The following is a 72089-nucleotide window of genomic DNA, read 5'->3' as shown; positions in this document are numbered from 1 at the left end:
GGGATAAGGAAAGAAAGTCTTTTCTGTGCCCCTGTTTAGGATGAAGATAATGGTCACCCACACAGAAGAAATGACGTGAAGTACAGATGGTATTTCCAGTGGTGTCCAAGAGAGTCCAATATTTCTAGTTCCTTCTCTTTTTTTTTTAATTTTTTTTTTTTATGTTTACTCATTTTTGAAAGACAGAGAGAGACAGAGCACAAGCAGGGGTGGGGCGGAGAGAGGGGGGGACACAGAATCCGAAGCAGGCTCCAGGCTCTGAGTTGTCAGCACAGAGCCCGACGCGGGGCTCGAACTCACAAACCGCGGGATCATGACCTGAGCCGAAGTCAGACGCTCAACCGACAGAGCCACCCAGGCGCCCCTAGTTCATTCTCTTGAGGTGTTTGTTACTAACAGTGCTCATGCATGCAACTCTACTTTCCAGAATTGTTCCTCGTACCAGAAAGAAAACCAAGAAGTCGTTTAAATTACAGTGATTATATCAAAAAGGCTCTCTTTCTCCTCTCCAGTTGTCTGAAGAAGAGAGAAAATCTAAAATCAAGACACAGACCAGACAAGAAGTGCAGATGGTTTTTTTTTTTTCTTTAAGAAAAACAAAATGTTTATCCAAGTGATACACCTCTAGATCTCTGATGTGAAATGAAGCACGAGCAATCAATTGTGTCCGAGGTCCCGCCCATCGCAGCCTCTGTGATGTCCTCGCTCTGTTTCACTAGGACGATAGGAAATTGCTTCACGTGACGCATCGGATGTTCTGCCACATTAGGTGGCTTGTGGGGGCAGGGGCAGAGGTTCCTGGCCAACAGTCCTGGTCCATGGCGATGGGTAGAGTTTTCGTGTCTCCTTCATGTGGATGGTGTGGCATAGCCAGCAATTGCCAGGTGAGGCGAGAAATCTCATGCGGACTCAGTGCCTCCTGGGTTCTCATAGCCTCGTTCTCCTCACAGCTAAGCAAGCTCTTCACAGCTCGGGAGCAAACTCACTCCCCCTGCAGGCTTTGGGTGCATCTGGCCTTCGCGCGCCACCTTTCATACTCTTAAGTTTGGCCTTGACCTTTTCCCCGCAGCGTCATACCTGGGAAGCTGCTGTGTTTCCAAAAGCCCTGCTGCGATGAGCGGATTTTCCGTATGTCCTGCCTGTTCCTCTGGATCGTCCAGCACTTCCTAGAATTCCCTGCGGCATGTTCTGCTCACGTGTCGCATACCCCATCTCAATTTTAGACATTCTTCTGACAACCCTCTTGCCGGCTGCCAGACTGACCTACTTACTACCGGTCCCTTATCATACGTTGTCCGGGTTCTATGTTCCTCCTGCCTCGTGTTTTCTCCAATCCCAGAACAGAACTGAATATGTCTTCTCCTCTGGGTTGTTTTGTTTCTGTTCATACTTGCTGGGAATTATCCTGTGGATGGTCCAGTTTTGCTAGCTTTTTAACTGCTGGGCTTTTACCCAGTGACTGACATGTAGCATGTGTTCAATAAATACAGACTGAATGAATGAAGCCATGTCCCACCCTCATTACCCTGCCCTACCCCCTGCAGTTAACCCCACTATGCCATTTTACGTTGTAAGATAGGCCTTGTTTTTTATCGGCGCTTCTCCTTCAAATCGCTCGCTCGACGGTAAGCCAGACATCTCCAGCAACGGAAGATCCTTCAGAGACCGTGCTTTGATCTTGCCTTCTGAAACGTTTGTTTCTTTCTCAGCGAATGGTCAACTAGCCGTGTGGGAACCAGTGGAGGTTCATTATCTTTCTACAGCAAAGCGGAATCAAGAGAAAACGAACAGATATATCCAAATGGATCACCGTTGAGTGCATCAGCCCCAGATAAATGGCATTTGGGTGGTGCAGGTAAAGAGAAGCTGTCACTGTAAACGCCGAAGGAAGGCAATCAGTGTGAGTGCGAGTTCTCAACGGCACGTAGCACAGGAGCAGCTGCATAAATAATAAATGCTGAAATCCCTGCCTTCCCCACCCACCGCTCCACAAGAATTTATCAGAAGTGAAGTGGGGGAGGAGTAAAAACAATCAGGAGGCACTTTACATACATCATTTTATTTTTTTTAACTTTTTAAATTTATTTTTGAGACAGAGAGAGACAGAGCATGAGCAGAGGAGGGGCAGAGAGAGAGGGAGACCCAGAATCCGAAGCAGGCTCCAGGCTCCGAGCTGTCAGCACAGAGCCCGACGCGGGGCTCGAACTCACGGACGGCGAGATCGTGACCTGAGCCGAAGTCGGACGCGCATCTGACTGAGCCGCCCAGGCGCCCCTAGGTACATAATTTTATAACGGGAGTGAGGTCATGTTCCCTCTGGGTTCAAAGCCCTCTGATGGTTTTCCCTACCATGCAGAGGAAAGACACAGGCCTGAGGGTGGTCTGAAGGACCACCCACAGCCTGCACCCCCTTGCTTCTATCACCTCATTTTCCACTGCGTGCTTCCCCAGCTCAGACCTCGCCAGCACCCCGGCCTCTTTGCCGTTGCCCACGCGGTCTGCTGTACTGCTGACTCGGGGCCATCGTATTTGCTGATCCCTCAGCCCCGGCATTCTTTACATCAGCTTCCCAAGGCCTGCTGTGGCAGAGAGCCAACAACTGAGAGGCTTAACGCAACGGAAACAAATTGCCTCACAGTCGTGGGGGCTCAAAGTCCAACGTCAAAGCTTCATTGTGGAGAATCCATTCTGGCTGCTCCTCGCTTCCGTCACTTTCCAGCAAGCCTTTGTATTCTCTGACCTGTGGACGCAGCAGTCCAGTCACATGCCATTTTCTTCCGGTGTCTTTACACGGTCTCATCCCTCCTCGTGGGTCTGTGGGTCCATATTGCCCAGTCGTATTCGATCAGGGCTACCCGAATGACCTCATTTCAACTTGATTGCCTCGATGAAGACCTTATTTCCAAATAAGGTCATGGTCTTGCGTTACTTAGCTCTAGGACCTCAGCATATCTTTTGGGGGGGCACAATTCAGCTCATACCATTCTTCTCCCAAACGTCCCCATGACCTGCCCTCTCCGTTCTTCAGGCATCACCATGTTAAGGGAGGCTTCTCTGACATCTCTTCCCGCATACAACCTTTTTTCTCCCCCGACTCACGTTCTGTTCTTCTATATTTTATGTTTCTTCCAGACCTCTCGTCACCACCGCACCTATTTATTTTTCTTGTGAATCTTGTTTTTGTCTGTCTCCTCCCCCTAGGTTATCAGTTCCACAAAGGCTACGATACCAGCCGTTTGGGTCACTGCTGCTTTCCCCGAGCCTAGAACAGTGCCTGACACACGGTAGGCACTCAGCAAATGCTTACTGAATGAATCAACTTCAATCCTCATCGCGGCTGGAAGTTATCGGGATGATTGTCACCCCCGTTTTATAAATAAGGCAACTGATGCTTGAAAATTTTAGGTACCTTGCTCAAGATAACACAGCTGATGAGTTTTGGAACTGGGACTGTGAACCGGGTCAGATAGACTCTAAAACTCGTGCCCTATCCATTATGCTGTGCTGCCCAGGGCCGAAGGAAGGACTTCCGGCAGATGTACAAGGAATTCTGCAGCTGCTTTAAATTATTGCTTTTTTCCTCTAGATAAAACAGCACTTGAAAAACATCATCAAAATGTAAATCTTTGAGTCTAGGTAAGTGGTCTGGCTCAGCTCACAATGTCACTCAGACAATTGCGACATTAGAATACACTTTGTGTATCTCTCAAATTAAAAAAAAAAAAAAATCCAATTAGGCAAACTACTCTTTGGCTCAGGTGATGGTTTTATTTCTCTGGGCAGATTAGAAAACCAAGAAGCATATGCAGTCTGAGTTTCCAGACAGCTGGGAGTTAGGCATGTATTGCCGCTTTTAAATTTGGGGCACAAAGGCTTCCAAACCAGAGTGAAACCTGAATGTCAAATTAACAGATGCTGTGGTTATAACCCCCACACCCTCACTTAACCAGCAAACACATGTACTGCATTTCCACAGGCAAAGAAAGTTAAACAATGATCTCACTAAATCAAGCCCCAAACCTGCCAGGGAGGCAAAGGAAGTTGTTTCTATTTGAATTATCCAGATCGGCTGTCAGCATGGATCACATCCACTGGATAATTGCTCATCTTTCGTCTTTGCTCTGCCTGCATAGCCACAGTCTAGAAGTCATTGTTCGGTGGAAATCACCCATCGCTGACATGTTCCTGTCACGGCAATGATCCTACGATAAGGCAAGGACATTAACCAAAGCTGATAGTCATGTGGGACCGCGTCTACCGTCATCAAAGGTGGGGCTAATCAATGGTGCAGGAACCGAAAGAGATAGTCAAGCTGGACACAGAACAAATTCTGTATCTGAAAGCTTATGTCTGGAAAATAAAAACAGAATTAAAAAACAAACAAACAAAAAAAGCAGGGGACCCCAAGTGCCAGAACCCAGCATAATATCTGACTGAGCCAGAAAAAGACTAAAATCTAATTAACTCTTCCAGTCTTTGGGTAAGGAGCTTTGGGAGAAGTGTGGGCACGAGTGCTGGAGTTTGCCTAGATGTGCTTCTCAGATTCTTTGGATAGCGATGCGGGCTTGGTTAATGTGAGTGTTGGTTTGCCTCTCTTCGCCTGTCGTATGGGGATGTCCTCAGCGGCAGTAAATTGCACCACGCCAACATTACGTCACGGGAAAGAGTTGACTTTCTTACATCCTAAACCAAACTCCACGGAAAGGAAGATTCTCGGCCTCTGTCATGGAGCCCTCCTGACCTGCGGAGGTCCCAAGTTCCTAACGATGGCTGCAATTCTTATTTTGTAAAGCAGATAGGATCTAAGAGAAGGGCAAGTGAGCTCCTGTTGGGGAGACTTTGGGACCCTGTGATACCAGCGCTGACCTCTCATTGCTTCAGGTAACAACGAGCCATCACTTTTCTTCCTGACACGCTCCTTCGTAAGCTCCCCCAGGGAGTCAGGCCTTGGCATTAGTCATATTTCCTAATGTTGTGTGAAATCGGTCAGAGGCCGAAAATGACTTTTAGTGAAGCGGGTGTTAAATTTTGCTTTATGGCTGTCACTTTGCACCTCTTGAGCTTGGGTAGGCCTTGGAGATTACCGTACGTTTTAGCTGAGTTTCATCGTCCCCGTGTACTGCGGTTCCAGGGAATATTGCTTTCTTAAGCCTACAAACTTTTATTACTCTATCCAAAGACGAGGATGAAGTTTCAAAATTTACTGCCCAACCCGCTTCTGTGAAATACACCCACATCCTCAAGCACGCGGCCGAACGCGCCAAATTGCGCAGACACGCACGAATCCGTCTATCACCACCTGTGAATATGTGAGCGATTGATGTGTTCGAAGATACAGATGGTTATGCGTGGATGCCCATTACAACCTCCTCTTAACAGAGAAACCACTTTGGAGACAACAAGAGCCGTGTTACAGACAAAACATTTGGACTTAGCATCTCCATTCACAAAGGATTTCTCTCCTGTTGCCCGTAATGGGTAGAAATGTTTTAAATCTCTTTCAGGCCGCTTTTAAGATATTGAAAGCACTGGTAAGACAGACGCAAATAAAATGTTACATTACGAAACTTAGAGCCATTTCTTCTACTTTTCAGATCATACGGAGCACTGTGGAAAAGAACTGTTATTCACTAAAATGTTTTGTTTGGAAAGCACCTGGGTTGGATCTGGACAAGCCCTCCCCCTGTCAACAGAAAGAGCTGCCAGTGACTCACTTTGTGGTGGCAAACACCGTCCTCAAAAGCAGGAAACTCTGAAGGAAATGTGAATTCCTTTCAGAACATTAAATACAGGGCTTATGAGATGGAAAGCACCATTAAATACGAGCTAAAACGAATCTAATGTGCCAGAACACGTCAGTTGTGGGACTTCATAAGGATTTTAATATTGTCTTAAATAAATACATACTGAGTAAAAGCAACAGTTCTGTATCAATACTCTACCTAGAATAAACTTGACCCTTTAAAGAGGATAAGGAGTGGGCTAAGGGGCTGGAAGTTATTCAATAAGGCAGGTAGACACGCGTGTGGCTCCCGTGGCTTTTCCACTGTTAGCCCTGGAGGAGTAAAGAACTTGGCCCTACCGAAATAGACATCTGGCCTTTGTCCTTGGCTCTACACAAGAATGCTTGTTCTTCATGGTGGGCCCCCTAGGACCCTACTTGCTGGTCTATCCCACAACATGACTCAGGGTCGGGGGCGGAGACCACATTTGATAATCTTAGGGTGGAGACTGGCAATGCCAGAAAGGCCAACCGTATCATTAGAGGGTGGGCTGCTTTTGGTCTTGAGGTATCAGCTGACACAGAGACTGAGTTCAATCATAGGCAATCAAGCAACCATGGCTATGTAACGAAGCCTCAATAGGAACCCTGCCTATCAAGCTTGACTAAGCGTCACAGGTGACGCATCCCAGGATGATGAAAGATTTGGGTTTGGAACCCTCCTTGTCTCTGTCCTATGAGTGTCTTCCTTTCACTGGTCCCAATTTGCATCCTTTCCCTGTAATAAATATGATCGTGGGTGCATCCATTTTTAGTGAGTTCTGCAAGACTTCCTAATGAGTTGTTGAGCCTGAGCACATGAGAGATAATAAGAAATATATATAAAATGTCTCTGCCTCTGGTTCGTGCCAATATTTTGTCTTTGACCCCAGTTCCTGACATGGAGCTCCTAATCCCTTGGAATTTCCTAGGTGACAGGAGCATCTTTTCTTCTAATGAGGTGACTCCTTGCAGCATCTAGATGAGGGCTGGTCACTACAAAGGCCAACCCGTGAAGAGAAGCTTGGAATTTTCAGTCCTACCTTTCGTTCTCTAGAGACGGGAGAGAGGTTGGAAAGTGAGATAGTAATCAATCATGGTTATGTGATGAATCCTCCATAAAAATCCCTGAACTACAGAGTTCGGAGAGTCTCTGGGTTGACGAGCACATCTTCTGGCCAGAAGGATGGTGTATCCAGCTCCAAAGGGACAGAAGTTCCTGCACTGAGAATGCTTCTAGATCTCACACTATGGATCTCTTCATCTGAGAAGTCATCTGTAGCCTTTAACACATGCCTTGTCATAAAGTGGCAATAATAAGTAAACTGTTTTCCTGAGTTCTGACAGCTGCTCTGGCAAATGATTGAACCTAAGCATGGGGCCATGGGAACCTCTGATTTATAGCCAAGTCACAGGGAAGTTGTGGGTAACCTGGGGGGGGGGGGGCGGGGCACCAGCTGTGATTGGCATCTGAGAGGGGTGCAGTCTTGTGGGACTGAGCCCTTAACCTGTGGGGTCTGCACTGCTATGGTTAGTATCAGAACTGAATTGGATTGTAGAACATCCAGCTCATGTCAGAGAATTGGTTGATGGGGAAGAAAGCCCACATCTGGCTTTCAGAAGTGTCAGGAGTGTGAGAACAGAGAACAGTGAGGGTTTGGCCCAGGTGGGGTGATTCTGGAAAACTCCCAAACTTGCAGTTGGTGTCAGACATTTGGGGCAGACGTGGCAGTCGCCAGGACCGTGTCCTTAACCTCAGAGTTTGGTTAATACCTGGTGCCCTACATATCTGGATGTCCCGATCTCAGCCAGACTCACAAGACCTAGGCAAGAGATGTTATTTTGAAGCCTGGGAAGAAGGTCATGCCTCAGACTCACGGTAGAGACATTCCTGCTCTTGTCTCTTTCCTATTTTCTTTCTTTCTTCTTTTTTTTTTTTTTTTAGCCAGACCCAGGGAGCACAGGAGGACTAGCCAAGCTTCAGTTGTGCGGGAGGACGAGGAGGGAGACTAACATGTGAAGGACCGAGTGGATGACAGAAAGCAGAAGGCAAGAGGAGGGGGGGAAGGAGGCACAGGTCACTGTAGTGGGTGACTCTCTAGCCACCCCCTAGCTAGAGAGGCTGCAGCTTCTCACAGCCTCACAAAGCCCTCCACCACGTGGTCTAGGACACCTGCTAATTATGCTGCACGTGCTTTATTTTTAATAATATTTTTATGCCAATATTTCAGAGGGCCGTGTCGATGGAGGTGGCATGATGCTTCTAAGCGCTGGCGGTAGAACCAGAAATGACATATTGCTTTGGGGGCAGATACGGAAATGAAGTCTAGTGAAATTCAATCGCTTGTGGTCATATTCTGCTTTTCAGACAAAAGTTTAGGAGAATAAAATAGCGGATGAGATTCCTCATCCCGGGCCACAAAAAAATTCCGAGGAGAAGCCTAGCAAATAGGAAATGAAATGATGCGAGGAAACCAATGAGGAAAAACGATGTTTTTTTTTTTTCTTTTTTAAATTAAAAACTGAAATATATACCTGCTGAAAAGGGGAAATTAAACAAACACTGTGTGATGGAGGGCAATAAAAGAAAATATTTCACCAGGAAACTTTTTTTTTTTTTTCAGGGTTATATCAAAGTGTTCCTCTGAAATTGATAAAAAAAAAAAAAAAAAACAAAAAAAAAAAAAAAAAAAAAAAAAAAAAAAACCTTTTCTTCATTTCTTCTCTCTCCCTCGGAAACTTTATCCTTTCATTAGAAGTCAGTCATGTGCAGGAATTATTGATAGCTGCAATATTTCATCGTGTATTTTTTAATCAGTCACTGCAATGCCCGCGCAGCTCACGGCCTGCGCTGCGGTCTCTAAGAAATGTTCTCAATTGCATGGTGCGGCTGTTCGATCATTGGGCCCCAGCTGCGTTAGCGACCCTAGGAGAGCAGGTGAATTGCTAAGAGTTCGCTTGGATTGCTGGTCCCTGATGGTAAAGGGAAAGCTGAGGAAACTTCATGAGCCAACATTTTAGCCCGCTACGGTTTCCAAAGCATAAGCGCGTGTATTCTCTTATTTGTTTGTGTGACAACCTATGAGCAAGACCCTATTCTTAGGCCTATCGGATGGATGATCAGAGGAGGGTTTGAGAGATTTACTCCAAGTGACGGGGAAAGAACAGTGTTATTCAACCTTGCACCGTGAGCTGAGTGGACACCACGGCCTTTCCTTCTACTTTAGGATGAAAGGCTCTTGCTCAGATGCCAAAGATCTTGGTGCAAAAGCTAGAAACATATGAGCATCAAATCTCTCCACGTATGGGGAAGCTGGTCTCCTCCCCACGCTCTGAACCCACCCTGTCCATTCCTCCCCCAGAGGCTCTGCCTTGTTTCCTCTGCACCCAGCTGGCTCTTCGTCCTTCCGGCGTCCTTTCCAAATCTTTCCCTTGATGAACCAATTGAAATTCCACCTGCTGAAATTCTAGTTCCAGTCCCTCTGTACTGACAAGCTCAAGCAAGCTATGTAACTTCTCTGGGTCTCAGTTTCTGCCTTTGTAAAATGGGGACGTTGTAATAGATGTGCGCTAAGAGCCATACTCAAAATGAATAATACGCAATTTTATGCATAATTAGATACTGTCTTGTTTATCAAGATTGCTTCATTTCTTTTTACAGAAATCTTTAAGCCAGATTGTCTCTTTCTTTTATAACCCTGTAAGACCTAGTCCACTAATATATTTGACTATCCTTTTTTTTTTTTTTCCTGATCGATGGATTGGTTGCAAACTCACTTTGCTGATCGTTACATTAAGTCTTTTGAGGGAGTGTCTACATTGAATTCAAATTAACTGTGGACTTGTAAACGTGTCTTCTCCCAGAAATGGACAGTACGTGAAGGAATAATGAGAAGAGATAACATTTACCGCGGCCGTATTAACTGCCGGGCTCTGTTCTGGGTGTCTTGGTTTTTTTGTTTGTTTGTTTGTTTGTTTGTTTGTGTAGTTGCTCATTTAATTCCCGCAAGAATCATAAGAGATGGGCACTCTTGTTATCTGTGCTGTAGCAAAGAAGGAGAGGTTGAGGATGTTGTTCCATGTTGCCAATTCAGTAAGTGGGCATTGGGATTTGAATGGGACTCTGGAACCTGTGCTTTCCTCCTGCCCTGCACTGCTTTCTGGCTGTGCCTAGAGGAGCAGACTGGTTTCCTCCTGTCCGGCTGTGTGTACAGGAGGAACATGCCAGAGAGCAGACGGACAGGTGATGTTGGCCCATGGATGCTTGTCCTAGGCTTGGAGCGGGAAAGAGGAGCGAGGTTCGAGCGAACGATCTCTAAGCTCCTTCGTTCTGCGGCATGTTATTGCGATTTCACTCTAAGATGGCAACGGTTGACCTTCCTACCACTGGATAAATTTGTTTCAACCTCATCCCAGTCTTCGTCATTCCTCCAGTGAAAACGGTAAGGTACACAGTGTACAAAATATTTACATAGTTAGGTACCTCTGAGTGCATACATGACCTGTATGTGGGTATATATGATATATATAATGGAAAGAAATCTAAAGTGTAAACGGCCATATCTCAGGAGGGGGATTATTTTGTAACAATGATTCTCTTTCTTTATAATTTTTGAAAATGTGAATGTGCTTCCAAACGAACCGCATTTTGAACCGTGTAGATGACGGCACCCGCATTAACCCTGGGCTGAGTCTTAGCACCCCACTTCTCCCCCCCCACGGCAGTTTGCTGCTTTGGCTCCTTCAACACCATTTTCACTTCCTCCTTGAACTGAGTGTGTTCAGCAAAGTAAAATATCTTGCCGGCCTAAATCGTGTCTCACTTGCCTCACAATTGAAGTGGCATGGGGCTTGGGGAGGGACCTGTGGTTTCCAGAAGTGTAAAGAAGCTGAGAACGCAAGGAGAAAGACAGTAGCCTGGTGGTGAGTGAAATGAAATTGCTTTAAAAGACAAAACACGATACCTCTTTCACCCGGGATCTTCCCCTCTCTGTGACAGTCGTGCAGAAAAGAATATCGCAGATTTTTAGGAGAAAAGCTATTGACATCTGAAGCCCAATTAGCCGGACGGATCTCCTCCCCTGAGTTGTACAACATGAAGTTCCTTTCACTTAGTAATTTCGTCTCCCCTAAAAGAGAAAATCTGGGATCACAGCCTGAATTCAGGGCTCTCCTCTCAACAAGGGCGTCCTTTGCTAATAAGCCTAAATATCTGAAACTGTACCTCTCCAGGTAATAATTGCTACTTAAAACTGTCTGCTTTTTTAAGGCCTACAGAACTGGAAAAGCCATTCTTTTTTTTTTTTTAATTTTTTTTTTTAACGTTTTATTTATTTTTGAGACAGAGAGAGACAGAGCATGAACGGGGGAGGGGCAGAGAGAGGGAGACACAGAATCGGAAGCAGGCTCCAGGCTCCGAGCCATCAGCCCAGAGCCCGATGCGGGGCTCGAACTCATGGACCGCAAGATCGTGACCTGAGCCAAAGTCGGACGCTCAACCGACTGAGCCACCCAGGCGCCCCAAGCCATTCTTTACAATAGACACTATGTAGGGGCGCTCGGGTGGCTCAGTCGGTTAAGCATCCGACTCTTGATTTCAGTTCAGGTCACGATCTCACGGCTTGTGGGATCAAGTCCTACATTGGGCTCTGTGCTTGGGATTCTTTCTCTGCCCCTCCCCCACTCATGCTCTTTCTCTTTCTCTCTCTCCAAAAAAATGAAAAACATTTTACAAAATCATTTAAAATAGGGACGCCTGGGTGGCTCTGTCAGTTGAGCATCCGGCTTCGGCTCAGGTCATGATCTCCCGGTCCGTGGGTTCGAGCCCTGCGTCAGGCTCTGCGCTGACAGCTCAGAGCCTGGAGCCTGCTTCGGATTTTGTGTCTCCCTCTCCCTCTGCCCCTAACCCACTCACATTCTGTCTCTGTCTCTCTCAAAAATAAATAAACATTAAAAAAAAATGTTTTTCGATCGTTTAAAATAGACAGTATGTGTACCCAACTTGCGCAAGTTTGTGATTACAGGATAGGTCAACGGACCTGGGTTATGCTCCTTTCATTCACTGCTTCCTTTACTTCTTCAACAAACATTTATCCATTGCCTGTGTGTCCTGTCCTGAGCCAGGCAGAGGGCACACAAAGAAAAACAGTGCATCGAGTCTGTTCCATGGAGCTAAGAGTCTAATGAGGGTCTACGGTTAAGTACATAGACAATTGCAGGGTGACAGTCAGTTGCAATGCTGGATTTGTGACCCAGTTTTTCAGACAGATACCAAAATAGTGCAGGGCGTACAAGACTTTGCACAAAAGTACTCGTGCGGCAGTACAAATGAGCTTGCTTAAATGAGTGCCGACTATTGTTGAGAGCAATTTATTTCTCTTCCCAAATGAAGTGCTATTTTGTTGAAAAGGGGTCCAGCATGCCACCTACCTATACTGAGTAAACTCAAAGAGCAGATGCACATTCTAAAGAATAGCAACGTTATTTGCAAAACATCTTTTATCTTGTTAGCCCATAACATGCTTTACAAACTCAATAAATGACTGTAATATATTTTTATCAACATTGGTTAAAACACTGACGTTTTAATATATTTCATGTCATAAAGTATATTCGTTTCCTAAAAAAGCCATCCAACAGTAATTTTGCCGGTACTTACATTAAAGGCTGTCACTTGCACTTCATAAAACATGTCAATCTGCTGACAGACAGAAGGTGAAGATGTTTTTCTCTTGACAGGGACAGAGTTTCCTGTGATGTTTCAGGCATGGGTCTTCGGTAGGTCTCTAGCCTCATTTTCCCTGACCTAATTTTAAAGAAGTGAATGTCGAAAGGATGCTGAGAGCAGAAGACACGCACAAAATCACCTTGCTGGGTGATAATCCTACTGTGATCTTAGTGTAACGTTAATGGGCCAAAAATGTATGTGATGTTAATTTAGTGACTTGTGAGAAAGCATCTGGAGTTTAATGTAGCAACATCGACTATGCAAAAAAAAAAAAAAAAAAAATGTAATCATAATGCCGGCAAGGCTCAGTGCTCTGGATGAAGCCCAAATTGTTAGTCAGTGCCACGAGGGCATTTAAAGCCAAGCTGGAGAGAGGGGAATGCGCAGAAAATGCCACGACATGTCCCCCGATGCCTCCGATCAGCTACCATTTGGTTACAATACAAAAACAATTTGAGAAAGAGCTTGGCAAAAACAGATAGAAAAGAGCCCTGGGGAAAGTGAAGGGAATAAAGGAACGCTCTGTTTTTGCTTTTGCTTTTCTTTATGTCATTTTACGTATGCCTCGTCTGATAGGTTATGAAGATCTATTAATAAATACTTTTTCAGAGAATGTAGACTCAGTTTGCACGCTGACATCACACTTAGAAATGTCTCTGGGTATTGCATAATGTAGGACGGAGAGCTGGAAGTTGGCTTTGAAAATGGCGGAATGGGTCCCGTCAATCATGGTTATCAGGTAATTTTTTGGAAAAATAAAATGTTACTGAGGCACCAGGTCATCGAAGCCATTACAAACTCCTGCGATAAATCGGAGTTGGGCTTACCTGGATACTTATTACCTGGAAACAAAGTGGGAGGGGGAGAAGGCAGAAACATGCATGAACGTTTGGGGTCATATTTTCTTTCTTCAAAATACAGACAGGCTGAGAGCAAGTGTTGGAGCATTTGCTTGCTTAAGCTATGCCTGTAATAGCCTGACCTTATCACTCTCAATGCAGTTAAGTAATTTGATGTCTAAATGTGCTTGTATTGGGGCGCCTGGGTGCCTCAGTCTGTTGAGCATCCCACTCTTAATTCCAGCAAGGGTCACGATCCCAAGGTCGGGGGATTGAGTCCCATGTCGGGCTCTGTGCTGAGTGTGAAGCATGCTTAAGATTCTCTCCGTGTCTCCCTCTGCCCCTCTCTCCTCTGCCTGCTCATACTCTCTCTATCACAAATACTAAATAAATAAGTAAGTAAGTAAGTAAGTAAATAAAATGTGTTTGTATTATGTTAGAATTTCCTGGAGCTAATGGCTGAACATATTGAGAATTTACATCATCAAAAGGACTTATTTGGCCTAAAATCTTATTATAAGTTATGCACAAAATTGCTTCACAGATGTGACATGCCATTCTTCAGGGGTAGGTAGTGGGAAGGAAGTGGAGAAGGGGTCACTAACATGAGGGGCAGGGGCTATATTCACATGTATCTGAGTCCAATATTCCTTTAAGTATAGGTGTCTCAGTGTTAGACCTGGTTCCATCTCCTAGTTCATTTGGTGACCTTAGGCAAGTGATCTGACCCCTTTGCATATCACTTTTCCCAGCTGCAAATTGGGGACGTGTTGGACCCACCCTATGTATTTTTATAAGGTTCTAAATAGGGCGAAAGAAGAAAATGTATACAACGTTATTGTGAAAAATATAAGGATAGATAGATAGATGTTATATATATGTATTTAATAATTTGTTGTTATTCCGAAGTGATTTTAGTACACCAGCTCACTGTCCTGAGAGTCGAGATGGGATATGAAAGCTCTATTGCGGAGCTATTTCCAATGAGTTTTTCCAATAGACTTTTTCTATAGAAAATAGATACCCCTAGAAGGAACGAGGAGGAGTGTATAAATGAGGATGTGGGCAGAGGTGCCGGCAGCCAGAATAGACTTCACAGCGATTCATTCTCTCCCTGTAAACTCCAGGAGGGTGGGAGAGAAACTGGTTTCAACGTGAGAGACTTCTTTTTCACCTTGCTCAACATACAATGACATTGCTTCGTCATATGTAACGATACGCCTGCGTGCAAGTCATGATTTCCAGGCTATTTTAAGGGTCTCTGCCTACATACAGAGGTATGCATCATTCAATTTGTCAGAATCCTGATGGCAACAAAAATTGATGTCTGGTCAGATGTTCTTTCTCATGTTCTCACGCAGACCATATGCAACTGAAATACAGGAGTCAGGTGGGCAGAAAGAAACATGGAAAGTTTTACTCTTTTCTTCCTTCCACTTCCTATCCACCCCCGTTCTCTTCCGCTAACAAAATAGTATGAGAAATCAGGGGCATCTAAAATAGAAGGGAGAGTGTCAAAATGCTTTTTATTGTCTAGAAGCTCTTCTAGAAGGGAATCGCGAGTCTCTGAAGAGGAATCAGCATCTTCACCTATCTAGTGGCATCCTTCCTCAAACCCCACTACAGAGAGGGAACACTCTGTCTAGGAACAAGTGGCACTTTATGTCAAGTCGCCAAATAACTAGGGAAGCAACCTAGGGCATAACTACCCACGCTTGATACAGTGTTTATAAAGTGGAAAACTGAGACCGTTGACTGATTTACCTCGAACAAAAATGGAACACCCAGAGGTTCTTGGGGGGGTGGAGCAGAGAAGGCTATAAATTGACTGCAATACCTTTCCTCTTCCTCTGGGGCACGTTCCCCTCCATCCTTCCAGTGATACAAGCCACTCCTGGGCCAGAGTGCTTCAGAAGCAATACACTCCCCCCTACTCTCTTTCCCTGCACGCTAGCTGAATGGGAAAGCTTCCAGGAAGCTACAGAAGGGCAGAAGCAACCCAAAATAGAGCACCAAAAAGGCATTGTATGAGTAAGAAGATAGACGACCCTGATTGATAAAAAGGGAGAGACATTCGCTCTCTTTACGCTGAATTCATAGGATAATTCAACTGACCACTAAAAGCAGCAACTTGAAACTGTGACCTAATGAACATCTGAAGTCTACACCAGTGGTCTTCAAGGCATGGTTTCCAAACCAGCAGCATTAACATTACCCGGAAACACATGAGAAATGCAAACCCTTGGGTCCCACCCCAGATCTACCGAATCAGATTCTCTGTAGGTGGAGCCAGCGTTTTCATGACGCCCTCCTTGTGGTTCTGATGCACGCTGAAGTTTGAGCACCTCTGTTCTGGAGGTTTCGGGACCAGGGTGGAGTTTGAAACATGTTCACAAAGGTAAATGGCTCAACGTTCCAAAATCTGAACTGTTGATATATACTGTTCAGGCATATTTGCAAATAACAAAACAAAACAAAACAAAACAAAAAAACCCAAATTGGAACAAAGGCATTACTGATGCTCTGCTTTAAGCTAGAATCTACTTAAAGAAAAAAAAAAAAAAAGACTTGTATTAGATTAAAGGACATCAGATTTGTCTAGCAACTTGTATGATCCCGAGCTCGTACATGACCTGGTTAGGGCAAGGTTCGGTAGAAGATTCGTCTGGAATTGGAAGACATAGAAGAGTCTCAACATTTAGTAAAGAGTAGCTTCTTCTAGGGCATATTTAAAGGGGCTGAGACTCCCCTGTAACCTCAAAGCTTAGAAAAGTTTTGCATAATTTTCAAACAGTATCCTGAAGTCTCAAGGAAGGTGGGTTCAGCGCTGCGGTAGGTGGTCCTATTAGCCGGGGAGTTTAGAAGCTTGCCCGGTCCACCTCTCATTTGCCCAGCAGCTGCCCTTTCATTCTTAAATCAAAAGAACTGTAAAGGATAAATTCTGTGCAGGTCCTACTTTAGCATGGGGCACAGCAGAAGACCCCCATAAAAACGCTTAACCCCATGGGCTGAGTCTTAGTCACTTGGATGAAAATGAGAGAGGAAAAGCTACGCCATCTGAATTCTGCTGTCTGACCCTGCCAGCTGAGCCATCTTGCACCCAGAGTGTCAGGTTCATAAATAACCCCGCCTCCAGTCTGGCCCCTCTTCGCGTCCCATCAAGGGAGGCAAGACCAGATTTCATGGATCAGCTGGGGAGATTTGAAGGCCTAACCTTGAGGTCACATGGATCTCAAACGTGTTCCCCTGCCTGCCTTTGTTGCCTGCTGAGGCCAAAGAGATTTTCCTTTCTGGGTTAAAAATGACTCTCCCTTCCCCTCCCCTGCAAAGCCCAATACCAGGTGGGTGGCCGTTTGTCGAGAAGGTATGTACTGCTATGAGGGTCCACATGAGAAAAGCTCGGGCAAGTAAAAGACGGTGGATTTCTGTGGCTTCACCTGTGGCAAGGCAGGTGAAGGCCATGATGCACTTGCCCTGGGCAGAAATTCAAGCGTTGCCAAAAAGCTCAACCACCAGGATAAAGGATATTTTCATGCGCCATTTTCAAAGGTCAAACTTAAAGCCAAAACAAAAAAAAAAATCCAGGAAGAACAGATATCAAAAAATACAAATAGAGATGGCAACAGCATCACTGAGTTTTCTTTTTGCCTCTGGCCCTGAGGGTTCTACCTAGCACTGTCTGTGACTACCAGCCACAACCGCGGGACGATGTTCAGTTCTGTACACAACAGATGGGTGAGTAATGAGTGAAGTAAAGCTAATTCTCTGGGGTCAGAACTGCCAGTGGTAAAAAAAAAAAAAAAAAAAAAAAAAAAAAAAAAGGCAAGTGGGTGATAAACAAAACAGGAAAAAAGGCAGAAGAAAAGGACGAGGAAGAAAACGACGGGTTGAGCGCTTGTAAAGGGTGAGTAGGCGTTGTCCTAGGCACGTTGCATGTGTTAATTCATGCAGTCCTCAAAACATAATTATGAAGCAAATACTGTTATTTGTCACCGCTCCATAGGTGAGGACACAGACACGGAGAGGTTAGTTCCCCGAGATCGCGTGAGTCAATGGCAGGGCTGCGATAAGGCTTGGGGGCCCGTGTTTCTGACCAGCAGGAAGACGAGGAAGAAAGGAAGGAACCAGGGAGGAAATGCAACGGAGACAAAGCTCCCGGGTTTCCAGTCCTTTGTGAAGTCCCCAGTAGCAGAGCACTGGCGAAGAAAGAAGAAACGGAGACGCGGTGGCTGTTTGAAGACCAGTTTAGCATCTTTGAACAGGAGACAAAAGCATATTGGAGACACTTGCTGTTGTGCTGGCACAGAATATCTACTTAATGTTGGTTGTTTTCACATCCTGACATCTCCCAGTTGACAAGGAAATGCTTAGCGTGCCATGAAATGAACAGGAGCCAGAGCCGAGCAGACGGCGGTGGCGGCGGACAGCGGGACTGCAGCGCGCCCGCTTCTTTGGCCCCCTCCTTCCCAAACGGGTCTCACTCTGCCTCGCAGTCTCTAAATCTTCCTCCGTAGACCTCAAGGAACAGCACACAGGGATGGGTATATATTATTTATTTACTTACTTCTTTATAGGTGATATCTGCGTGCACTGTGTAAGTATTTAAAACCCGACTCGACCCAGAGCCACGAGAATGATGTCTCCATCGCAGGGCAGGGGGGTGGCGGGGCACGTTGCACAGGTTTAAGCATGATAGATGGGGCAACCTCCCTTGCTCTAGCAAACTGCGGTGAGAGAAAGGGAATAACCCTGAAATTAGACCCGGGGTGGGAGGGGGAGGGTCGCGCTGGTGTAATATTACTGGAACAAGATGCAGAGAGAAGTAATTTACTCTGAAGTGACAGTCTGAAGGCGAAAAATAAACTAACAGGAGGGAGTTTAGGCTCATTAGCAGCCTGGTCTCAATATTTCATTATTAATGATAATAAAAAGAAGAAAGGAGGGAGAAAAGGCATATGAGCATGTGCGTCCCCCTCCCCAACACACACACACACACACACACACACACACACACACACACACACACAGGAGTCAGCGCACAATAGCTCCGGGACTTGGTTTCAGTCCGGCACAACAAAGGCACCTCCAAGAGAAAGGAAATGCCAGGCAGGATGAAGAATGGTTTAGCTCTGGTTCTGGTCTGCTCTCGTCTAAATGCCTGAATCAGTGGGGCCCCTCTGCGGGATTCTGCCTGATTTATTAGAACCTCTGGTACAGGCAATGAAGCCCCCAACCGATGCTCCGCAGCCCAGCCTGAAGGAGCAACACCGAAAGGGGAGACCACGCGGAGATGCCCATGGGATTTCTCGGGCAACACCCCTCTGGGTGGGAGGCAATCACTCCTTCCTGAGATTGTATATTGTCTGCACCCAGACAGGGAAGGAACAAAGATACGGGGAATCGATAGCTACGGTCTGAATATAAAAGGAAACAGGATACATCTCAGAGATGGTAACGAAAACCTAAAAATGAAATTCTGCAGTAAGCAACCATGCTGAATTCCATTTAATTTAAAATGGCTCTCAGGGTCTACCTGTTGGCCCAGTAAAGAAAATGATAATTGTCTTCTCTGCCACCAGACTGCCACTCCTGACAAATATTTTGCTGTGAATAACTGATACGTTTTCTTCTTGACTTTGACTTTCAGACTTTCAGTCTGGCCTGGCCCATTTGTCTGTTTTCTTGGACAATTTCTGAAATTGTCAATATGGTTATGTTAACGTTAATCTGGTTGGGAGAAACAGTAGCTCCCCAACGGCTTTGAGCGATTAAAAACATGTTCAAGGTGGGGCGCCTGGGTGGCTCAGTCGGCTAAGCGTCTGACTTTGGCTCAGGTCATGCTCTCACCGTCCGTGAGTTCAAGCTCCGCATCAGGCTCTGTGCTGACAGCTCACAGCCTGGAGCCTGCTTCAGATTCTGTGTCTCCCTCTCTCTGCCCCTTCCCTGATTGCACTCTGTATCTCTCTCAAAAGAAAAAAATATATTCAAGATCATCTCCTCTATTGTCAGTGTCCCTGTAATGTATTAACATGACAGAATTCTCCATCCAACCAACGGACACATGAGGGTCCACCCTGTTCTGGGCACCAGGCTAAGTTATAATGAATACAGAAATGAACAGATACGAGGTTTCTTTCCTCTTGTTGCTGATAGACCATCCGGGGGACCGATATGAAGCCGTAAATGCACAAATAATTATGGTATAAGTGTAAAGAAAATGATCCCTTGCTATAAGAAGCCTGGTGGATGGAAATGCTACTTTCCAGAGGGTGGTTCAATCAGCTTCTCAGAGGAAGTGCATTTAAGTTGAGACCTGAAGAAATGGCCATCTCAACAAATCAGAGGAGGAAGAGAATTCCGAGCAAAGGGACCATCCCAGGGAGGGCTCAGAGTCAGAAAAGAGCTTATTGGTTTCTTGCTCAAACAGGAGGGAGAGGCCAGCTGCAGGGAGGGCAGTGTCATATGTGACTGCAGAATGGGCGAAGAGTGCTGTGAAGTGCATCAAATATCTTTCTGGCTGCAGTGTGCAGAATAACTTGGGGGCGGGCAAGCCCAGAAGCAGGGAGAGCTGTCAGGGGGCTTCTCAGTGAGACAGGAGGGAAGTGGAACACAGGACGGGCTCACGGATGTCTGGTCGCCCCCTCTGGAGCAAATCTGTAGTATTAACAGTGAAAACTGCGGTCAGTGGGTGTAGACGCAGACACACACTCTTAGTAAATGGTTATTTTACTTATTATTATACACGCGAGGTCAAACCTGCATACCGATTTGCCTTGCTGTGGACAACAACTGTATCCGGGCCCCAGAGACCATCCTACATAGAAAATCTATGTTCTTTCTTCTGGTTCTGATTTTTTTTTCCCCTCCCACATTCCTGAGTCCTCCTTATGTTTCTCCTTTTAGTCCAGAACCTGATGATTTCTCAGGTGAGGCGACAATTCTCTTAGTGTGGTCCCGGGACCAACCGCAGCAGCGTGACCTGGGAATTTGTTAGAAATATAAACGCAGATCTACTGAACCAGCAACTCCAGATGTGGCCACTCAGCCATCTGTGTTTTCACAGCCCTCCACGTGTAATTTTACTTGTTGTTTTGTTTGTTTTTACCTTTTGAATGTCTGTAAGAAAACTCAGCATTACATTGTAATATCTATTGGACAGCACTGCGCAAAAGCATTGCTTCCCTGAATGCAAGGTGCACAGGAATTGCCGAGAGGGGTCTTGTTAAAATGCAGATTCGGACTTCATAGGTCTGGGATGAGGACTGATGGTCCGCCCTGGGAGCAAGCGCCCAGGAGATGTTCCTGGTGCCGGTCTGCGGACCACACTTGGAGTAGCAGGGCACTGACACATGTTGGGGAGGTGCCTGAAATTAGATCTCGTGTCACTGCCCAACCACTAGATGTGAAATCAGTACACTTGGCTTCAAGTCTCATCTCTGCTTCGTAGTAGCTACATGACTTCAGGCAAGTCATTTTTTTTTTTAATGAAAAATGTAGGTAATCGAAATAACAAATCACATTTGATTATTGCATGGTTTCAATAAAATAATATGGACAGAATTATTTTCCTATGTTATCAAGGCCAAACAGGGCTAGATAATTATTCCACACCCCCCCACACACACACACACACGCATGCATGCACACACGTGCACACACACGCACATACGTGCACACACACAGGGTGAGGCACTGACCACGCTGGAATCAGTGATACGTAGGCAATTTCCCAGTTTCTAAAATAACCGAAGGCTGGGGCGCCTGGGTGGTTCAGTCGGTTGGGTGTCTGACTCTTGGTTTCGGCTCAGGTCATGATCTCGCAGTTCACGAGTCTGAGCCCCGCGCTGGGCTCTGCGCTGACAGTGCGGAGCCTGCTTGGGATTCCGTCTCTCTCCCTCTCTCTCTGCCCCTCCCCTGCTCATGTTCTCTTTCTCTCAAATGAATAAACTAAAATTTAAAAAAATAAAGCAATTGAAGACTACATAGAGAGATCATAAGTACGTGGATGTTCCACATTTCCTCCCAATTATCTCTGCCTGGATTCTCTGAGTCATCGTGACCAGGGAGAAGCTATCTGAGAGGGACGATTGTATTTCGCCAGCGTTTCTTTCAGAACCATTTGGTAATTCGACGCTTTGATACTTTCCCAAGGGGCGAGGCCCCCAGGGGATGTTATTCTAAATACCCATCTAAATACTCAGCTCCAAATCTCCGAGAATCTGAACATCCACAGAGCGAGGGGCTCTGGCAGATTAGACTCCATCAGTAATTAACAAGCAACCAGACTCTTAGAAGGAGTCACTTTGTGACCAGAGGGAAAAGAGAACGGAGCTAGCCTGTGACTTTGTCATCATTAGGAAGATGGGGAAGGCGGAGAAAGATGCATAAAGCAATAGTCCCTCAAAGCATAATTGTCATGCTGTGGTGACAACATCCATATGGCTGAGTTTAGCCCACGTCTCCCTCTAGGGCTGTAGTGCTGGGAATCCAAGATGGCAGGAGAGGGCACAACGGCTCAGAAGCTGAACGTATATTGTGCGGGGGCACTTGTGCTAGGTCCCGGAATCGAAAATATTGCAATTAGCTGCGACGGCGAGAGGAACTGTTTTGTTACCTGCTGTCCCCAAATCCTCCCTCACCTCCTCCCACCTGACAGAATTCACCTGTTTCATCGCTTCCCCAGCAAAGAGGGTGTGGAATGGTTTCTTCTTTCATGAAGGTTATTGATACGTTGGTTTTGAATTTCTGGACAGGGAAGGGGGTCCCCCTCAATCTTTCTAACAGCAGTTTTCTCTCGAAGGGAAAGACTAGGTTGTTTAGACTAAGGCAAGATCCCTGCCTTGCCACGTCTACCGCTGGCCTTGTTGGTGGCACATCCCATGCACAGCATGGAAAGCCACGTAAAACCAGAACGGCAGCTCCGAGAAGCGGTGGGCGCAGAAGACCCAGCTCTATTTACGAGTCGTACTAGCCCAGGGACCTATGGCAAATCGTTCCTCTTCCCCAGGCCTTGGTGCAACATCTTTAAGATAAGAGCGCTTGAGGACGCGACCTAGAAAGTCCTTTTCGGCCACAGTATCCTGCTATTGCAAAGGGTAATTTGCTTATATAAAATGACCCCGTGGTAGGGACCGCTTTGCTGACAGGGTGCCTGTGCATGCCTGTGGAAAGCACACACTACCGCAGACGGGCTGAGGCAGCACGAACACCACCCCCACGGCTTAAAGAAGTGAGACCTTCGCCACTGCAGAAGGAATGGTCACTGGCAAGTTCCAGGGCCACCAAGCAGGGTCAAAATGGACGTGAAGTTCGCCACCAGGGCCTTCCCCATTTCCTCTCTTGCCGCTCAGGCCCTAGCCAAGGGCAGTGGGTCCCTGGGAAAGATCTCATTAGATAGTCTGGAGCAAAGGAAGGAAATTTGTACTTAATGACCTAGAATATGCCCGTAACTTGAGTACAGGTTCTTATTTAGTTTAATCTTTGCTATAAGGGACAACATAGTGCAAGAAGGCCCTGGCTCCTGAGGGCCGCGAGTAAGGGGTTGACTCACGTACCACTTTGAGGGCGAGCGCCTCCTTAAATTTTGCATCTACACGCCTCCTTTGCCTCACCTAGCTCTGGTCCTCTTACGTCTGTACTTATATTCCCATGTCATAAATACGGAATCAGCCATAGAGAGACCCCCAAGTCGCACAGCCCCACATCTGACATTAAGATCCATCCGTTTGGGGCACCTGGGTGGCTCAGTCAGTTACGTGTCCAGCTCTTGCTTTCGGCTCAGGTCACAATCTCACGGTTCATAGGAGATCAAGCCCCGTGTCAGGGTCTGTGCTGGGAGCACAGAGCTTGCTTGGGATTCTCCCTCCCTCTCTCTCTCTTCCCCTCTCCCACTCCCTCTCTGTCTCTGTCTCTCTCTCTCTCAAAGTAAATAAACATTTTTACCAAAAAGATCTGTGTGTTTCCTCTATCCCAGCAGTGCAGTAGTGAGTCAAGGCACAGACCCTAGATAGTTTAGAAGAGCCTGCTAGTTTGGAATTCTGGTACCAATATTTGCTAACCAGTAGCCTCAGCCAACTTACTTGAATGCGCCACTCCAGTTTCCTGGTCTTCCAAAAATAGGCGATGCCAGCACCTACCTCCTCATGTGGTCATTAAGATTAAAGGCGCATCACACAGGGAGCGCTGAAAACAGTGTCAGGAACGAGTATGTATTGAGATACGTGTTACCTACTTGGTAATGAGGATGACGGTGGTGGGGGTGATGATGGAGATGATGATGATGATGATAATGACGACGATGACAGTGTCTCGATAAATGTTAGTCGCTCTTACTAATACTCTGATTATATTATCGACATATAATGCTCAGGGAATTATCCTCTGATAAGTTGTTTGCGTTTTAGCAGGAATTACTTACCTAAATGCTGGACCCCCAGCCGTAAATTACTAGCTCTCATCACCGAGTCCAGGCAGATTATCTTGTGGAGGAACGAGAGAGGCGGCCACAAATCATACAACGAATGTCATTCCCAGCTCAGACGGCCAGCCCGCAAACCGATGGCTTTGCACATTACGGAAATGACTTTTTCTTCGGAATCAGGAGCTTAACTCGACAGGGAGAATTTGGCAGGCGTGGCAGTTTGGGCCCACGTGGACTCCCGCACGAGGCTAGCATTTTCCTAGACTTTTGCCCCGTGGAAGCCAAGATGTTGCTCCTCGTCCGTTCACTGGCTGCTTGTCCGGGATGTAGTCTACTCCCTTGGGAGGCCCTGGCCCCAAGAATATAAGGTTGGATTGTCCCTGCCGCCCTAGCTGGCTTCCTTTCACAGTTGATTACTCCCCCATTAATTGTTGGTGTTGATAATCTGCAGAACACGTTTTATCAGCAGTGCCAAGTGCCGGAAGGAAGACAAGCGGTGGCTGGCATTATTTCATCGGCCTCCCCATTAGCAGTGTTGCGAGCGTGGTCACGGGGCCAGGATCACAAACAGGCTAACTGCTGGTCCCCAAGCACAGCTCTCGTCAAGCAGACTCAAGCTGATCCAAGGGTGCCTTGCAGCTGCGGTGGCTATGAAGGAACTGACCGAACCAAACTGGGGTCCCCATGGTGACAGGTGAGCTAGGCATCTAGCCTGCAACGGAGCGGCCGTCTGACTCGTTCCTCTGAACTAGACCACCTTGAGGGAAGACAGACAGAGAGCAGGGGTGACAAATGAAAAGGGAAGGCTGAATCACCGCCCTTGGGGCACGGAGCCCGGCACCCAGCGAAACCACCCTGAAGAGACCATGTGCTGTGGCTTTACTTCCTCAGGCTGGTGTCCCTGGTCCCCGCCACTGCCTGTCTCTACGCTGACAACTCCAATTGCATCAGCCCAAAAAGGACACCAAAGGAGCACTTGATGGGTGTCACCCTGGACGTCTCACTGGACAATGCCCAAACGCCCACTGAGCCCTTGAGCGGAAGGAGGCCTTGAAAGGATCTGACATTGAAAACAGTACTCCAGGGGTAGGATATTGAAGCCTTGGGGCGCCATTACTAACGGGTCTTATGGCCCAAGCTCCTTCTCTCTTCGGCTTCTACTTTCTCTTCCTTTGCTTCTTCCCCCTTTGTTTTTTTTTTTTTTTTTTGTCTCGTTTTTCTCCTGTGATGAACTGTACCATTCCCCAACCCCCCCCACGCACATCCCCCCCCATCCTAAGCCCAAGAACATGCGGTACATCATATGCAGTTATGTTTATGCGGCATGCCTGAAAGAGGGCAGAAGCGTTAATAATGCATCTCTGATTGTGACTTAGAAAAACAAGAGCCTCCTCCCCGCTTCCTTGAAAAGAGCCTTCAATGCTGACGACTCCCTTTGTGAGAAGAACAAAGACAGCCCATGTGGTGGGCCCGTGGGAGCAGGGAGGACAGTTATAGAAAAGACCGGAGAAAGAACGTGATGAAATCAGACTTCCCTGCAGCCGAATGGAAGCCCAGCTCCAAACCAAATCAGAGAGACAGATGACACGGAGGCCAGGTAGGGGACAGGCTACAGGTTGAGCGGGGACCCTCAGGGAGGGCTTGGGGCTGAGGAAAAGCTACAGGCACCACCTCCCAAGGGTGCACGTGTTCTCGGCGTGCTTCTTACCAATGGTAGACAACTTCTTCCCTAACAAGAATCAGGACTTGGGCTGCACGCCATGGTGGGCTGAGATTTTATGATGGGCCTATGCCCTACAATAAAGAGGACGGGAGGAGGATTTAAGGGGACGCTGGCTGGGTTTTGAATTTCGGGGAGCTGTACCACAGAGGAAGGTCCTGTACATAAATACAGGGAGACAGTGGTCAGCCAGCAGTGGGCCATCTTATTATACTTGCACTTTGCCCATTATAATGATCTTTTCCCTGCTGCTCACTGTGCCTTCCACCACCACCCCCATCCACACACACACACACACACACACACACACACACACACACACCTTCTTGAGTACCTTTGTTTTTTTAAGTTTTATTTATTTCTTTTGAGAGAGTGAGGGAAAGAGAGAGAGAGAGTGTGTGTGTGTGTGTGTGTGTGTGTGTGCACATGTACAAGCAGGGAGGGGACAGAAAGAGAGGGAGAAAGAGAATCCCAAATAGGTTCCATGCTGTCAGTGCAGAGCCCAACCTGGGGCTTCATCCTGCAAACTGGGAGATCATGACCTGAGTCAGATGCTTAATGGAATGAGTCACCCAGGCACCCCCTTCCTGGGTACCTTTTTGCCCAGGGATGGCTATCACCTGCGTGCCTGCCCTTGAATGTGCTGAATGACCAAGTCTTCAGACGAGCAATAGGAGGGGATATTTCAAAGGAAATTCAAGCACCAAGGGACTGCCTTGCCCACACCTGGAAAAGTCCAGAAGGATACAGAGAGGGCACTGCCTAAACTGGAGGCAAGAGGCCCTAAATAAATGTCCCCAGCTCCTGCATAGTGGTAGTGGACTGGTCTCCTGAGCTTGGTACTTCATCCTAACCATGCCAGAGGAGGCTCTGTGTTGCCCCACCCTCTCCCAAGGTCACGGCGGCCGGGCTGCGGGAACAGCTGAACCCCAATCTAAACAAGCTCCAATCTTGCCTTTGATTTGTTAATGATGCAGACAAGTCAGTTTCAGATAAGAAAGAAATTACAAGACAGGAGGAGGGGGAACTAACTTAGATGAAACAGTTGGTTAACAATTTTTGCTGGGTTTGATCTTGGGAGACAGAGTGCTGAGATGGAAAGACTTGGGTTTTATTGTTAGACAAACCCGGCCGTGAATCCAATCTCAGCAACTTCTGTGAAGCCTTGGATAAACATTTCACCCTATCTGAGCCCAGTTTCTCGAGTCAAATACATATATTATTACCTGCCTCGTAGGTGTATGAGGAATAAATGTGATAATACAGGTAGAAAACCTTGAGCGTATTTGGTTATAAATAAATGTTGGCTTTATGTGCTAATATATTGAGCTATTAAAATGTATCCCCGCCACCCTCTATTTCCCCCCTTTCCTGTTTTCTTTTCCGGCAGGTAATTGTCCTTGGATTCCTTCATTCAAAGAAGATTTATTGAGAGCCTACTACATGACAGATACCACTCTAGGCGCTGGGAACATTGTGGTTTATAAAATATACAAAGCATTATTTCCTTGGAGGACAGACATGGAAAAGCAAAACATAACCAACCTTCAAAAGAGAAACAAAAGCAAGAAGTATAATGGATTTGCTTTCAAAACCCCAAGCCACCAATAGGAGAAAGGATTGGAGTCTAGATACAGTGCTCTGGCAGAAACAGTGGGGCAAGCATGGTTTCCAGACTGAAAAGCGACTGTGCGGGCAAGAAACTGGGGAGGCAAAGACAGACGGGGGCACTGCGCGCAGTCTTCCTTGCTCCTGGGAGGCTGCCGAACTCCGGAGAGACGTGGATCCGGGGTCCATCAGGGACATTTTGGCAACTGGCCGCCTGGCACGTAGGTTTTGTTTGGCCCAGGCTCCATTTGAAAAAAAAGGATTATGGCCTGAGACACTTAAGAGGTAATCGGGCCCACCTCTTCTGTTACAGAGGAGGAATGTGAGGCTGAGAAGAGTGAAGTATCTTATCCAATTCACATAGTAAGAGAGTGGGTCACTGTGAGTGTAACCTAGATGTAGATAGTACTGACCAAGGGGGGCGGGGCAGGCTCAGAAAGACGGTCTCATTCAGTGTGTATAAAGGCCACTTGGAGGGGCGCCTGGGTGGCTCAGTCGGTTAAGCGGCCGACTTCAGCTCAGGTCACGATCTCACACTCCGTGAGTTCGAGCCCCGCGTCGGGCTCTGGGCCGATGGCTCAGAGCCCGGAGCCTGCTTCCGATTCTATGTCTCCCTCTCTCTCTGCCCCTCCCCCGTTCATGCTCTGTCTCTCTCTGTCTCAAAAATAAATAAACGTTAAAAAAAAAATTTTTTTTTTAAATAATAATAAAGGCCACTTGGTTGGGGGGGGGTAATTAAAATGCAGATTCTCAAGCCCCACGCTAAGGGCTTCTGATTCAATGGGTCTGTAACAGAGGCAGCAGAAACTGCATTTAATACGCACCCTGGGGTGATTCTGCTGCAGAGGGTCTGAGGACTAATGGCCACCCTGGGCCTCTCCAGTGCTAATTTGTATGGAAACCCACAACCTCTGAGATGTAATAAGGTGGCATGAATTCCATCAAATCCCTGGCTAGTGCAGCTCCCTTCCATAGGTACCAGCCGAACCTCTTCAGCTGAGTTATGGCGTGTATTTGCATAAATTACCATGAGAAACTTGTTAATATTTCCTAGATATCTCTTCTCATTGCTCCATTAGACAGGGCTTTGTGCTTTTGTTTGGGGCTGAATGTCAGCCAATTGGAAGCCGCAACTGCGATGGCAGAGAACTCGAGGTGGTAATTTATTCCCCTCATGGAGCCCTGGTGTCACCTATCTGTTCTAAGAAACGCTATCTGAAATCGGTTGAATTTTATCATGCAAATTATAGGAAGTGTTATCATTATAAGCAGCAGGAGGTTCCTGATTTGCTATCATTTACGCGGTAAATGAGTTCGACCCGTTAGGGATAGGGAACGAGTTTGGGAAGTAGATGGGAAGGGATTCCACCAGGGGTTGAGCACCCCCTCCCCTCCCCGGGGCTTTGTGCCTTCAGGAAAATGAGGCTTCCAAAAGATGATTGGATTTGCTGGATAGAAAAGACTCAAAAAGTTTGCTTTTTGGAGAAGATAGTCCACCAGCCCGCAGTGTAATCTGGGCTGGCAAGTATTGTCTCCAGCGGTCCTGCTCAGATATGTTCTCCTCCCAGGGTAATTGCAAACAAAAGAAAGTGTAAAGGAAACCATGATACTTTAACCTTTGATATTGAAATTTCAGCCACAATTACAGCAAGCACATTAGAAACATCTCCAGGTAGAGCTGCTTCTTAATGACTTCCCTCAGGCTGGGTTGGCAAGGAATGAAGAATTTATTTTCCATTCGGCCAGTTCTGTGTATCCTCCTAAAGGTGAGGGAACAACAGCGAGTGATAGTGGGGGGTGGGTGTGGAGGAAACACGGGGAGAGAAGGCACAGGGACCGTAAAGAACAAGACGCATAAAAAAAAAAAAAATGAGTTGTAAGATGCTCAAGCGAGTGAACGGGGGAAAGCAGAAATTTAACCCTGGAGTTGGAGTAGAGGCATTGAAAGCGGCTAGTAGGGGACTCACTGACCAGAATGATCAGTGATTTGGGATTTTAGAACGCCTAAATTCTCTTCCCTGTTCAGCCACAATTATCCATTTAAACCTGGATAATCCATTACAGCTCTCTGGCCTCTGTGTCCCATTCTAGAACTAAAATGTTAAAAGTGAATGATCTCTATCATTGTATAATTCTAAATGACCTTATGTCTATGGGAGTCATTGGCAACAGGCCTGTACTAACACTAGGATTTCTGGAAGAGACACGGCCCCTGTGGTGGCTAAAGATTTCAGGAAACTGGCCAAAATAAAGAGAGGATCATTAATAACCAAGAGCTAGCAGGGCAATGATGGGTAGTCAGATGACAGAGACAAGAAGAGAACAGGAGAGGGAAGGGTGTGCTGGTTTCATATTCAGCCTTTCTCAGAAACCATCCATATCATCGCTCAAGAAAAGTAAGGAAGGTGACGCCTGGGTGGCTCAGTCGGTTAAGCATCCGACTTCGACCCAGGTCATGATCTCACGGTTCATGAGTTCGAGCCCCGCATCGGGTTCTGGGCTGACAGCTCGGAGCCTGGAGCCTGCTTCGGATTCTGTGTCTCCCCCTCTCTCTCGCTGCACCTCCCCAGCTCATGCTCGCACTCTGTCTCTGTCAAAAATAAATTAAAACAAATTTTTTTTGGAAAAAAAAAAAAAGAAAGAAAGAAAAGTGAGGAAGTCACCTTCTGCCTGACTAGCAAGGTGATAGAGCACATGGGGCCAGGCTTCACCAAAGACCTGAATTACAGTGATCAGAGTCCAAATGCACTGGACCAGTTACTCCAGTCCCCCAGGTCTGTCTTTCCCTATTATTAGGTCTAATATCGGTGACCAGAATCTTCCTTTAGATGGCATCACTTATCTTCCTCCGGAAGAATTTTGAGCTCAGTGGGCAAATGGAAAAGGAATACTTATTTGGGGAGTGCCCCACAGCTGCAAGCTCATGCAGAGTTTTGGGGAGGTGGCAGGATTAGGAAGGGGGGGGGGTGCTAATAGCAGGGATTAAGAGCTTCTCTCATTCCAAAGCTGGAAGCTACTTTTAATTCTAGCTTCCTGGGTTGGTATATATATATATGAATGGGATGCACAAAGAATCTGGGAGATCTGTTCCCTTCAGTCCAGCTCCACCTGTGACTGTATTATGATGGAAGAATGGAAGAATCTCTCTCTTTAAAAAAAAAATATATTTATTTTTGAGGGCTAGAGAGAGCGCGCACATGCACACGAGGTGGGGGGGCAGAGAGAGAGAGGGAGAGAGAGAATCCCAAGCAGGCTCCATGCCGTCAGCCCAGAGCCCGATGACTCAGGGCTTGAACTCATGAACCGCACGATGGCGATGCGAGCCGAAATCAAGAGTCGGTCGCTCAACCCACCGAGCCACCCCAGGCACCCCAAGAATCTCTTCCTCATAAATTATAAGCAGAGAAAACAAAGTCAAGACCTGTATTCTTCCTTGAAGCCTTAATATCCATTATGCAGTAAGCCCTAGGACTGAAAGTCAAGAGTTCCTTGAGAATGAAACGTTCTTCCGAATCTGAGTTGTTGAGTAGTATGAAACTATGTACTAATCTCCCTTATTAATTCAGTGTGCTGATTCTTCTCTGTCAGTGACCAAACCCGTGTGTTTTGACAGCTCCCAAGCTGCAATCGTTTGGCTACTTTCCCCCTTCCTTGTTCCTCATACATTCTGTCAAACATTTGGTTCAGGAAGTTTAATCCCTAGACAAAGACGAGAGTGTGTTGTACCTCTACGAGGATCCAGCTGGGGGTTGAGGTTGTAACACATTTAATTACTGGGAAAACACCACTCAAAATAAAGGAGTGGTGTTTTGCCTCCCGCCAACATCTTCTTGGCCAGACAGACAAAAGTAGGGAGCCCAGGGAAGCCAGCCTGCAAGCGAACCTCGGTGCTTTGTCTCTGTGATACTCTTCATGCACGGGAGGTATCAGTGCCTAGTAGCCATCCCCCGGCTGCCATGTTTGACAGGATCTCAGACACACATCCTGAACATGGGCTGTCCCTGGAGAAGCTTCAGCACTTAATCCTGTCACCGTAAAGCATCCATGCACAGCCAGGCTACAGGCAGACCCGATGTTCTCAGGGAATGGCTGTCAGTCATCAGTAATCCTACAGCCAGCAAGATTACACACGGAACCGGCGTGCAGATGGGCTTGAGTAGAAGTAGGAGAGGACTCGGGCTGTAACGGGCACCCCCCACGCAACCAGCGTGAGATTCTCTTGTGCTTTGAGGAGTTGCAGATGGAAATTGTTTCCAGGAGGGTGTCCTTCCAGGGTTTGTTACTGGCATGCTTGGAAGGGGTTACCTCCGTGGTGTCTGAGACATAACCTGCTGTGGCTCATCAGGCCATCGCTTTGAGGAAAATATCTAGAAGCTCCTTAAAAAAGCCAGTCATTCATCCATCCATTTATTTCCCCTGTAACCTGTAGTGAGCAACTGTTATCAGGCATCGCATGGACCATATAAAGTTGGAGTGTGGAAAAATGTGTCTCAGGAAAGATCACACTTCATATCTTTGGCCACCAAAATGAAGAGACTATTGTTCAGGGTCTGGGGAACTGTCCTGCAGCCATCACTCTGTTCTCTCTTTACACGCTCCAGCCCCGCCCCCAAACTCCTTTCTCTTTGGATAATGGGAGGCCTAGATTGAGCAACTATTTCTTGAAATATGCTATTTTCCTGATAAGCTGGCACACAAAATATCTTAACCCGACACACCCATGGGGATATGTCATAATGCTATTAGAGTCACTCGTCGATAATGTATCAGAAAGTAAATAAGCCTAATTGACAATAGTAAATCCCCAGCCAAATCTCTGAATCTTCTGCCTCCCAGTCCAGCTCTGGAGTCCTCTTTCCACACCTCTGGGTGACTACAGGTCTCGCCTGTTGCCTGCTTGTCGCCGGCTGGACGAGCGAGTCATGTGCTTGGCTGAGCGACGGCCTCTACAGAGCAGCCTGGGCTGGTGGCCGTGTCCACCACAGGACTAGAGGCACCCTAAGAAAGGAATTCCTGGCTCTTGAGAAAGTTTCCAACACCCTCTAACAGAAAATGCGCATCCAAGATTGTTGGCAGTTTCTTCACAGGGAATTGTTTTCAGCAACTAGGTGGCTTGAACTTATCAGGTGACACCAGGCCGGGCTACAAAAGTGACTCTGAACAACCCCTGGTGAAACATGTATCCTGAAAGCTGTCCAGGAGATAAAAGCTCTCAAGGTTATCGTGTCTGTTTTTCTTGTCTCTGTCACCTTTGATTTGAGATGGGAGGACATTTGTGATGGCCTAACCTTTTGGTCTCTAGGGATTTGTGTTTGACATTTGATTGAAGGGTGATTAAAAAAAAAATGGGTGCATATATTTCCAGAGCTGTGAACTTTTCAACAGGGTTTAGTCCCCGGTGGGGTGGGGAAGTGGGTGAGATTTACTTCAGGACTCTGCACCTGCCTTTTGCGGCCCTGCCCTTAGCGTCTCTTGCAATTTCTTCTTTGATTCCCTTTCTCCACCAGGAGCAGTAATCTCACATCCCGCTACCCTTCCCCCCTCACCCAGCCACACGAACACATTCTTAGGCTTTATGAGGAGGGGATTATGTATATCTAGGAGTCAAGAGTATTTCTGTTATTTTTTAATTTTTTTAAGTGTATTTATTTTGAGAGAGAAGGAGCGAAAGACAGAGAGGGAGGGGGGGAGAGAGAGAGAATCCCAAGCAGGTTCTGCACTGTCAGTGTGGAGTGCGACACGGGGCTCGAACTCACAAACCACGAGATCAACCAACTGAGCCACCTGGGCACCCCTAGAGTATTTCTATTTTAAAGACGCTACCCAATAACGCATCCACAAAGCTGAGCACCAGCTGGATGGGAAGGATAAATCTACGGGAGGGCTGGGGAATTTTCCCATGCCTCCTCCCCACCCCCCATCCCGTCCTTGAGTCTACCACGGGCTTGGGCTGTATGGCTGGTCGTGCCCCCCGATCTCAAGGTTGATGTGACAATACCTACAAATATATTTTCACTTACTCGGGGATACCAGAAAAGAGTATGTTGGGACAACAGAGTGGTTTTTCATTGTTGCCTGTAAGTCGTCCCATGGTCTGAGGGAAAGGCTCAGCTCACACGGAACCTCAAAGGAACAACTCTTCACTCGTCTCGTTACGTTGTGTTTCTGATGCCAACGTATCTAAGAAAACTGGGAAGGCTGGAGGAGAAGCAAGCACACACTGAAAGGGGTGGCAAATAGCATTCCCAAGTAAGGATGAAAAGATTTGTCGTAAGCAAGGGATTTCTAAAGGGCTTAATGATGGGCTTTATATATATGAAGGTGTATTACGGACAGAGCAGGGGCCATCTGCTCCCCATTCCTCCCTCCTCTGAAATCCTACAGCACATACTGTCTGTAACTTTCAGCCATTCATCGTATGCTGCCGTAGGACTCGTCTTCTGTTGTCCAGAAAATCCATTTAACTTTATCATGAGCTTCTCTTTCTTCTTTCCAATTAAGACCATCGCTCCTTGAGAGTAGGAACGAGTTGCCTCTGGTCTTCTTACCTCTTTCAGTTCTGACCACCAAACTTCGCAGATGCTAGATATTAAAAAAACCAATAATAAATACGATTTTTGACTTGGTGATTGATACTGAGGGGAAAAAATAACTTTCACTCTCAGGGATCCAGCTTGGAGATAAGAACATAAGATCTTGAATGCAATGAGTTCGAGAGGCAGTAGGCTGAGAAAGACAGTACTCTGAGGAGTGAAGTACTTTGATACTCGGTAAGCCTGAGTATAAATGCAAAATAACCTCTTCCCAGCTACATTCTCTTAGTCAAATACTTAATTTCTAGACCTCAGTTTTCCTACATATAAAATGGAGATAATAATGCCTACTACGAAGGATATCTGGGTGGCTCAGTCGGTTGAGGGACCAACTCGATTTTGACTCAGGTCATGAGTTCAGAGTTCACGAGTTCCAGCCCCATGTCAGGCTCCACACTAACAGTGCAAAGCCTCCTTGGGATTCTCTCTCTCTCCCTCTCTCTCTCTGCCCCTCCCCTGCTCACTCCCTCTCCCTCTCTCTCAAAATAAAGAAATAAACTTTTAAAATTTTTTCCAGAAAAAATGCCTACTAGTTAAGAACTGCTCAGCAGTTATGTGGCCTTAATGTATGGCCCTCAGTAGCCACACAATCACGGGGACTTTTGAGTCAACCTTGAACGTGAAACATGGTCCCGCTCCTTACAGATGGTGGGACCTCCGGTGTGTTACTTTCCTCACTAAGCCTCAGTTTCTTGACAAGAGTAAGTACTCCTCAGGGTTGTTGTGCATGTTACATGAGTTTGTGTCTCTAAAATGCTTAGCACAGTTCAGCACACATTAGGTGTTTGATAAATATGAAATATTATTAGGTTCGTTTCGTAAAATTCCTCATTTTCTCTGGGACAAAGCCTTACGAAGAAAAAGATAATCTCACCCCTTTCTTCATGTCTCTGCATGGCTTTCTTACTAAGAGCAAACGGGCGGATGATGGCGCCTCTTCCAGAGTGAGGTAAAGTCAACTCTCAGCTGCTGTAAAAGTGCCTTGAAGTCGATCATCAAAGAGGCATTGGAGAATTCTGTTGCGGAGCCAGAGGTAGTTAAGAGTAAAGTCCAGGTCCGGCTAGTCTGGTATAGACTGTTACAGAAATTACAAACTGGTTAGAGACCATCTGTTATGTCCACTGGAATAGTCCCCATCTTGGATAATTGTTTGTTTTATGGAAAACATCCTGCTTACATTAGAGACTGGAATTAATGGCTTCGGTTTGGGTTTCTTTTTCTTTGGCCTGGCGTAACACTGGAAAAGAGAGGCACTTAGTCATTATTTCATAAAAGTGTGGAGGATTATATGGCCTGTTGGACAAAGTTGATCATCCCTTAGAACAGAGGCACACGGCCAGATATGAGTGATAAGGCTGGTCCACAGACAGACATGTAGATAGAAAAACCAAAACTAATACAGAGAGAAAGAAATAGAATCGGAGATAAAGCTAAAGGTAGGAAAGAGAGAGAAAGAGAGACACATCGAGGAAAAATAGGTACTGCTTATCTTGGAAGGTATGCAACCCACCTTTAAATGGAAGGGCTGGGGCACCTGGCTGGCTCAGGGAGGAACATGTAACTCTTGATCTCAGGGTCATGAGTTCTAGCCCCACTTTGGGTGTAGAGATTACTTAAAAAACAAAAAACCAAACTTTTATTTTCTTTTTCTTTCTTTCTCTTTCTTTCTTTCTTTCTTTCTTTCTTTCTTTTTCTCTTTCCTTCCTTCTTCCTTCTTTCCTTCCTTCCTTCTTTATTTTTTTCTTTCTTTCTTTCCTTCCTTTCTCCCTCCCTTCTTTCTTTCTTTCTTTCTTTCTTTCTTTCTTTCTTTCATTCTTTCATAGAGAGAGAATACAAGTGGGGGAGAGGGGCAGAAGAAGAGAAAGAGACTCTTAAGCAGACTCTATGCTCAGCTTGGAGCCTGACATGGGACTCAAATCACACGACCCTGGGATCATGACCTGAGCTGAAACCAAGAGTCAGATATCAACCAACTGAGCCACCCAGGTGTCCCCCCACCAAAAAAAAAAAAAATAAACTTTAAATGAAACTTTAAATGAATTTCCCTAGAAATTTCATTTTTCTTCTCTTTTCTTTGCTGAAATGGTTTTAAGCAATACCTTACCTTTGAGTTAGTCCCAATATCTCACCCGCGCATACCCTTCTGAGAGAGAAAATAGGAACTTTCTAGTTAAAGTCTTCGCTTGCAGCCCATTAGAGTAATAATTACACTGTAATCTTCACAAGAGATGCAGGGTGCCATCGTGCAGCCTCCAAGGTCACAAGCCTCATCATAAACAAACCACTTTATGACAATTTCTGAAATGCAATCTCTCTCTCTCTCTCTCAAAGGTCCATCGCTTCGTTAATGAACCTGTAATCCCATGCGCACCTGTTTGCCTGATTTCTAGGTGTTTCTGTCTCTTCAACAGACCCATACATTTCCATGCCAGTCTCAAGTGCCTCCTCGTTTGTCCTCTGGTATAAAATGTTGAGAATGGTCCACCATTTTCCTCCGATCCCACACCGCTGAGACCCACACACCCTCTCTGGGGCACTGGCCACAATACTCTCTTGCTTTCAAGCCTTTGTGAAACCTAAAACCATTCACTGGCAGCTCCAAATCAGAGTAGCACTCTCTTCAGGTCACACTGAAGCAAGACTCTGTATTTAACCCTATAAACTGTTTTATTGAGGGGCTAGCGGAGATAAAGGGTGCCCTTGGCGGTCTTAGAAGGCAGTGCAAAGGGCATATCTAGAAGATCACGTGCGTTGTCGTTTGAGAGAGCACTGACCGAGAAGAGCCCCTCCATTCACGTCAAAGTGTGACACAAGCAACCAATAAACACTTATTATGTTGAGCGCCTCTTCTTTTGGGGTTTGTTGCTGTCGCTGACATTAATTACTGTGAGCGACATACCTATCCATCCTTCAGGGTTAAGATCAAATATTACCTCTCTCAAGAGAGCTTTCTCTACATTTGTAACCATCAAAACATTCATTCCTGCATACATCTAATAACTAGATCTGAGTCATTTTGCTTCATATCCAACTGTTGGAAGGGTGACATTTTAGCTTCATAATTAAATTTTAAGCTCATGGGACAGTTTCTTCCAAGGCTATTAAATCTCCTACACATGGTCTTTTAGGTCGACAAGAAAGACACGGAACGAAGGAAGGAAGGAAGGTCTGATTATTTGACACCAGGCACTAGTAACACCTACGTTGTCAATTGAGCGGCCCAAGGTGAACAATTGCTATTTGCTTCGCAAAATGCATGGAAAATAAAAGCAGAGGTGAAAATACCTGAGGGCAGGTGGTAGGGTAGGAAAGACGGAAGAAATAAATTCTGTAATTTGTAAGAAATTTTTGTAGTCTCTGTTTAGGGAAAATAGACTCCGTGGATATTTATTGAATGTGTATTTCATGCCGAGTGTTACAATAGGATATTTTGCAAACATGACTCCTTACAACAGTACCATAAATTAGGTTTTGCTATACGACTGTATGGCTGAGGAAATATAGCTGGGATGTTCCAGAGACTTGCCTAAGGTCACACAGCTAATAAATGGAAAAACCTGTTTGGGAGACCAAACCAGGTTCTCATTTAATCGCTTCTTCAACAAATATCAGTTAAACACCAGCCACATGCCAGGCACTTTTCTAGGAACAGAGAACCAAAGATAGAATCCTTGCTCTTATGAAGCTTGCATTCTAGGACAAAGAGATATAACCAATAAATGAATGTGCTTTAAAAACATCACGCCACGTGTTGATGACTGTTATGGTAACAATACAGTTTGGAAAGGCATAGCGAGTGGGGGGCTGTGGGAATGTGGTGGCTGCGGTATTAAATATGGTGGTCAGCAAACACCTGAGAAGTGAAATTTGAGTAACTTCAATAGAAGAGGGGGTATGCTACAGAGATGCCAGCAAGGACATAGATACCGGGGTGGTAGTCTGTCTGACCCAACTGAAGAATAATGAGGAGGTCGTCGGGATTGGAGTAAAGTGGAAACGGGGGAGGAGAGGAGGAAATGATGAGGTCATGGAGATACTGTGGGGTCTGACCATGCCAAGCCTTATAGGCTTTTACTGAGTGGGTTCTGAAGTTATTAGTGGATCTTAAACAAAGAATAACCAATATAATTCAATTCTTGGAAGAATCACTTTGGAGGTGAGATTAAACGTCACAGAGGAAAGGCCAGCAGCAGAAGACCAGTTAGGAGGCTATCACGGTAATCCAGGTGAGAAATAACAGCGGCTTAGACCAGCCTGGTTGTTGACTTCAGTTGTAGTTTGAGTGTGGGAGCTTAGAAGATTTGCTGACGGATTTGAGATAATATGTGACAAAAGCATAGGCATACAGATAGCTACAAGGTTTTGGAATGAACAGTTGGAAGGATGGAGTTTCCGTTTACTGAGACGGAGAGATTGAAAGGAAGGAGCAGGCTTGAGTGAGAAGATCATGTGTTTTGGGTTTACGCATCTGAGATTTGATATGTCTTTTGGACCTCCGCATAGAGCTGTTGAACAGGAGTTGGGTATATTATTCTAGAGATCAGGGAGAAGTTTAGACTACAGATATAAATTTGGACTTCCCAGCAGACAGGTGGTAATTAAAGCTGGGAGCTTGATTAAAGACACGAGAGTAGATAAAGAGCATATAGACATTGGAATCAGATATAAACAGAGACTAATAATGGTGTTGAATTCAGCCCAGACATTTCCAATCTTAGAGTTTCCAGAGGTGAAGAGGGAGATTGAGAAGAAGGCATCAGTGAGTTAAAACGATTACCAGAAATAATACTGTCTAGTGGGGAACATATAGCAAGGGAAAGAAAGGGGTCAGCTTGAGCTCCATGCAGCTACGAGTAAGATGAGGGATGAGAACCAGCCATTGGGTTTATTAATGTGGATTTATCAATATTGGCATTTACAAGTGGTTTATTGTTGCAGTGGTGGTGATAGAAACTTGATTGACATTGACTTAGGAGATAAGATGAGGAAAATGGCGGACGATAAGTATAAAAGACTATTTTGAGGTGTTTTGCTATAAAAGGGAGCAAAAACAAAGAGGCAAAAGTTTGAGGGGGGTGTGATCTCGAGAAAATATCTCTAGCACAGGAGGAATGCTTACCATGTTTGTGTCTCGATGAAAGTGGCCTAGGGAAAAACAGATGATGTAGGGGAAAGAGCAAAGAATTAGTTCTGTCCTCAGGGAAGCAAGAGGGGACAGCCCCCAGCACAAAACTCAGCCGTTGAGATATGACCCTGAGGTGAATATTCAGGCAAAAAGTAACAGGAGGGTACAGATGCAAAAGGGAGATATGGCTGCACTGTGGAAACTTCTCTTCTGAGTGATTCAGTTCCTCAAAGAAGCAATGTAACCAGTTGAGTGTGACGGTGGGGTAGATTTTGGAGGCTTAAGGAGAGAGAAGGTGGTATGTCTAAAATACAATGGGGATGGGGCACTTGGGTGGCTCAGTCGGTTAAGCGGCCGACTTCGGCTCAGGTCATGATTTCACGGTCCGTGAGTTCGAGCCCCGCGTCGGGCTCTGTGCTGACAGCTCAGAGCCTGGAGCCTGTTTCAGATTCTGTGTCTCCCTCTCTCTGACCCTTCCCTGTTCATGCTCTGTCTCTCTCTGTCTCAAAAATAAATAAATGTTAAAAAGATAAATAAATAAAATAAAATACAATGAGGCTACACGCATAAATTAGACAGACGTTTGGACTTGACTAAGGAATGGGATTTTTCCAGACTAGCACAATTTGAAGAGAGAGAGGCAAGAGAGTTGAGGAAATACCCAAGGGTATGATTACGATGATGGCGAAGGAGGGAAATGACGCCTTGAAGGGGATGTGTGACAGAGAAAGAATGGTTGGGTCAACGTGTGACGGCTTCCAATGCGATAAACCAATTATTAGGTTGGGGGCCCGGAGGGAGTGAGAGAGCCAGGACAGGGCTGGACGGTGGGATGTTATGAGGTAATATAGAAATTGCTACCAACAGATGCTGCGGTGGGGATAATACAACCTCACCAGAGAAGACGAAGTCAGGGGCTGAGAGGCAGAGGGGCAGATGCTGTGGGTGCCCTCCTATACCTCCTTGGTCCACCCTGGAGGTCACCCTAGACAGTTCTCAGAAATGCTCGTAGCTTTCCGCATCTCTGCCTGGGGATGTTCTCTGACCACAGACGTTTCCTTGGCCTACATGACGTGCAAAGTTCATGTCTCAAAAGTGACTTCTAATCACGGAGGGAAGGAAATTAATGGGAAAATTCCCCAACCTCACCACCCCTCTGACACCCTGTTCTGAAGTGTGCTTTACAACGTCTCAGAAGGCCCTGAGTTGTACTGAGCCCCAGTTCCCACACAAGAAACCCATTCAGTCATTCACCTATGATCGGTCTCACTGTCTTACTGGGCCACCTGGAATCACATCCTAAATAAATCACCTACCTCAAAATCCTTGTTTCAGGATTTGTTCGGGGGAAACCCATTTTATTTTATTTTATTTTATTTTAAGTTTATTTATTTTGATAGAGATAGCACAAGTAGGGGAGGGGCAGAGAGAGAGGGAGAGAGAGAATCCCAAGCAGGCTCCACGCTGTCAGCACAGAGCCCGACACAGGGCTTGAACTCAGGAAACCGCGAGATCATAATCTGAACCTCAATCAAGAGTCGGATGCTGACTGACTGAGCCATCCAGGCGCCCCGGGGGAACTCATTTTAAAATAGTTGGGATTTGGGAAAGATAAACTATGCGGACATTGACATGAAATAGGAGCAATCAGAAGATCTTCAATTATATATGATAATGGTGTTATTTGCAGGCCAATTTTTAAAAGCAACAATATGCCGTGTATGTATATATGGAGGCAACCGTTGGAGATTGGCTGAATGCAGCATAGAATAGTTTTATCGTGAAACACCACGCATCTTGAAAAAATAATTACAGCTCTAGGGGCGCCTGGGTGGCTCAGTCGGTTAAGCGTCCGCCTTCGGCTCAGGTCATGATCTCACAGTTTGTGAGTTCGAGCCCCGCGTCGGGCTCTGGGCTGACAGCTCAGAGCCTGGAGGCTGCTTCACATTCTGTGTCTCCCTCTCTCTCTGCCCCTTCCCTGCTCATGCTGTGTCTCTCTCTGTCTCAAAAATAAATAAACATTAAAAAAAAATTTAAAAAAATAATAATAATTACAGCTCTAGATACAATATAGTCTTGAAAAGATATTCATGCTAACGTACATGAAGAATGAAAAACAGGTAACAAAGCAGTATGTGGGAGGGCATTTGTGTATGTATATATATATATATATATATATATATATACACACAAATATACAATTCCATAAATACAAATATATATATGTGTATATATAATACATGCTTATATATGTCTATGCCTTCCTCTCTTTCCACATACGTGCGTGCACACACACACACACACACACACACGTCTTAATTTTTCTTTAACAAGTATACAATATTTGTGTCTATACATTTAAAAAACAATAGCAGGTCCTCTTACCCCTAGTGCAGGGAACTGTGTCACCACAGAACTCAGAAATCTCACATGAAACATTGGGAGAAATTCCGTTGACCAACGGTCCCTGTCCCGATTTGCCCTTGACTGAGGGCTTCCTGGGGATGCCATGAGGCTGACTCTCAGTACTGAAACCCGTCACACCGAGGTGGTTGGTCACCCTAGGAAACATTTACAGTCTCTCTTCCCTCCTTCCCCATAAGTGGACAAATGACAAAATAGAATCTTTCAGAGTCCTGGAAAGGAAGGCATGATGGGAGTGCAAGACATCATTATTATTCAGGAGACATACATTTTTTGCTGCAAAGACCCAGGGATAAAATCAACACATTTGGTTGATAATCCCTTTCACATGTGCATGCTAGTTTGGCTTTCATTTTCATCTGCAGGGAGTCTTTAACAGCTGTTACTGTCAGGCCTTTGCACTCTGTTTCCAAACCTATAGGAACCACACAAGGGCAGGAATGTTCAGAGAATGAAGTTGGAGGGGTTTAAGGAAAACTAGTTCATCTGCATTGTTATCTAGAAATTCACACCCGTTCTCTCCCTGTTTCAGTTCCTTGCTCTCCTGCTTTCTCTCCCTGTGTACCAGGCAGAGATCCTGGGATGAACACCAGCGTGCCTGTTTGGTATGCATACCGTGTGGATGGTCCAGACAGGAGGCTCTCACTTCATTGTTCATGAAGGCTCTCTGTTAAATAATTTTTAATGTTATCTAAGGAGTTTAATGGCACAGTTATTGGAAATATTACAAAGGCAAGAGGAAAAAGAAGTCATCCCTCTTACATTTTCCAGACCTGTCACAGGCTCACTCAGCCCCAAATCTGCCCCTGTTAGCTCCGGAAGCCGTGTTCATTTTTGTTTAACTTATTGAAATTATGTAGGATCGCCTTCTGTCCTAAAAGAATTGAGTTGCCCATAGCTCCATTTAAAGAAAGCGTGTGACCCTCGTCCCAAACACATTTATGTGGTGATATGACTTTGGCTGGGGAAGGTCTATGGGAGGCCTAGATGGTAACCTTTGCCATGGGTGGAAAAACCCAACACAAATAGGAAATCTCTGGTATGGATCCTAGGCATTAGTATGTTTAGATACTCCACTAGGTAATTCTCTTTTTTTTTTATTTTGTTATTTACTTTGAGAGAGAGAGAGAGAGAGAGAGAGAGGCGGGGGGGGGGGAGGGAAGGAGCAGAGGGGGAGGGGGACAGACGATCCAAAGAGGGCTCTGGGCTCACAGCAGAGAGCCCAATGTGGGGCTTGTACTCACGAACCACGTGATCATGACCTGAGCAGAAATCAAACACGTAACCAACTGAGACACCCAGGTCCCCCATCTGCTAGGTGATTCTACTGTGCAGTTTGTTCCAGTTCCTTCTTGTATTTCAACTCATTCATTCATTCATTCATTCAAACACACAGATGAAGTGCCCTATAGAAGATGCTATTGTCATTAGTGAGAGTAACTAGGGCATACTTTACCTACGAGGCCATATTCCACAAGGTGAGAATTTAAGTCTGCAAGCCCAGAGACCTGAGTTTGAGTCCTGGCTCCACCATGGCTAGCACTGTAAGCATATGCAAGTCATTCCCTTCTATGAAACATTGTATTCCCTCCATACAAAACATCCTCCAAAGTTCGTAAAGATCAGCTTAGATAATGCACGAGAACAAGTTTTGTAAGCTTTCGAGTATACCAGATATTTTCATTGTTAGTGACTACATACTTTCTATAGAGCTCTATTCCCTCTAATCCGTCCCCGACCTAGCTTTCCAAATGTATGTTCAAGTTTCTAGCTTTAAAACCGAGGCTTTTTCTTTATTGCATATTCATCTATAGCTGGACTGATTTATTCTTTCCTAAAACCTGCCATGTGTATTCCCATAGTCACGTCTTTGCTAATGCCATTTAGTCCTGAGAATACCTCTTGTCCCCAGTTCCTTAATCTTTACTTAGCTTTCCCAACTCGAGTTATTGATTGACTTGAATATCAGGTACTTTCTAACTATGCTAATGCACACTGAATCCCCTTTCCAAGGATCTTACAGCCAATAATGCATTGCATCATAACATGCCTTGGTTGAATTTTTTTCCACATGTTTCTATCTTATTTCTCCAACTGGTTTGTAAATTCCTTCAAGAATAGGTACCATGGGTTACATTGCTTTGCTCAACTACAAAGGCTTATGCCAAATTGATTTGTATCAATGCATACTTAGAAGAAAGGAAGAAGGAAGGAAAAAAGGAACAAAGGAGGGAAGGAAGGAATGGATATGTCTTGGCAACTTGGTTAAAAATAAATTGATTATTGATTTTTAGACCTGTTTCTAGATTCTGTGTTCTATTTTATTGGCCTGTGTCTCTATACTTCCATCAATATCACTCTGTCTCAATAGCTACAGCTTTACAGTGAGTTTTAAAACCATATACTGTGAGTCCTTAAAAAAGGAAAGAGGGAAGGAAAGAAGGAAGGAAGGAAGGAAGGAAGGAAGGAAGGAAGGAAGGGGAGAAGATAAAAGGATTGGAAGGAAGAATTATTCCTCTGAGAGTCCTCTCATGATAGCTTCCTGGCAAAAGTATTTGAGATGCCTGCCCTTTGGTCAATGCAGCTCTCAGACCAGGGAGAGAGAGTTCCAGACCCTGGCTGGAATCTTGTATTAGAGGCCCTTTTCTGCTTGTCATCCGGCTACAATCTCCCCATCAGGCAAGTAGTCCTTGGAACCACGACTGGTGCTTAGCTAGATCCCATGTCCCTCTCTAGATCAGGTTGTGAGACCATAATTTCCCACTCACATGACCCCAAGCCACTCTCCATGGCCTGTATGTACCTCCTCCTGGGTCTGTCTTTGCAAGAGTGAACTACACTCTCAGTGTGCAACCCCACAGGAATGGCCAATAGGCAGTGCTTTGTGGGCCAGGTGGGCAGAATTTGCACATAGAAGTTGAGATGTCCATGTGCGTTATGTGAAGCATAGATAGATAGAAAGAAAATTGGGGTGGATGAAAAGCTAACAGTCTATATATATGACAGTGCTCTAGGTCATGGGAGTCCCAGAATCCTAAGCTCAAATCTGGCTTCCAGGTCATAATTCAGGTATTTGTGTGAGGGTAAGAGGTCAAGAATATATTTTATGTGAGACTTTTTACCTCAGTATGATACCTCCTAAATCTTCAGACATACAGGAATCCCTGTTTATACTCTTGCTATGCTATGGGACCAACAAATTAAGGACATGCCTAAATTTGAGAATTTTAAAGCCCTTCCCACTCTTCACTTTTTCTTATAAACTTTGAAATAGAACTTAATGAGATACCACTTATCAATAATGAAATGCATAGATTTAAAGTGTACAATTCACTGAGTTTTAACAAATAGAGACCTGTGTAATCACCATGCCCGTCAAGATAGATCATATTTCCATAATCCCTCAAAATTTCCCTGGGACCCCCCTCCCTTTTTTTTTTTTTTTTTTTGTTTTTTGTTTTTAATCAATTCTCCCTCATTCATGATCCAGAAAACCACTGATTTGTTTTCTGTTGCTATAGATGCGTTTTCCTTGTTTCAGAATCTTATCTAAACTGAATCACATGGTATTTATTCTTTTGTATGTAGCTTCTCTTGTTCAGCGTAAAGCTTTAGCTTTATCTTCTTAACTTTAGTAGATATAAGTTGTAGCATTGTTTAAATTTGCATTTTCCTGATGTCAAATGATGCCAAGCATCTTTTAATGTGCCTACTGGCCATGATTATATCTTGCTTTGTGAAGTGTTCGTTCAAATATTTCGCCTTTTCTTTTTAATTGTGGTTTTGTTTTTTTTTTTTCTAAGTTGTAAGAGTTCTTTATTCTGGATACAAGTCCTTTGTCCAAGGTACGTGCTATAAATATATTTTCCCCTTGTAAACTTTGTCTTTTAAAAAATCTTTTCAATGGTGTCTTTCGAAGAACGGAAATTTAAATTCTGGCGAAGTCCAAATTACAGGATTTTTGTGCTTTGTCTAAAAAATGTTTGCCTATCCCAAATTACAAATATTTTTCCTATGCATTTTTCCTAGAAGTTTTATAGTTTTAGTATTTATATTTAGGTCTATAACCCATTTTGATTAGATTTGGTTTTGTGTATCCTGTAAAGTAAGGGCTGTGATTCACTGTTGCTGTTTGTTTGTTTTCTTTAGAGATATCTAACTGTGCCAGCACCATTTGTTGAAAGCATTATTCTTTCCCTATTGACATGTCTTGGCAATTGGTCAAAAATAAATTGATTATTTTTAGGCTTATTTCTAGATTCTCTATTCTGTTTTATTGGCTATGTCTCTATACTTCCATCAATATCACTCTGTCTCAATAGCTACAGCTTTACGATGAGTTTTAAAATCATATACTGTGAGTCCTAAAACTTTATTCTTTTTAAAAAATGGTTTGAATAATCTAGGATTTTTTTATACCCATCTAAATACCAGAATCAGCTTATAAATTGCTATTTAAAAGGCCTGGTGGAAATGTTGAATAAAATTGATATGATTTTATAGATCAATTTGGGGAGATTGACATGTGAACAATTATGAGTGTTCTAGTCCATAAATATGATATGTCTCTTCATCTATTAGGTTCTTTTAAATTTTTCTCAGCTAATTCAACCTTACATTCCTGGCATAAATCTCATCTCTCAGTTTATAATCCTTTTTATATATTGTGGACTCAGTCTGCTACTATTTTGTTAAGAATATTTACATCCATGTTTAGAAGGGATATTGGTCTGTAGTTTTCTCTTGGGAAATGTCTTTGTTTGACTTTGCTATAAGAATAATATTGGTCTCATACTTGAGTTTGAAAGCAGTTTCTGAGTTAATTTGTGTTGGATTGGTATTATTTCTGCCTCAGATATTTGATATAATTCAATAATTGGGGTCTGGAGTATTCCCTGTAGAAAAATTTTAAATTATGAATTTAATATATCTAATAGATGGAAGGCTTTTCAGGTATTCTGTTTCTTCTTGTATCATTTTTGGTAATATCATTCTTTAAAGGAATTTTTTCCATTTCATCTAACTTGTTTAATATGTTGCCATAAAGTTCTAATATTTTCTGATTTTTTCCCCCCATGGGAAAATGCTCAAAATTGATTAAGTGAAAAAAGTTATACCTGATTACCTTTTTAGTGTTTGGAGAGTCTATAGTGATATTTCCTCATTCATTTCCAATATTGGTAATTTTCCTTTTCATTTTTTTTTCTCGGTCGTTCTAGCAAGATATTTAATAATTTTAACTTCTCAAAGAATCAGTTTTTGGCTTTACTGATTGTCTTCTATTTTTTATTCTCTATTTCATTTATTTCAACTATTATTTTTATTTTCTTTCTTCTACTGACTTTGAGATAATTTGTTCTTGTTTTTTGGCTTTTACAGGAGATCCTTGATTTTCGGCACCTCTTTTCTAATGTAAACATCTACGTTTTCTCTTTAAGCACTCTTTCAGGTGTTCTCACAAATCGTAACATATTATGACTTTATTATTATCAAGTTCAAAATATTTTCCAATTGCCCCCGAGATTTCTTCTTTGACACATAAAGTATTTAGGGGTCTGTTGCTAATTTTCCAAAGATTAAGTGATTTTCTAGAAGTATACTTTTCATTTATTTCCAATTTAGTTATATTGTAGTCCAAGAATATACCCTGAATGACTCCAATTCATCTAAATTTACTAAGACTCGTTTTTGTCTTGCATATGGTCTATTTTGGTGAATATTTATGTGCACTTTAAAAGATATATATGCTTTCATTTTTGTATACATAAGTGTCAATGAAATTAAAGTAGTTGACAATGATGTTTGAATCTTCTCTATACGTATTACCCTGATTTTCTTTTCACTTGGTCCACTTGATTTTTCTTTTCAATTGCCAAGCGAGGTGTATAGAAATCTCCAATTATAGAGAAGTAAATGTCAAGTTTTCCAATCACGTTTAGGATTGATTGATTATTACACTTTCCTCTTGGACTGACCCTTTTATCATTGCAAAATGTCTTCTTTTGTCTACAAAAACATTTCTTGTCCTCAAATCGACTTTTATTCATATAGTCACTGCAGTTTCCTGTGATTCTGGTTTCCTTGGTATACTTTTCCCGTCCTTCCCCTTTCATCTTACCTCCATCTTCATATGTAAAAGACTTTCTTCTAGGCCAGAGCTAGTTAGGTTCTGCCTTCCCATCCAATAGGACACTGGCTGTCTTTCACTTCAACTATTTTATTCAATACACCTGTGGATTTGTTTGACTAAGTCTGTCATATTGTTATTTACTCTCTATTTATTCCATGTTTCTCTGTATCTTTCTACCTCTTTTTTTGTCTCCTTTGAATTTTTTAGATATGTTTTATTATTTCACTTTATTTTATTGTTGGCTTATTATCTTTAAAAAATTAACCATTGCTATAGGGTTTACACATCTTTATCTTAACACAATCTACATTTAACATATTACTTCTTGAACAAAATGAGGAGTTAATTACAGAGTTCCTAGATCTTCCCATCTCTCTTTTGTGCTATTATGGTCTTATACTTATATATTATGGTCTTTTTACTTTTGCAAATGTCATAAGCTCCACTTGCATTATTATTAATTTTGCTTTAAATGGGCAATTATCTCTTAAATAAGTTTAAAAAAAACATATTTACTCATACATTTATCATTTCTAGTGTTCCTCGTTCCTCTGTATAGATCTAAACTTTTACTACCATTTTTGAAGGATATAGTCATTGCTTTTAGATTTCTAGGTTGAGACGTTAACTTTTTTAAAAATATTTTTGTGTAATTTTTTAAAGTAAGTTCTACACCCAACATGGGGCTTGAACTCATGACCCCAAGGTTAAGAGTCCCATACTCCACCAACTGACCCAGCCAGGCACCCCTGAGAAGTTGACTTTTTGTCTTTGTTTTTATTTTGTTCTTTCAGAACTGTAAAAATATGTATACACTATCTTTTGGCTCATATTATTTTGATGGAAAGTCTGTAGGTTTTTGTTTGTTGTTTTTTGGGTTTTTTGGGGTTTTTTGTTGTTTTTTTGTTTTCTGCCCTGTGTATCTTTTTCCCTCTTAGACGCTTTTTTAGATTTTTCTTTATTATTGGTTTTCAGTTATTTCATTATAATGCCCTGTGGTGTGGTTTCTTTGTTTATCCCGCTTGAGTTTTGTTAGATTTTTTATATCTGGAGGCATATATCTTTTATCAAATGTGGGGGGGAAATTGAACTTATTCATTCAAATATATTTTCTTCTTCTCTCTTTTCCTTCTAAGATTCCAACTAAATACATTAGGTTATTTGATATTTTCTCAAACATCTAGTTTTTCTCATTCTTTTTGCCTTCTATGCTTTAGCTTGGATAACTTCTATTGTTGTACTCTCAAGTTCATTGATTCTTTCCTTGCAGTTTATAAGCTGCTGTTACTCCCATTAAGTTAATTTTTAATTCTGGATACTGTATTATCCAGCTTTAGAAATTTCATTTGATTAAATTTTACATCTTTCATTTCCCTCCTTTTTATGCTCTTATTTTTTTTAAATCCCTGAATATATATATAATAGTGATTTTATGCTTATAATAGCCGTTTATCTGTTCTTTCTATCACTTCTGCATCTGCTTCTATAGATTGGTTTTTCTCTTAATTATGGGTCCCACTTTTCTTTCCCCCTCTCCATGGTCCCCGGCTTTTTTTCCATATCTGGTTATTTTTTACTGGGTGCTTGGCATTGTAAATATTATATTTTCAAATACTGATTTTGTTGTCTTCCTTCAAAGAGTATTGAGTTTTGTCTGGGTTGGCAGTTAAAATACATGAGACCCTCTTAATCCTTTCAAAAGAAGAATTTTAAATTTTGTCATGTTTAGAGTAACATTCCCTGTATATCTAGTTTATATCTGAGCTTCTGGATTCTCTCTAATCTGACAGCTTGGGACTTGACCATATCCTAGTCTGCTCTCTAAGAATCATTCAGCTTGTAGTTACCCATTTGTTTTGTTTTGTTTTCACGATATTTGTTCTTTGCTCCGCCTTTACAGGGTCTTACCCAACAAGTATATGATTTAGTATTCAACAACCAACTCAGAGGAACCATCCTGCTGGTTTTAAGGGTTCTTTCTCTGTGTAGTTCCTGCCAATATGGTTCAGCAGACTTAAGCCTCCTCCTCCTCCCCAAATTTCAATTACTGTATCTTCAACTCAGCCAGACAATTGCGCTTTGCTTGTGTTCCCAACCGCACACTGTGCTCAAAAAAATTGCTTCCAAGCAGAAAGCCAAGGCAAAGGTAGGGCTCACCTGTTTGTTTCCCTCCCTCAGGGATCATGGTCCGGTGCTGCTTTTTATCTGTGTCTGAAAACACTGGCTTCTTATATTTTTTTTCCAATTTTTCTAGTTTTTTTGTTTTTGTTTGTTTGTTTATACCAAGGAGGACAAATCCAGGACTAAGGATTAAAACATAGCTGGAAACATAAGTCACCTCCCATGGTTTTTAATTCCCTCACGCTTCTGATGTTATCTGTGGCCTGGGAGTGCCTGTCACTTTTCCTTTGGAAATCTTCCTTGTAATCTCCCCCCTACTTGTGCCAGGGAAAGGGATCAGAGAGGGTGTACAGGTACGTTTTAAAAAGGAATGGGACACACTTTTCTGAGAGCGGTTGGCAAATATTTAATTCTGAGAAATAGAAAATAGGTGCCCATGTCCTTTAGGAATCCAGACAATATTTGAGTATGGGGGATAGACATCAGCCAGCTCTGGGTTAAACATCATCAAGTTTGGCAAAAGCTTTCTTAGTGATGCTTTCAACTTCTGGGAATTTCTGACACACATTTTCCCGCTAACCCAGGGACACAGGCTACCCTGACTCTTTTCATCTTTCTGGCTCGAATTCGGTTATCCACTAAGTGTGAAATAAATTTCTTATGAGATGTTAATGACATATAAAACTCAATATGGTATTCTACTAAAAACTTTTAGAACATCTAGAACCGTAAGTTGAAAGAATGAATCACTAATGAAGGCAGTTTAAGGCCAAACCAGAAGTATGGGGGTGAATAGGAAAGGACGGGATGTCTCCCAGCACCCCTTATATAGACTAGAGTGAAAGACGGGACAAAAACAGCATTCTCACAAAGACCTAAGGAGAAAAGAGAACGCTCACTGTTCCACCTTTTCAATAACCCCACAGTCATTACAAAGCTTGGCCTAGTCTGGCAATAACCTCCACCCCTCCTTCCCCTGCCCATTAGCTGGAGACAGTGAATTATGGTGGAAGGCAGGAGCTCTTCCCGCCTCTAGGGGGAAAATAACTTTAATCTCGTCAGAGCCTTGGAAGAGAGACTATTAAAAGAGTTAATGGAAGAAACTTCTGAATAGATGAGTCAGGCTGTGACAAACCAAAGTCATTTTTTGACTTAAGAAGGAAAAAAGGAAAAGAAAGCTGGTGATGCGACGCTGTGGCTCTGATGGCCCCCAAGTCCCCCATCAAATCAATCCCAAATGCAGTAGAGTCCTGATAATTTAATGAAGGACTCCAGAGGCGATGTGGTGAATTTGGTCACAAGGGTAAAATGGGGAAGTATAGTCCGGTACAAAGAGTGTCATCCCACATTGTTACCTGGATTATAACTGGGAGGAAATGAGTCTGTTTTAAAACGTCGAAAGCAAGTTGTTGGCGTTTCAAAAGATCCTAGTTAGAAGGTTCTCCTGAAATTGCAAACATATATAAGAATAAAATTAGACTGTAATTTAGCAAATAAAATAACCAGGCTGAGCAAGAAGTGAGGGAAGAATAAAAGGTAGCTTTTAGAGTCTAGTCAGCAGTGAAATTATGCCTCCAAACAAATGTTCCCAGTCACCCCAGGAGAAACAATGAAGTTACCATATGCTGATGGTTTAGATTTGCCAAACTCTCTGGGACATTTGTAGATTTAGTTTGTAATCAGCAGAGATAAAAAAGGGGACAAGTCTTTTTGACCACGTTCATTCTGAAAAGATCTATCAGAGATGCACAATTTACAGACCAGAAGGGTGATCATAGAACTGATTTTCTTTCATAACGATCCCAAATGTAGATCTTCAAGTACGTCTTGGAAACAATGATGTATGTAACCACAAGTCCTTAAATGTCACGAAGATAGTGAATTAGACAGAGTTACTCGGTTTTAGCTACCTCTATGGGCCCCAGATCTGAGAAACTGCATCTTTAGAAACTCTTGGACTCCTCTTGAAGCCCTTTTGTGAGCGAATCATGTCTCATTCCAGGGAGATGGAAAACCACAGAGATCTAGGATTCTCACACTCTTAAAAATTATTGGGCTAATATCAAAATAGTACCGAGTAATAGCGAGAATCCCAAGTCAGCTCCGCCTAGTGTGAACCAACTGATTGCCTTAAACGAGACGAGAAAAGTGAGATTAAATGCCATACGCTGAGTAGCTATTAGGTATCAGGCACTCTCCAAACTTCATCTATAGAAGACACTTTTGTTTTATGGTGACTATAACTGATGACACTATGTTGTATAATTAAAATTGTGAAGAGAGTAGAACTTCAGTGTTTTCACCAAAAAAGGGATAAGAAGATAAATATGTAATAGAGGTGTTAATCAACTCAACTATGGGAATTCTTTTACAATGTAGATGTACATCGTATCATCACATTGTATACTTTAAATATATTACAATGTTATTTGTCAATCATACCTCAATAAAGCTGGGGCAAAATGAAGGCATTTTTGTTTTAGGCTCTCTGGCATTCATTTCCCCCTTTCTAATAGTATCCTATTTCAGTTCATTGGAACGCCTTTATCTCACGAAATATTATCCGTTAGAGAAATTGCAATCAGTGATGCCCCTTACTCCTGAACAAGAAGTGGCCTCAGTGACCCAGTCTGGAACAATTAGATGTTTTCTCTCTGATATTTCAAATAGGATCAGAAAGTCAGAGACTGACCGTGTTGGGTCAGTTCCACTCGATTGAGCATGCTCAGACTAGTTTCTGTTACAAAATTATTGCTAGATTTTCAACCTCTGCCTCCAGAGCTCCTTTGGTTCATCCCCATTGCCACCGCCTGATTCTTCAGGCTCTTGTGGACATTGTAAAGTCCCGATAGCCTTGCAATAAATTACTTTTTTTTTTAAGTTTGTTTTTAATGTTTTTATTTATTTTTGAGACAGAGAGAGACAGAGCATGAACAGGCGAGGGTCAGAGAAAGAGGGAGACACAGAATCCAAAGCAAGCTCCAGGCTCTGAGCTGTCAGCACAGAGCCCAACGTGGGGCTCGAACTCACAGAGTGTGAGATCATGACTTGAGCTGAAGTTGGACGCTTAACCGACTGAGCCACCCAGGCACCCCGTGCAATAAATTACTTTTCCTGAATTTACGCCAAATTTATTTGCTTCTAATGAAAGCATCCTTAATGATATACCACCTTACTCACATAATTCTCAGATATTAACAATTATAACCATTCTACAGAAGAGAATATTATAGCAAAGAAAGGTTAAATGGCATGCCCACAATCACAGAGCTGGTAACTGATATAGATGGAGGGCTCAAGTCTGGGTGTGTCTGATCCTGAGTTTCACGTTTTTAACCTATATGGTGCCGATTCCCGTCTGTACTTTTCAAAACTTTTCCTCAAAGATTATCAATGTCCCACGTGCTGATCCAAGATTTTTCACCGTGGAAATTGAATAATGTCAGTGTTGCCCGTTTTGAAGAAACAATAGCTTAATGGATAGAATGTTTTCCATTTTAAATTTTCTTCCCATAAATTTTTCTTAAATCTTTGGTGGTTTCCACTGCTTGTCTGTGAGGCAGACAACAAAACAAATGAACAAGCAACAAATGAATATTAATGGCAAGACTCAGAAACAACAGATCGTGCCTCCCTCAAGAGCCTGTTTTTTGCATCGACATTTTATGTTGCATACCTATAATATAGTCATTTTCTGCCAGTAAAATTGTCCCCAGTTCAAATGCTGGAATTAAATACATCCATATTTCACAGTGTTATGCAAAGAGCACTATGATTTTCAAGCTGTCTGACACCTCACAGAGTTTAGGAAAAATTGCCCCAAATAAGTCTAAGACAATGGCAACGGGACATTTTGGGTGGTATCGGTCACATCACCTTTAGGAAACTCGGCCCTTGATCTACATCCAAAGCCATCAGATTTTGAGGATAAGGACTTTGGCACCTGCTGGATTCGACAAGAATAATGTCATTTGTCAGCCTAACTGCAAGACCCAGAATCAGTTTAAGGGGCTTGAAATCTCATTTTAATTCTTGGCCTGGACACAAGTAAAATGCCTTGGGCCTTGAGAAAGGCCAGTGTATGGTATATTTATTGGCTGTGACTACAAATCTGGTTAACTTGATGGGGATTTATAGAAAAGGGATAGAGCAAAGCCAGATTGTGCTTTTGGCCACAGATGCATCAGGTTAATAAGACACAGGATAGTAGCTTGGCCTTAAGTCGGAATAGTAGCCCAGTCAGACTTTCCAAGGTCTGAGGATTAATATAATGAGAGTAGAAAGTGGACCCCTGGACCTTCCTTCCAGCTTCCCAGCTTCTTCTCCAGCATCATCCTTTTTTTTACCTGCACCCCTTCCTGTTATATGGTCCCCCCTGCCCCCAAGTTACCTCTCTCCCAAGATATCTGCTGCTTCTGAAATTGCCTGTTCACCAAGAAGCCAAGCCAAAATAAAATTATTTAACATTTGCTTTGGGCCAGCAGTGACCATCCCATAGGTCATCCTGCACGTGTGGTTTATTGTCTAGCAAAGCAAAAATTTTCCCCAGGAGATGAACTATCTACTACCCTTCCCATCCTGAATATAAAGCTTTTACCATTTTTAGTTGTGCTGGTGTGCTCTCTTTTGCATCCGGGGCGGGGGGGGGGGGGGGGGGACAGGACTGTAAACACCCCTGTAACCTGCTGACCACGTGATCTAATTCGACTCAGCTCTGCGTTGGCACCGCTATCCCGATGTCTGTACATCCCGTAGCCTGTGGCTGAAATGTCCTGGGTTGTAAGAGATTGGAGCTCATCAATTTAGGTGAAGTAAACTTTCAAATAAATATATAGGTAGCGAGACTTCAGGGAGAGACCCAGGGATCATGGTCCCTCAGCGCGCCATTCCCTTAAAGAGGCAAAGCTGCTTCTCATCTTTCCTTGCGAGAAGCTGTAGCGATCTCCATATGGTCTAGTGTCCCTGTTTTCCAGCGTTCTACCACCCACGGAGTTTAAGAACTGCTTCTGTGACATCTAGAAATGGCCGGGGAGCCCTTCCATCCCTCACCGCTGATCTTTATTACCGCATGTCACCAGGCAGTGCACTGGGCTCGTTTTGTTTACTTCCGTCAGCCATTTATATTGAGGTATAATCCCGGATCCTAAAAAGAAGAACACTTTATGTCCCGAGTGAGTGATTCACACTCAACACCGCGTTGACACATTCTGTGGGATGTAAAAATCTCTGTTCCTGTGATTTCAGCCCCATCAGCATAATTTTCTTCCACATGGTACAGGTAAATCATGGTTAAATATTGAATCATTTATCACCCAGTGCTTTGTAAGCCAGATCTCATAAAATCTCGGGAATAGATTGTGCTAACAAAGCAGCCAGCAACCAACTACGATTATCAAATTTTTTCCTTCCACAATCTGTTCCTCATTTAGAGAGAAAATGCTAAGGAAATTAAAAATTAGTAAGCTTTACCTGTTTATTGGTAACAATATGAAAAGTGTAATGATTTTCTTTAGAATAAAGATCTTATTTGAGGGTTTTATAATAGAAAGGAAAAGTTGGAATCTCTGGTTCTTCTGGAAGATGAATGGTAGTTCCCTGTGAGACCAATGCATTTCAGAAAGTAAACCCCGTCTTATGCACCCCATGCTTAGACTTCAGTCCACAGGGAAAGCGCATTGAATGAGAAAAGTTTATGCTTAGATGAAGGGGTTCTGTGACAACCAGGGAAGTCGACCCTTAAACATTCCGGTAAGGAAAAACAGTACCTGAGTAAAGATGTTCTAAAGACAAATCTGTCTGCAATCAAACCTCATTTACTTCTGAAATGGTACCACCAATTGCTTTGCTGGGAAATGAGATCAAATCAAGAAAGCATTTTCTAAAGGCCAAGATTTCAATTTGACTTGTTCGTTGCTTGGTTCTTTATGTTTACAAACAGGGGCATACAGAGCGGTTCAAGAACAAAGGCGATCATAGTTTCCCACCGGCAGGCTCCTCTGTGCATACCTGAGTGCCAGACACCTGATTACAGAAAGGAAGACTATGAACTTGAATCGACAGAGGGCATAGAAAATGATAAGGAGACGTGACCTCAGGTGGAAACTGAACAGAGCCTGAATATGTAAATGGTTGGATATGATTTTAAAAGATGAGATTAAGAAACTTCAATTCCGGTCGCTGCGAGCATTCCTTTCCTCTTGGAAATGGTAAATTAAACTATCATTATTTCTGCAAAGAAACAGTGATTCTTTCTATTTCAAGACAGTGAGGTCATTGCTATTTCAATGATCGGTGACCCTAGAAACAAGGTTGAGTAAACAACTCTCTCATTTAGAATGTCGAATGCCCAACCACACCTTCTTGCCTTTGGGGATTGTTTTAGAAAAAACCACCCATCAGTACGCTTCCAAAATAAACTGTGTTTGTTCTTGGGCTGTCAGAGGGCATTAAGGCAAAGCCTAAGCTCTCTTCAAGATAAGGACACGCTCCAGTCGAAACCTGGAAAGTGTATGTCCCCCTGTCATGAAAGGAATGTGAGTACAGACTGGATAGGTCTAGAGTTTTCTGACACTAGAAGTCCAAGTAGACCCTGAGGGTCAAGGTAGGCTGGAAGTTACTATGGGGCAAATCAGAAAGAGACAGGAATCTAGAAAGCAGGTTTCCCAAAGAGGTGATTAATTTGAGGCCCAGAAGGAGAAAATAAGGACGGGAGGGAAAAGCAGGGTATTGCTCTCGGTAAAGATGAGGGAAGCAAACCAAAAAGCTCCATGCAGGCTGAAAATCTGCACCGGTGTGGAGTGAGAGGATGTAGGGAAACGGAAGACCTTGCGCCTGGGGACAAGGGTTCACTACGCAATTCAGTGGTACAGAGCACGAGCCCACTTTCTTGGGAACAAGGAGAGCCCCGTGACCAGGTTCTTAGAAAACCGGAAATCGCTGATGCCAACTCCATGAGGAACAGAGGGAAGGCGCCTTGTGACACTTGCCTGTTATGAATATTTGTGCCAGATTGAACCTGTGTGTACAAGGTTGAACCTGCAGGGGAGGATGGGTAGGGTGTAGTTATTGGGAGTCAGAGAAAGAAGGTTCTGGAAACCTAACGGGCCAGTACCATACTCCTTAGTATGTTAGGCAGGCACAGTGGAAAGGGCACCGGTTGCAGCATCTGAAACCCTGTTACGTGGACTCGAAGCCAGTTCTGTTGCACTGGGTACATTTCTTAATCTCTTGATGTCAGTTTCCTTATCTACAAAATGGACCATAATTATAGTATTATTCCCAACAGTTGCCGGGAATATTAAATGAGTGTAAACACTTAGACCTGTGTCTGAATCCGCTGATAACACAATCAACATTAACTATTATTATTATAAGGCATCAAGCAGGGTGCTCGGGCTCTTTTAATTTCTGTTTTCTCACCTGAAAATAGACACAATAGCACCTGTCTCACAGAGTGATTATAAATAGTTAAATGAGATTTAAGTGAGATATAGAGAAACTACATCATGTTTGGCCCTGAATAGGTGTATCAGTTAAGACTGCTTTTGTGTCCTAGCAACAGAAAACCCTATTAACAGTGACCTAAACATATGTAGAGTGAAATTTCATCCCAAAGACAATAGTCCAGAGTTTGGATGTTCTTCACGTCCAGTCGGAGACTTCCTGAACAGCGTCTCTCTGATTTCTTTGATTGTCACAGTCCTTACTTAAGACGGGAAGAAAGAGGAGGGGACACTGGAAGCTACATACAAAGCAAAAATGTATGCATGGGTAAGGTTGCCAGATAAGATACAGGAAGCTCAGTTAACTTTGGGTTTCAGATGAATAAACGAATAAATTTTTAGGGTATTTCCTAAGCAGTATTAGAGACATACTTCTACTAAACACTTGTGGTTTATCTGAAATGCAAGTTTACCTAGGCGTCCTGTATTTTATCTCCCAGATCTGGTAGCCCTATGCCAGGAACACCTAGTCAATCTCTGCTGTAACCTGATTGGCTAGACTCTGTTACACGGTAGCCATTAGCCGCAAAGGAGCCCGGGAAAACAGGATTCTAGCACCCTTTCTAGCTGGCAAGGGACAAAGGGAGTAGGGAATGAAAGTAGGTTGGTCAACTAACATTCCCTGCCTTAGTAGGCGTTCAGTAAACGTGCGTTTCCTCTTCTGACCCCCTCCTCAAAGACCTGATTGTCCCTTTACAGAGAAAAAAGAACACGCTAAGGCTTATGGATCACTGTGACGTATTGTATAATTAATGTCAACAGATGAAATCAGCAATTTTCATATTTTTAAAAAAGAGATCTGGGGCGCCTGGGTGACTCAGTCGGTTAAGCGTCCGACTTCGGCTCAGGTCACGAACTTGTGGTTGGTGAGTTGGAGCCCGGCATGGAGCTCTGGGCTGACAGCTCGGAGCCTGGAGCCTGCTTCGGATTCTGTGTCTCCCTCTCTCTCTCTGCTCCTCCCCACTTGCACTCTGTCTCTGTCCCTGGCAAAAATAAAGATTAAAAAAAAATAAAAAAAAAAGGGAGAGAGAGATCTGAAGCTTCATTGACCAATCTAGTGGTAGACCACATAAAACTGATTTTTTGCAGGCTGATTTTTTTGCTCTGCAATTATATCGGTGCTAATAGGCCTCCCTGCCCCATATGGAAGTTTCTTTTCCACGTTTGAAAGCAGGGTTAGAAAAAGGTAAAGTAAGGCACCCAGGGAGCAAGTTTTAAGGAGACACTCTCACTCATTTTGTGCAATCTCCTTAAATTATGTGCCCAAGATACCTTACTGGCCTCACCCTGGTACCTGGCCTGGGTGAAACACAGCTGTGTTTCCCTTACTTAAGCCACAGAATGCACCACTGAAGGCTGTTAGTTCTTAAACTCCCAAATACAGTTACAGACGAGGAGCCATCTACGTTGGTTAGTTCTGCGGAGAAAGCTTTGGGTGACTCACGTTACCTAGTTTAGCTCAGGTTTAGTCTAGGTTTTCTGTGCATGCCAGGGGTACTCTTTACCGCCACCCTTTCCCCCGTGCATGGGAATATATGTATACGACTTTCACTCCTTGGGAGATAACTCTGTGTCAGAGTATATTAGGACCCGTCAAAACACTATGATCTGGTCGCAACATGTCTTCGATTATAGACAGCCTCCCGCTTTCTACCAGACAAGAATACAGCCTCAAGGGTCTGATGTGATTTGACTCTATTTCCTTTATGTGCCATAGAACGCTGTAAAATTATCACTTTTTAAAATTTCTTCCATCGTCTCTCTTTTTTGTCTCCGCACCCTCTACATCTCTCTTGGATGCTCATTGCCAACAAGGTGGTGACAGGATAAACTGACAGCTTATCACTACTCTCACCCTAAATCATGGGAGAGATTTGAAGGTCAAAGGACAACTAATAGTGGATGGGACAGCCACCATCCATCACAAAGGGCTCAGACAGAGGCCTTCTTAGCTAATGTAGAGACCATATGAACAGGCAAGTAAGCTTAAGAAAGAGAAGGTATGCCGCCTTGGCAAAATACAGATAGAGTTTATAATTTCACAAAGAGCAACACTATTTTATTTTTTAAGTTCATTTATTTATTTTGAGAGGGATAGAGAGAGCGCAAGCAGGGGAGGGGCAGAGAGAGGGGAGATTGAAAATCCCAAGCAGGCCCCACGCTGTGAGCACAGAGCCTGACACAGGGCTTGAACTCATAAACCGTGAGATCATGACCTGAGCCAAAACCAAGAGTCAGACGCTTACGCGACCGTGCCACCCAGGCATCCCTCTTTTTTTTTTTTTTTTTTTTTTTTTTTTAATAAGTTTTACGCCCAGCGTGGAGCCCAGTACAGGGTTTGAACTCATGACCCTGAGATCAAGACCTAGGCTAATATCAAGAGTCAGACGCTTAACAGACTGAGCCATCCAGGTGCGCCAGAATTATTTCTATAGAAGGGTAGCATGCATCTCACAGAAGACTAGACCTAGAAGAAATTCTAGAAGCAACTGTACCTTTCTGGTGCTAAAAATATCTACCTTTAATTATCCTGGAGATATCTCAGGCTCTGTGCTGACAGCTCAGAGCCTGGGGGCAGCTTCAGATTCTCGGTCTCCCTCTCTCTCTTCCCCTCCCCCTGCTCCCACTCTGTCTCTCTCTTATTCACTTCGGACAGCTCCCAAAGGCCTGGACCATGAGATGGCATGTGGCCCCTTGTGTGGCAGAAGAGGACTGATCAGCTGAATCAGGATGTAAATGACAATCCGCTGACTCAGCCTCCCTGGAAGACGTACTGAATCCTCTCATGCACAGGTCAGCTTAAACCGTAACTGGAGTCCAGAATGTGCTTAATTTTTGGATAACGTACAAGGTGATACGGAGAAAGGGCAAGTTCTGCTTCCTGGTCACCACACCACCCCTCCCCCATTTCTGAAACGATGGCAGGCAGATGACTCCCCAGGGCGATAGACTATGGGCTGGTTTTCCCCAGACTCCCACCCCAGTGTGCACCTTCCCCAGAGAAGAACAAGAGTAATTCTTGTACGCGAAGGAGGAGACTGGTTACAATGCATTATTCTGCTAACTGAGACATGGAAGGGAGGGAAGGGACTTTACGGAGGTAGCGGTAGGCGGAAAATGCCCTGAAGGCCGTCAGCTCCAAAACAGAAAACAGAATCTAACGGTAGTTATAAGGTGACTTTGATCAAGAGGCAGCAAACCAAGAGCTGAGAAAAAGCAAACCTACACTCTGTCATTTGAGATGAAATGTTTTAGCCTTCTCTCTTTCTGCATCTTCTCTTTCTGTCTCCTAAGCAAATAAAATAATGTTTGGGCGAGAAATGGATTTACAAACAGGCATCTATTTGGATACGTGGGCACCCAAAGGAAAGGTTTTGTTCTTCCCCCCCAAATTCCTGCACAGAAAATGCACACAAATGATTTCAGTGGTCACCGTCACAACTTAGAGAAAATGCAGATGGTAGAAAATAATATTCACAACTGGCTAGTAGAATTTTAATAGCTACAGGAAAGAAGAGAAAATGAAAACACTGAATCTATTTGGGATGTGACGAAAATGAGGAGGTTCCGGAAAAGTCTAACAGCTCCGGCACAGCAACCCTTGATTTTCCCCATGTTTAGAAGTGGCATTCCCTGGTGCATTGATTTATGTGAGGATTAGGCAGCAATCATAGTCTCTATACTAGCCTGGAAGGCATGTGCATAAAGTATGATATTTGCAATATGCAAATGTCATGTATGATGAATGAAATGCTCAGTATGTCTCGAGGACACCCAGATGCTAACCAGCCACTGCTTCCATGCTGCAAATTGGAAAGGAACTTGGAGCAAAGGTATCTTTCTAGAGCTAATTGATTTTTTTAATAACATGGTCTTTGAGTCTAAATACCAGTCACTAAAGCATAAGTCATTCTACCCATGTTAGCTTGGGGGGACTTGAGATATTTCTCAATGATAATAACTGCCAGAACGGGGGATTAAGCAATGGAAATCTGGGTCAACCTCAGTATATATAGCACCTCTAGGACAAAGTCACCAAGCCACAGAGCCACAAAGCCAGTGAAGACTGGACGAAGGATGACTTAGCTAACCAACAGCTGAGTTCAGCAGTAGAAATAAAACTTGGAAACTGTTCTGCAGGTCAGAGGACAAATGGGTCACAAAGGTCCTCAGCCAAAGTCCACGCTGACTCAGAATGAACGAGAACAGTAAAAGATAGAGGGCCCATAAAGACGCCAGATCAACATCTGGATGGTTTGGGGAGAGGTAACTAAAGAAGACAGCTTCAACAGCAACAATGCATTCTCCGTTCTCTGTTTGCAGGCAGGCGTTATATCACCGTGGAAGGAGGATGGAATCTCATCAGTGCAGACCTGGGAATTCAAAGTAAGACCAGGAGAGTTGAACTGAAGGCAGCCTATAGATCTAGGGACCTCTCTCTTCCTGTGCAGAAGAGGTTTGAGGGTCTTTAAAGTCTAAGAATGCGCTGACTCCAACTGTACAAAATAGAGACACAATGTACAGATCCTGGGCGATCATCCACATAGTACCCATGCCTGACCCCCTGTAGAGGCTCCAAATGGTTTGCCTCGCAGCGATCCGATCCGAGTCTCCTGGGTGTGAGAGGATCTTTCTTATTACCAGTTCCTGCCTTTATCTTCTCTGGCCCTTCTTTGACTAGAACTAGGTGTGCAGTCTAGAAGACTGCCTGCGAAATGCAGAAGCCATTCAAATGCAGGTCAGAGCAGCCCGCCCCCGGGGAGGCAGCGGCCAGAGAGCCTTGCTAAGTGCGCTCCTGGGGAAGCATGCTTCAGAGGCCACATAAAGAAGAAACTAGGGAACAGCTTCCCATCGTTTTCAGCGGCTGCCGGTTCTGAGCCTTTGTGCGAAGCGCCTAGACTATGGCAGGACTGGGAGGCCAAGGAGGCCCAGGCAGTGAGGCTGCAGGATTTGGAGCATACAGGATCCACATGGCCCTAAATAAGTGAACGGTTGCTTCTCAAGGCAGCCTCTCAGAATTTCATCCTTCACAGACTTAGCGTGGATGTATGCACTCATTTGCTCATCTAGTCAAGAAACAATGAGTAGTTACTATGTTCCAGGAACTCTGCTAGATGCTACAGCTACAAGAATGAGTGAGACATTGGGGCTGCTCACAAGATTGCAGTGTATGGTTGGGGGGGGGGGCGGGGACGGGACTGAAACACACACCTTGCATGACAAGACATGGGAGTATGGGCCTGGGAGAACGACAGTGGGATAAGGTTGCCATGAGCCGAAGAACTCAAGGAACTCTCTGTGGATCCTGGAACAAGTCATGCTGCCCTCTGAGGCAGCTCCTGGTGAAAAGAGGCAGCAACGAATCTGAGAAAAAGACCAATGGTTTCAGATTCAGATCGAACCGGGTTCGAGTCCAGGTTTCTCTGTTTATAGGCATATGGCCTGGGACCTCAGTTCCCATCCCTCTAACGTGGAGCTAGATTGGGGCACCTGGGTGGCATCCCACTTCGGCTCAGGTCATGATCCCGCAGTTCGTGGGTTTGAGCTCTGCATCGGTCTCTGTGCTGACAGCTCCGAGCCTGGAGCCTGCTTCGGATTCTGTGTCTGCCCCTCCCTCGCCCGCCCTCTCTCTCAAAAATAAATCAACTTAAAAATAAATAAATAAAGGAGTGCCTGGGTGGCTCAGTCGGTTAAGCGTCCGACTTCAGCTCAGGTCGTGATCTCGCAGTTCGTGGGTTCAAGCCCCGCGTCGGGCTCTGTGATGACAGCTCCGAGCCTGGAGCCTGCTTCGGATTCTGTGTCTCCCGCTCTCAAAAATAAATAAAACATTAAATAGATAGATAGATAGATAGATACATAAAATAAACTGGGGCTCGATATCCCCACTGAAGAGATGTTGCGCGTACTAAGTGAAGTAACAAAGTTAAGCACCAGGCACATTAGAAGTGCCTGCATAAACTTTACATTCACCTTTGCCCAAGACAAGATTTTTCCTGTGAGGCTGAAACTACATGGGGGTTATGTGGACCCTGCTCTGCAGACTGGAGAATCACAGGGTCAGGGTGCTGGACGAACCACTGAGGAAGCAGTGGGCTCCACTGCTTTCAGGCTAGACTGAACAGAAACTTATGTTGGTTGGATATCAGGTAGATAAAAGGAAGAGTTTTCAGTCGTTTGAGTCGGTGTCTATGAGAAGTCGGGAGTATCCCAGGTCCCTGGCGTGCCAGAGACTTACGTGTGAGTTGCAAAGACTAGTGTGCATTACAAACCACAGTAACCGAGGACGTGAGATAATGGACAGGCAAGAGCTTTGGGCGGTGGAAGGGGCTAGTTGGTGCACGGCGGTACCGTTATTACGTGCCATCTTCTAGAAAGGCGAGGGCTGGGAAAATGGGCAACATGCAAATGCGAAGAGCTTGTTTTACACAGAGCCAAACAAATGGGTGGTCCCTCCTTGAAGAAGCTGACATCTGATTAGTTGTAGGACCCTGTGTCCCAGCTCTGGGAGCCAGTCCAGGTCCAGGGGGTGGACAGCTGCCAGCCCGGGGAAGAAGAGCCAGCTGATTCAATGTAACATCAGTCATTTAGTGGCACAGACAGAAGGCAGGGGGGGAATGAGAGGTTCCCGTGCATCAGTAGCTCCTGCTTAAACAAAACCAAAATGAAGTGCCCGGGCATTTTTCTTGCAGCACCAGGCAGTTAGCTGGGGGGTGGGGGGCATATTCAATCCCATTGCCGATGTCTTTAAAAAACACACTATCATGGATCACCGCATCCTTATGCAAATGTGGTGGCAATCTTAGAGCTCTAATGGATGTGTATTCTGTGTGTGTGTTTCCACAATCAGCTATGCCTAAGGTAGCACTGTAACCAAGAGGATTTTTTTTTATTATTTCCATTTGATACAATTACTATTGTTAACTGGACTCACAGAAATTAAGACAATAAAACTATATTATATGACTGTTCTGTCACCAGCTCTAGGCTCTGAGCTGTCAGCACAGAGCGGGACGCAGGGCTCGAACTCACTAACTGAGAGATCATGAGCTGAGCCGAAGTCGGATGCTTAACTGACTGAGCCACCCAGGCACCCCACATTCAGCTCTCTTGCTTAACAGTGATACATACCAGATAAAGGTTTGTTTGTTTGAAATCCTCCCAGATGATTTATGCAATCAACCACAAACCTGATTAACTTGGGATTTTTTTTTTTTTTTTTTACTAAATTAGCTGAATTTATGTAACAGTAAGGGAATCATGTATGTGTAGACCCGTCTTTGAGGTTGTGAGTGTAGAAGTGTGTACACATGCGTGAGCAAAGTGTTGGAACAAGTTGAGTTTCTGCAGACATGGGGCTTTGTAGTTTTGATATTGAAAAATCACATCCAAGAGACAAAAGGACACAGTTTAAAGACTTTTTTTAGGGGGAAAAAAGTCAGATATATACAGGGTTGTAAATAGTTTCTGGGAAAATTATATAGAAAGCAGTGCTTTTCGGCAAAAAGCTTGGGGGAGGCAGTCATGAATATAATGAAGACCACAGGGGACAGCGTGCTGGACAATGCCACAGTAAACAGACCTGGGAAAGGTCGGGAGATGTCTATATTTTTATACCCTCTTATTTTACTTTTATTTTCTTTTCTTACTGATTTCAGGAGGTCTCAAGTGGGGCCCAGGCATCTACATCTTTAACAAGCTCCCTAGGAGATTCTGATGCGCACCACAAGTAGAGAATCACCTACACACACACACACACACACACACACACACACACACGCGCGCGCGCACACATTATTACTTAAAAATTACATAATTGCTTCAGAAAAAATTAAGAAAATAATCATAAAAGACGATGGTTATTCACAATTCTACCATCGTAATTCAACTATCTAGAGCACTTTGGGATATCTACTTCCAGATTTTTCCCCCCATGTACATGAATGTTGTTATTTTATAAGCAGAGTTATAGCTCTGTGATTACTCTCCGCTGGATTGTGAAAGAAACGTACGGTGAAGGTTCTAGTGACTTTCTTTGGGAGGCTCTTTCCTACTTAATACATCTGCCATTCAGGAACGTTTATCTCCTTCCTGGACTCGGCAGCCAAATCACTCTCTCCTGGGATTAAGCTCAGGGCACCTGACTACCTTTGTGTTAATTCAGTTGTTCTCTTGGTGCGTGCCATACCTCTGTCAGAAAGGCTTGAACTTAAAGCAGCAACCTGGGGTAGCAGGTGGGGATCTTAACCTGGATTTATCCATATTTTCCACTGTGATTTCTATGTTTATATATACTAGGGGATATCAAAGCACTGCCTGGAATCCCTCGCCTCCCACGAGTTCATGAATCTCTCCCTTTCACTTACACTGCAGGGATATTAAACACATTATTCTGTTTTGACTGAACGCCAGTAAAATTAAATTCCATCTTTCCATCTGCGGCACCACACCGGGACCACTGCCTTATGGAGAAGGGGAGCATAGCAATGGAGGAGGGACCCCTTCAGGACACTCATGAACATGCCACTTTCTGCTAGACGAGACGAATTCGTCCCTTCCATGGCACAAATCTCAACATCTGCTCTGTCTTCGCCTCCCAGACACCCTGACAGGTGTAGCCATCTTTAAACCAGCGCTAAAGCAACATATGGATTGTCATCAGTGAATAAAGGAGAAAACGACACAGGGTGGAAGAGGGGCTCTGCTTCTGATCTTCCGGCCTTTATTTGCATTTTTAAAATTTGCCTTTAGTTTTTCCAGGCCTTCCTGGGTGCCCACCTCTCACTGCCCCCACTGACACGCTTGGCAGGGAATTCAGATTTTTCACTCTTGCCTTTTCCAGCTGTTTCTCACCATTCAGCCCCCTCCCTCTCTCCCCATCCCCCCCCCCGCCCCCCAGGGAGAGGAAAGTTAAATGATGTTAATCTGCCAAACATTTCTGATCATTAGGAAGCCATAAAAATTAACATAACCATCAGAGGAAATTAATTGCCAGAGAAGACAAGGTTAGAGCGGGATGGGGGCGATAGGAGCAGAGGCACAAGGCGCAGGGGCACTTTGTTCCTCCTTTGTGGTTCTGAACTAGGTTTAGGCTGCAGCCAGAGGCGCCCAGGAGGCTGCGCAGAGGTCGGCTTCCCCCACACTTAATTGTGAGCACAGGCCCAGAAAATCAAGGAGAGCCCGTAGTAACAGCCTGCGAAGGGATACCCTTAATGCCTACCCACCCCTCCCTGCTCCTCTGGGGGAGACTTTTGGTTATTTTTTTAATTCTAGTTCAAAAAAGAGGTTGGGGAGAAAGAAGCCCACACAGGCCTCCTGCAGGAAATGCCATTAATAATTAATACCCAATAATAATCAAATCCATGGGAGACTCGTTACAAGTAACATCCTGACAGACCCATCGATGGATGCCTGTAGCTTTACTTCTTCATCAGCTTGCAGGATTGGTTCAGCAGGGATTTGCACGCACATAAGCGGTGACAAAAAAAAAGGATAAATAGCAGGTTTGTTCACGGAAGAGGCTTATTCATCCCTATAGGGTTTTTTTCATTTTAGGTTTATGGCTTGGTGGGGAATTCCCCTTTAATTGGGATTGTAATATAAGGATGGGACCTGTCGACATTTACAAGAGAGATGGGAGGCTAATTCTTCCTAACTTGTTTGTTGTTGTTATTACACCGCTGCCGCCTTTAGGAGGCTCTGGATAAAGGAAGCAGACAATCAAACAGATCAGAAACAAAGTAAGCCAGTGAAAGGGGGAGAAGAGATCCACGCCCTGGACCGAGCTGGAGTTAGCATTCCTTGCGAGTCAGATTTGAGAGTGTGCGAAGCGCGAGACTTGGTCATTCGGGGCAGCTTTGCGCGTTGCTTTGTTTCACTGAATCTTCACGATAGCCCGGTAGTAAGTGTTAATAAACCCACTTTCCGGATGAAAAAACTGAGGAATCGAGTGGTTAGGCCGTTCCCCAGGATTTTGCAGTTAATCAGCGGGAAGGGAGGCCGGCGGGCGAGTCAGCTCAGACTTGCTCCTGTTTTCTGCTACTTTGTTACTCTTTCACAAGAGATGTGAGAAAGGACTCTTGACCGGCCAGATAAACACGGTAGGAGAAGAGGTCCGGCCTTTGGAGGCAGGAATGTCCTATTATTCTACCCCATGTTCGAGAAAATATTTGAGAGTTATCAGGGCTTCTTTGTCCAACATCTTCACAGAGAAAGCAAGTAGGGTCACAGCAGGGAAACACAATCGCACTCTGATGGCTTATCCAAAGAGAATTTAATGCAGAGACTGTATGCAGGTGTGTGACGAGGACAGATTTAAGGAACCCAGAAACAAGTGACAGCAGCCATGGCCGCTAACACCTAATTCTAGGGCAAAAATCCGATCCCCAACTCACTGGAAAGCATAAAATGCTTCCTTAATTTCAAAGGAGAATTCTACCCGAAGCAGGCTGAGTAGGTATTTGAAGGGCCAGCTTGGAATTTCGTTATTATTGGCCACCAAGAAGACACACATTGGGACGTAACCAAAAGCATTTTTGGGGTCTTAGGGATTGCACTACAGGAGACACAGTGCCCACCCAAATCAAAAGCGCGCTCCAAATTCCAAGTGAGGAAAGCAGCCTTATAAAGGCAAAACCCCCAGGGTTTCCACAACTTGTTTTGAAAGAACTATGGTTGGTGCCTACGGAGTTAAACAATCTAATACGCCATTGGCTATTTAGCTAAGATATGTTACATTCTCTCTATTTCAGCCCCAAGTAGAAGAAGGTGTGCCAGGAAGTGGTCCAGTTGTAGGCTGCACGTTGCAATTGACAAAGGTCTAAGGTTCATAGCATTGGCAGAATTGAAAAAAGCAGCTGACTTCGGCTCAGGTCATGATCTCACCGTCCGTGAGTTCAAGCCCCGCGTCGGGCTCTGTGACAGCTCAGAGCCTGGAGCCTGTTTCAGATTCTGTGTCTCCCTCTCTCTGACCCTCCCCTGTTCATGCTCTGTCTCTCCCTGTCTTAAAAATAAATAAAACATTTAAAAAAACATTAAAAAAAAAGAAACTGGAGGCTTGCATAGGCCCCTCTTCTTCCGTGCCCTTCCATGCTAGTTTGAATGACTTTGATAGCAATGCTTACTGCATCTTGGAGACTTCTTTCACATTTCAATTAAGAAAAACATTAGAATCAACAATACTGGAACTAACATAAGAAACCCGATAAAACCAACATCGAAATTTATCAAACGCTACTGCATTGTTGTATACACATATACAAGCTCTGTGTGTGTACATATTTTTTATTTTCAAAGACATTAAAGTTATGATGTAACTAAAGGCGTACCCCCATGAATCTGATTCATCTTCCCTCTCCGCATGAGTAATCAGTAGTCTGGAGTTGGGGGTATATCCTTAGCAACTTTTTTATACGTTTACTACACGCTGATGTATCTATAATCAGATTTATTATTGCTTTGTGTATTTTGAATTGTATATCAATTGTATTTGTATGTACAGCTTATATGTGAACTATATGTATTTGTAAGCACCCGGCTTTTTTTTCCATTTCACATTATTTTTAAGTTAGTTCTTATCATTATAGAGACACTGAGTTTGTTTTATTATCTGTCGCTCTGCCGTATGGCTACACCACAGTTCATTCCCCCCTTTGTTGATGATATTTAAGTTGGTTTTAATCTTTCTCTGTTAAAAGCAATGCTTCAGGGCGGCTCTTTATGCACCGGAGGGAGAAAAATAGCCAGCGATGCTGCAATAAGCATCCTTATATACATCTACATCAGCACGTAATGCAAGAAATTCTCTAGAAGAAGAGTCGCTGACTTATAAAGCATTCTTATCCTTGATTATATTAGATTGTGCCAAATTGCCTTCCAAGGTGCCAATTTTTATACTGAGTAACACTGAATGATAGTTCGCTTCCCCCACATTGTGGTTTTAATTTACACCTTCTGGTTCTAATTTCTATTTCCTTTACTACAAATGAGATTGGACTTCTTTTCCTATGTTTACTGACCACGCATGTTCCCACATTTACGAATTCTCTGTTCAAATGTAGGGGGTTTTTTTTTTTCCATTTTTTTTTTTCCTGGATGATTTTTATCTTACTCTTTAAAAGAGTGCTTATTATTCTGGTCACTGATCTTTATAGGTGTTACAAATACTTATCTTTTCATTTCCGTTCCGACATTTTTTTGTTGTTGGGCAGAAGATTTTAATTGTAATATGGTCAAAGTTGTCAATCTTTTCCTTTATGGTTTATTGTGTGTGTGTGGGTATGTTTCTTGTTTAGGAAAATCCCTTTTACACTGCAGGTTCACAAAGATATTGTTCTATGTTCTTCTCTGAAAATCAATTGTGCTTTTCACATAAGGTTTCAGATATACCTGGAATTGATTTTTTGTATGTGAATGGTGTGGGATATATATTTAATATATTAAATGGTCCTAATATTATCTGTTAAAATTACACTATGTTGTTCCGCTGATTTAAAATAACACTCTGAAAAAAAAATGCCACTCTGTAATATGCTTTGTTTGTCCATATAGGCAAGTGTTCATTTCTAACTGTAGTCTACTATTTCGTGAGTCTTTTTTGACCATTCCTATTCCAGTACACCACTGTCTCAATTAATGTATTTTTCAATAGGCACTGATAAATATATACATATCTTAATCTTCTTAGATGTTCTTGGCTTTTGCTCTGCTATCCTAGTTTTAACATTAGTTTATCAACTTTCATGAAAATCTCTGTTATACTTGATAGTGGTACCTTGAAATTTTATTTTCATCTGGAAAGACTTTTTATCTTCCAATAAGGGAGTATTCCCACTCCCAACCATAACAATATCACAACTAGGATACCGACATGGATACAGTCAAGAAACAGAACATTTCCAGGGGCGCCTGGGTGGCTCAGGCGATTAAGCGTCCGACTTCAGCTCAGGTCATGATCCCGCAGTTCGTGAGTTCAAGCCCCGCATCAGGCTCTGCGCTGACAGCTCAGAGCCTGGAGCCTGCTTCGGATTCTGTGTCTCCTTCTCTCTCTGCCCCTCCCCCGCTTGCACTCTGTCTCTCAAAAATAAATAAGACATTTAAAATAATTAGAAAAACAGAACATTTCCACCTTCACAGGGATCCCTCATACTGCCCTTTTATATCCATGTTCCTTTTTCTCCCTCGCCTCCCCTATCTTCCCTTCCCTGGCCCTTCACTTCTGGCAACCACTAATGTGTTCTCCATTTCTATAATTAGTTATTTCAAGATGATTATATCAACGAAAGTACACAGTATATAACCTTTTGGAATTGGCTTTTTTTTTTTTTTTTTTTTTACTGCGTATAATTCTCTGGAGATTAATCCATATTGTTCCATGTAGCAATCGTTTGTTCCTTTGGGTATTTGAGTAGTGTTCCGTGGTATAGGCGGATGTGTTTGTTATATCATGTGCCTGTTCAAGGACATCTGGGTTGTCTCCAGTCTTAAGTATTTACGAATAAAGCTAGTATAAATATTCACGCGCAAGTTTTTATGGGAATATAAGTTTTCATTTCTCTGGAATACATGCCCAGGAGTGCCATTGCCGGACATGGGGAAGCCACCCGTTTAGTTTTTAAAGAAACTGCCACATCGTTTTCCAGAGTTGCTGTACCATTTTACGTTCCCCTCAGCGATCAGTGAGTGATCCACTTTCTCCGCATCCTCTCCAACCTTTGATGTTGTCACTATTGTTTAGCTTTGCCGCTTTGATCGGTATGTTTCGATATCTCGTTGCAGTTTTAATCTGCATTTCCCTAACGTCTAATGATAGCGAACATTTTTTAAGTGCTTGTTTGCCATCCGCATATATTTTTTTTAGTGAAATGTCTTTTCCTGTATTATGCCCATTTTCTAATTAGATTGGTGGGACTATTTATTTATTTAGTTATTTGAGTCTTGGGAGTTCTTTCTATATTCTAGATACTAGTCCTTTGCTGGAGAGATGATCTGGTAATATTTTCTTCTCCGTGTATAGTTCACCCTTTCATGTTCCCAGCCAGGTCTTCTGCAGAGCAAAAGTTCTTGTGTTTTTCTTTTTCTTTTTTGTTTTGTTTTCCATACGTCCAGTTTCTCCAGCACTATTCGTTGAAAGGACTAATTTCCATGCTGTCCCATGAATCCATCCGTCTTTCCCTCTACTGCACTCTCTTGAGCACTTCGGCTTGAAATTGGGAAGACTGATTCTTTCCACTTTATTCCCGATGCGCAAATTTGTTTTAGCTAGCATAGCGTTACGTTTGTTTAGGTTTTTGGTTTTTGGTTTTATTTTGTTTTTTTAACTTTTTCTATACATTTTAGAATCATTTTTTTTTTTTTTTTTTTTTTTTTCTGTATCTACAAAACACTGCTCGAATTTTGACAGGAATTGTGTTAAACCCATTTGCCAGTTGGGAAGAATTGACATCTTTAATGTATTGAATCTTCTAATCCATAAATATGTCTCTCCATTTTTTTCTTTATTTCTTTCATGAGCATGTTGTAGTTTTCAGAACACTGGTCCTAGACAGGTTTGTATATCAACACCTGTGAAGGCTTTTTAAAAATTATATATTTATCTCCAGCCTTGCTGAACTCATTATTAGTTTTAGGATTTTTTTCTTTTTCTTTTTCTTTTTGAGATTCGTTGGGCTGTTCTATGTATATGACCAAGCTGTCTGCAAATAAGGAATGTTTTATTTCTTCCTTTCTGATATGTATGTCTTGTCTTTTTCTTTTTTCCACCTTTCTTTGTGTTACTTGAACACTTTCTTTAGAATTCTATTTTGATTTACCTACAGTTTTGGTGGGTTTATCTCTCTCTCTCTCTCTCTCTCTCTCTCTTTTTTAGTGATTGTTCCAGGCATTGTTATATATAAATAGCATACAAGTTCACTGGTGTTGACATTTTACCAGTTTGAGTAAAGTACAGAAGCCCTATTTCTTTTCATTTCTCTTTAAATTCCCCACCTCTCAATGTCTTAATATTTTCTCTACATATATTTAGAACCATCTCGGACTGTATATGACCATGCTACCTGCAAATAAGGAAAAGAATATTTCTTCCTTTCTAATATGTATGTCTTGTCTCCTGCTTGAAGTGCTAA

General features: G+C 43.8%; 1 long non-coding RNA gene across 1 annotated transcript; it reads right to left on the bottom strand.

The window, feature by feature from the left end:
* Nucleotides 1-33338: 33338 nt before the first annotated feature.
* LOC122212157 lies at nucleotides 33339-54423 on the bottom strand. The gene is made up of 5 exons (XR_006199040.1): nucleotides 54066-54423; nucleotides 50824-50912; nucleotides 34846-34905; nucleotides 34543-34743; nucleotides 33339-33657 (listed from the first exon to the last, which is right to left on the bottom strand). It is a non-coding gene; the product is annotated as an uncharacterized LOC122212157 (long non-coding RNA).
* Nucleotides 54424-72089: the final 17666 nt, after the last annotated feature.

Source organism: Panthera leo, chromosome F3 (assembly GCF_018350215.1).
Source record: "Panthera leo isolate Ple1 chromosome F3, P.leo_Ple1_pat1.1, whole genome shotgun sequence".
Lineage (NCBI taxonomy): Eukaryota > Metazoa > Chordata > Mammalia > Carnivora > Felidae > Panthera > Panthera leo.
Note: the sequence above shows the minus strand (reverse complement) of the source record. Positions and strands in the feature narration are given on the sequence as shown.